Source organism: Pongo pygmaeus, chromosome 13 (assembly GCF_028885625.2).
Source record: "Pongo pygmaeus isolate AG05252 chromosome 13, NHGRI_mPonPyg2-v2.0_pri, whole genome shotgun sequence".
Taxonomy (NCBI): Eukaryota; Metazoa; Chordata; class Mammalia; order Primates; family Hominidae; genus Pongo; species Pongo pygmaeus.
Window position 1 is genome coordinate 104263491 of NC_072386.2, and position 72089 is coordinate 104335579.

Below are 72089 nucleotides of genomic sequence, written 5' to 3' on the forward strand. Positions count from 1 at the left end.
CCACTGAGTGGTTCTTTGTGCATCAATTTTTAATCTTGTTAAGGTTTCTTTTTCCACTTGACCAATCCTCAGTTTATAAATAACACATCAAAAATTTGCTCCAATTCTTTCTGTAGGCTTTGTTTGTGTTTGTTTAAAAATGGTCTCCTATTGAGAAGGAAGAAAGTGGTGAACACATCACTGTCTGCCTGTGTCCTCCCCCATGTACAGACTTTCCATGGCTCCCTATGCCAGTCAGAGCCAGCCCAGACTTCTCCATGTAGCACTCAAGGCCTGCCATGACCTGGCCCAACCATCTTTTCTAGCTCAGTTCCTCCCATCATTCTCCCAACACACCCCAGAAGCCAGGAACAACTGCTGTTCCAGGCCGTGTTCCACCTTATAGTCTTCCTCCCTGTGCTCACCCCATGTCCTCTCTTGGGAGTGCCTGAAAAGACTTGGAGTGATTTTGATTTAACATGTTTCTGTATGGTTCTCTGTGAGTTAAGTTTCAGTTTCTGATGTACTAGATTTGCCTAGTTCCTTTGTAGATATGGCTACAGTTTAATAGAGTCTGGACTTGTGGATCAGACAGATCTGTGTTTGAATTACACTCTGTGGCATTGGTCAAGAATTGATAGCTTCATTCATCTATTCATAAAATGGAGAGAGTAATGCCCACCCAACAGATCAGTTATAAGAATAAAATACAATTGCTTATGTAAAACTATGGAGTAATGGGCCTGGTACATAGGAAGAACTCAAAAATTATGAAATCTGGGTCTTAGGCAGTATTTATATATCCAACTGCTTAAGTATGTTTGAAACACCTGTATGCTCACCACCTAGATTCAACAGTTGTTAACATTTTGTCATATATGCTTTATCTATCTATATCTATTCATCTAGCCATACATTATCTACATATCTATCTGTCTGTCTGCTATCAATTTAGAGCTATGTAACCATCTCTCTCTCTTTTCTTGGGGGGTGGTGGCTATAGTACTTTAAAGAAGTTGCAGATATAATTCTTCAACACTCATGCATCTAAAAATAAGAATATTCTCTTACACAACCAAATGCCACTTTGAATCTAAGAACATTCACAATAATTCTATATTATCTAATATCAAGTCCTCATTAAAATTTCCCAATCATCCCCAAAATGTTTTTATAGTTTGCCCTTAACCAAGATCCAATTAAGGTTCACATATTACATTTGGTTGTTATATTTCCTCTGTCTCCTTTAATCTTGAACATCTCTCACCTAGGCCTTTATTGACTTTTGAAAGTATTAGGCTACTACTGTCTTGTAGAATGTTTCACATTTTGGAGTTTCCTGCTTGTTTCCTTGTCACATCATTTAACATTTTACCCCCATCTCTTGTATTTTTCATCAACTAATTGGCATAGATTATAGATCCCCCTAAAATGGCCAAGTAAAGACTTAATTATCTCATTACCAAGTTTCAGAGTAAGGAGTTGGGGTAACAGTCCCTTTTGTGCTGGCCTCTGAGTTTCCCTCTTCTCTGTCTCTTTTTCTCTCTTTTAAAGTATTCACTAAGATCTCTTGGATCTTTTTTTTCTTCTAACCATCCCTCTATCCATCCATAAATTCATCTAGGTATGATGTAACAATCCAATTTTATGATTTCCCAAGTGACTAGTTGTCCTATATTGTTTGTGTTAAAGTTCATATTTCTCCAAAGATTTGAGATTCCTCCTTTAGTAACATCAAATTTCCATGTGTAGTGGGACTATTTCTGGTCTTTTTATACTGTTCTATTGATATATCTGTTAAATTATGTGTTAATACTATGTCATTGTAATTTTAGAGGTTTTCTTATATATTTTAGTATCTGAGAGAACTAGCTCCTCTGGCTATTGCTTTAAATTCTTGATGTCTTCCTGGCTGTTCTTGTTTGTTTTCTTATGAACTTTAGAATCAAGTTGTCTAGTTTCAGAAAAAAAGTGTTGGTATTTTTACTGCATTTGGCCTAAATTTATTATTTGTTTATTACTTTGGGGATATGTTGAGTTGTATTATCTTAAGAGTATTTATGAAGATAATCATATTATTTTTCTTCTTAGAATTGTTAATTTTTAGAATTACATTAATTTCCTAATATTGAACCATCCTTGAATTGTTGTAATAAAACTTGGCTGTATGTATTTTTTCAATGTGCTATTGGATTTTTTGATACAATTTTTGTATACTTATTGATAAGTGAGATTGGTCTGTAACTTTTTTGCACAATATTTATTGGGTTAAGGTATTAATATTATTTTCATATATAAATGAAATTCAAAATTTGCATTATTTTTCTGTTATTTGGAACAGGTTACATGGCATTGGGATTATCTGATTTTTGAAGGAATAGTGTAATTCCCCTCTTAAACTGTGTGGACCCAGTAGTTTTATGGTTGGTTAGTTATTCCATAACTTTCTCTATTATGGACATTGGTCTATATAAGCTATTTCCCTTTGTGTCAATTCTGGTAAATTATATTTTTCCTAGAAAATCATTCCATCTAGTCTTTAAAATTTACATACACTTGATTGTACAAAGTGATCTTACTAATTTCTTCTGTTTCAATGGTTATTTCTTCCTTGTCATTTCTTATTTTGTGTATTTGTACTTTCTGATTATTTTTCATGACAAAGTTAACTGTCTATTCAGTCTGTCTATATTGTTTTTCCAAGAACTTATAAAAGTTTCCACTGTAATGCAATGTATCATTAATTTTTATGAATGTTTCATGTGCACTTGGATAAAAGATGTATTCTCTACCATCAGGGTGTAAATTTTCATAGATATACATGAGATTTATCTTACTGATTATGTTGTTTAGAAATTTTATCCATTTTTATCTTTTGTCTACTTCAACTTTTTGGAGTGAGAGTGGTATTTAAAATCTCTCATCATTAGTGGTTTCTATACATTTCTGTTTGCATTTCCTGTAGTTTCTGCTTTCTGAAGATTGCTCTGTGTCAGGAGTCCCCAGTCCCTTGTCCGTGGCCTGTTAGGAACCAGGCTGCATAGCAAGGGGTGAATGGTGGATGAGTGAGCATTACCACCTGAGCTCCACCACCTGTCAGATCAGCAGCGCCATTAGATTCTCATAGGAGCTTGAACTGTATTGTGAACTGTGCATGTGAGGGATCTAGGTTGCCCACTCCTTATGAGAATCTAATATCTGATGATCCGACGTGGAACAATTTCATCCTGAAACCATCCCCACTCCCACTGCCATCTGTGGAAGAATTGTCTTCCACAAAACTGGTCTCTGGTGCCAAAAAGGTTGGGGACTGCTGCTCTATGTTATTTGCTGTGTTGATATCCATATTGTTACATTTTCATTGTGAATTGCAGCCTGAAATTATTAAGTGCTCTGCTTTGTCTCACTTAATTTTTCTGGCCTGAATTTTACCCTGTGATAGGTCAAGGTATCAGATTTCTTTTCACCTTTCATATTTTGGTTCAATCCTTTATTTTTAGCCTTATCTACTCACTTAGTTTCTGATATGTATCTTGAAAAACAGGATAGAGTTGAGTTTTGTCTCATAAGCCAGTCTGAAAATCTTTTTATTCCAGTAGGTAAATTAAGCCTATTTACATTTATTGATATGATTTTGGTCTTAGTTCTGTCATTTGCCATTAAAATTTTTTGTTTTGTGTTTTTATTTCATTTGGTGTTTAGAAAGGTTTGAATATTTGCTTTAGTGGTTATATTCAACTAACAGCTTTACTTAATGCTGTTAGTCTCCTTTCCTTACTTATATTAACTACTATTTGCTTTTTTGACCTTAAATGATATTCTTTGATTCTCACCTATGTAGCAATAATTAGCTTATTTTACTTTTCTCTTTTTCTCTCCCTTCCTCCTTTTTAGTCATATCATTTCAACTTTCTCAGAATATGATATTTACATACTATTCTTCCATCTTTGTGGAAATCTAAATTTTCATCATACATCTATGATTAAATGCATCCAATGATCAAAACCTGTTCTGTCAACATTTCTCCAATCATCTGGTTGGAAAAAGTTCTTGTAGATTTCTTAGAAGGGACTCATGAATGCAATATTCTATAAATTTTTTATATTTAAACTATTTTTCTTAGTCTTGATATTGAAAGACAGATCAATGGACATAAAATTCCTTCCTTCCAGGTTTACTTTAACTTGAGTTTCTTGGAAACGTTACTCTATTGATGACTAGCTTTGTATGTTGCTGCTATAGTCTGAATGTGTGCCCCAAAATTTATGTGCTAGAAACTTAATCCCCAGTGCAACAATGTTGGGAGCTGGGGCCCTTGGGAGGTATTTAGGTCCCAGGAAGGGTCCTCATGAATGGATCAAAGTTGTTATAAAAGGGCTTTCCGGAGTGGGTTCACTCTCTTCTGCCATGTGAGGACACAGAGTTCATCCCTTTCTTGTCCTTCCACCTGCCACCATGTGAAGACACAGAAACAAGGCACCTTTTGAAAGCAGAGAGCAGCCCTGACCGGCACCAATGTCAGCACCTTAATCTTGGACTTCTTAGTCTTCATGATCATGAGAAATAAATTTCTGTTTATAAAATTACTCAGTCTTAGGTATTCTGTTATAGCAATACAAACTCACTAAGACAGTTGCTATTGATAAAAGTCGTGCCAAGATTATTTTATTTCCTTGGTCTTTATGTTTGAAAGCTCAGAGAGTATTTTCTTCTACTTGAATATCTAATATTTTCACTAGGGTATGACTTGGAGTTGACTATTCTGAGCAGCCTTTTCAATGAGTAAATTCATGTCTTCTTTTATTTCAGGAAAGTTCTTGAATTATAGTTTTAATTAAGGGTCCTGTTCCATTGTTTTTCTTTTTTAATTCAAGAACTCTGATGATGCATATGTTAACCTTCTTTGCCTGTCTTCAATAGCTAGCATGTTCTCTCCAGTCCTTATAACCTTTTCTTTTGGCTTTGTTTTCTTGGCTCTTTTCATTTCTGTCTTCTTGGTTGTAGCTCTTCTCCCTTGGGGTATTTTGTAATTTAGTCTTTATTTTTCATATGCTTTTATGTTTCTTTCCATTTCTCGAATCCAGCCAGCTCCTATTTCATGCCTTCCTGTTGTTTACACTATTTATTTTTTGAGTTTTGAACTTGTCAAAAAGTGTCAATCTTTAATATCTAAATTTTATTTTTTAAGTATTTTTGCCCCATTGGAGTGTTGTTATAGCTTTCCTGTGTCATGCCTTTGTTTGTGTATGTTTTCATCTGCTGTAATGTTTTGATTCTCATTTTCCATTTTCTTTTTAAAGTAACTTTGGGTGGATGTTGGGTTATTTTAATGTTTATTATTATTTATTTCAGTTGGACTTTCCTAACAGATAAGCATAGAGATAGGAGGAAGGGGTTTGAGTGGCTTACTTGGTTCTAAGTTCAAAATCTCTTTCTTTTGTTGCTACAGAAAAGAACAATTCTTTAAGAAATAGGGCTTTTAATGTGACTTTTTCTGATTCTTTGATACTCCCTTGTTTGAGGAATTTTGTGGAGAGGGGTCATGTTTTTCTTTCTTTTCATCTTCAAGCCCTCAAGGGATCCCCTCCTTTCTAAGAATCTTCCCTCTTCCTGGAAGCAGCACAGTCTCAAGGCTGTCTCCTACCTGTAGTAGGAGAACCTCTTTATAGCAATCTTATTTTTGACTTCCCATAGGAAACATTTAATCTCCCAGGTCTCAGATCTGTTCTTTGTGGTGCTCTCTTACTCAGGCTGGAGAAATACCTCTCTTTCTTGGGATGAGATTGGTTTAGTGTCATCTCAATTCTACCGCTCTAGGACCTTGCTGCAGTCTTTGCCTGACCTTCTGCTGTGCTGTGCATTCACAATCAACCTCACTGGCTTCAGATGTTTGTTTTCCCACTTAAATGTAAATGGAAGCTTCTGATGTTTTCTGACTCCTAGCTATGCTATAGGCGTGGGCCAAGAGTAATTTTATTTGCTCTGCTTTTTTGTTCTGTAAGATTTTCAGGAGGATGTATGGACAAATTTGAATCTAAGTGGCTGCCGTTATCCTTAGTAATCCTGAAGGCCAAACCTGAGTCTTTGAAATGTATTAATGAAGGTAATAATTGGTCTTAATTGGATAATAATTACCAATGCAAATATTTTTATTCCCTCAAAAGAATCACCATATCATTCATTTAACTATTTACTGAGCAACAATTATGTGCTTGTATTAGGCAAAATCTGATCCACTACTTGCTACTTGTTAAGACTCTGGGAGGGAGCTAATGCAGACATACCTTATCCCCATTTCACACATGAGATTTTCCCCTCACCAATTATTCTGCAGGCACATTGGCCTTCTCCCGATTTCTGAATGATTTATGCCCCAGGACCATTGCACAGCCATTATTTATCTGCCTGGAGCACTCTATCACTGACTTTTTTTGTAACCTTCAGACTTTAATATTATCGCTTCATTATTTTCTTCCACACTCACCTCCATTATTTGTTGTTACTATACATTGTTCAGTTCCTTTGTAGCTCTTGTCACAATTTGTATTGAGATACTTAGATATTTGGCTGTTTACTGATGTATTGTCTGTCTCTCCATTAAACTGTAAATTCTGTGAGGACAGAAATCACGTCTGTGTTCAATTTTGTCTGTGTTCAGCCACGTCAAAGTGCTGGGAACATGTAGGACTGCAACAAATATTTGCCAAATGAATGATGCCCAGAGAGGATAGGGAGTTAGCCCAAGGTCACACAGCAGGTTAACGGAGGATCCAGAATTAGAATCCTGGTCCCTCCAAGCTAAGTGGTTCATTCATTAGTGACGTTGCCTCTTCATGGAGGATGCCTTCCTCTCTCTGGGGTTAAAAGACAGATGTTCTCGCTCATTTTTGCCTCAATTTACCTTCTAAAAAATCTCCATACTCAATGAGTATGGGGAAAACCTGATTTTAAAAATTAATTAACGTCAGACCCCAGTGTTCTAAAGTTAGCCACGAAACCCAATCTCTGTGCTCAGCTGGCAGCCTAAGGGACTGACCAGAAGGTCTCAGGGGACAGGGCAGCTGTGGTCCAGTGGCTGCAGATATTCAACCACTTCAAAGGCAACAGGACTGTATTGGGCATTTATTGGCTGCCAGGTAAGGCACTGGGCACTGGGGATTGGAAAATAAACAAGACAGAGATTTCCCTGCCTCTGGTTGCTCCCAGTGCAGTCAGAATTCCAAAGCAGCGCATCGAGTGTTGTGAATGGGAAGGACCAGGGGCAGTGGAAGCCCAGAGGAGACACTAGGCCATTCTCAGGGCTCAGGAAAGAGGGCTTCCAGGAGGAAGGGACTTGAAGGATGAGCGAGTTAACCAGATGAAGGACAAAGAAGAGATAAGTGTAACAGGTAAAGGGCTAAAGAAAGGCCCAGATGCAAGAGGGATCAGAGATGATTCCAGGGGCGTGAAGATGGAACCCAGCCAATTGGCAGTGTGGTGGAATGACCAGAGAGGAGGCTGGGGCCAGGTCAGAGAAGGCCCTGGAGGCCGTGCCAGGAGTCAGGCTGTGACCTGGAGGTCAATGGGGAGCCATGACGGGGTTCCTCCGAGGAGTGACACAAATCACAGCATCTGAGTGCAGAAGGGACCTCACCTGTGATCCAGTCCCACCACCCTCTCAGCGTAGGAAGCTCTGCTGGAAGTTGCACACCTCTAGTGACAGGAAGCTCATCTCTCTGGATTGCCTATCTTGCTAGATTGCTCTGATAAGAAAAGAATTCTTCCATATAATGAGCTAAAATCACGGCTCTAAATGCAGCTGCTCTAACACGAAGGACAGAATAAACCACAGCTGCTCTGATATTGTTCTCACTCCTGAGTTCTGTCCATCTGTCCCCACCCTTCCCACCCTTGCTTACCTTCACTCCACATTTGTGTTCTTTGCACCTCTTAGTCACCTACCAGTCACTCCAGTTCCTGGTTCTTGGTTGATGTGGAGACCCCGGTTTTTAGCTTTCTGTATCTTGGTCCCTACCCTGACCCAACCTGGGCCCTCTCTGGGTCCCAGCCCCAGATTCTCGCTTCATCTTTCAGGTTCTGCCCAGCTAAGCCCACACGACGCTGAGTTATTAAACAAATTCTGCCAAATGGAAGTATCTGCCACCAAGCACATTTCACACGGGAAAAGAGAATTTTCATCTATCAAAAGCGCATTTATTTCAAGGGAGCCTATCACTCACTGAAATTCACAGGAGAAAGAGAGTCCCAAGAAAATCAAGGGCATTTGCATTACAATCCACCTCAATGCCCAAAAATATCCCGCTGAACATGCAGAATTTCAAGGAAAACAGTATGTTTTGCTTATTTGCAGGAAAGAAATGAATGTTCAAGAGAGAGAGGGGGCTGTGGTTTAAAATCTCCAACTTGCAAAGGAAAGCGTGTGTTAACCAACGAATCACCTTTGACCCTGCAGATTTTGGAGCTGGTCATGTCGGGGTGGGCAGAGGATGCCCACACAGTATGGAGGGGAAGGCACCGTGTTTGGCGACAGACTGAAAGGATTTGCAATCCTATTGTTTGGGAACAATAGCTGACACTGAACACTTCCTTTATAACAGGTATCATGCCAAGAATTTGCCAAATATATATTTTTTATTTAGTAAGATTAAGTAAATTGCCCAAGGTCGCATGGCTAGAAAATTGCAAAGTAGGACACACAATCCTGGTTTGACTGCTTGCTGGATGATCTTAACCTTTATGTGCCTCTTCTTCCAGATTGTTAAAAATGGAGCATGGTAAGGATTCTATCTGTGCTCCGCAAACTTGCCTTTCCAATTCTCCCTAATGGTAGAGGAAAGTGAGCAAGAACTTGACCTACACGGATGCACTCCCCACCCTTCACCTGGAAATGGGGAATAATGCCCACCATGCTTATTCCAAAGCAGAAAATATCTTTGAAGTCTTGCACTTGAGGCTAAAAATTAATGTGAGCTGTATCCTACTCCATAATAGTCTGTCATTAAGGCAAAAGAGCTTGAAATGATTCCCAACTGGGGAAAAACAAAAATCAACAGAAGATTTCCTATCTGGCTACTGAGATCATGGGGAGCTGCTCTTGATAAAAACAATAGCTGACACTGAACACTTCCTTTATAACAGGTATCATGCCAAGAGTTTGCCAAGTATTTATTTAGTCAGATTAAATAAATTGCCCAAGGTCACATGGCTAGAAAGCTGCAAAGTAGGACTCAAAATCAAGCTTGTGTGCCTCCGCAGCCCAGGCATGTAAACTACACACTTTATAGCACTGAGATTACCAGTGGCAGGGAAGGAGGTAAAAGTGAAGAGCAGTGACATCCCATCAGGTTGGCAGCCAGGCCATTTTCCCTCTCTGTCTTAGAGTCATAATATTTTAAAAATCCTTTAGCCAGGTGTGGTGGTGGGTGCCTGTAGTCACATGCTGCTTGGGAGGCTGAGGAGGGAGGATCACAGGAGTCCAAGAGCTCAAGGCTGCAGTGGGCTATGATCACACCACTGCACTCCAGCCTGGCTGACAGAGATCTTATCTCAAAAAAAAAAAAATATATATATATATATATACACACACACATATATTAAAAATTCAGACTTACTTGAATATGTGCATTCAGGATTTATTTTCCAAGTTATTGTTTTATGAGCCTTATTCATGATTTGTAAGAGGACAGGCTCAGAAAGTCACTAAAGAGGTGCCATGCTGTAGCATTCTCAGGATGATCTTGGAAAAAAATTTCCATGAGGGCCCCATCCTGCTGGGAGGTCAGTTACCTCCCTCACTGAGCTCTGGTCATTCTTTTCTGTCTCAGGGAAATGCTCAGCTTCAGTGACTTCAGTGAAGAGAGCTGACTGCTGCTAAGAGCCTCGATTTTCCCCATGTATGCTGTCATTTTCATTGCACCATCTCTCTTCCCACCTTCAACTTTCACCACATTCTCAGACTTGCCTTGGGCAGTGGATAATTCGGTTTGCCTTGCAGTGGTTGTCCGAGAGTGGCCAGCCTTGAAAACTGCTAAATACTTTTAGATGTTAAATATCTGTGAACCACATTTCTCAGTTTTCATTCATTTTTGATATCCAGCATCCTGCCCTTCCGCTGTATAACTGGTTCATGGAGCAGTGTGGTTCTGTGGGGCTACAGATGCGAAGGAGTTTCTTTTCTCCCTTATGATGACCCCCAGTAGCAGGTGTCTTACTGACATCTCAGAAAGTCCCCCTTGTGGGTGTCGGAAGTCCAGTCCTGGTCCAAGCCCACTTGAGTCAGCGCTTTTCCCCTCTCACAACAGGCCAGACCTGTGGTTGGTGGGACTGCAGTGGACAGATGTGATTCTCTCTTCTCTCTCCCCCTTGCTCAAGCATCAGAGCTTGGGAGAAGAGAGCCGAAGTCTACTTCTGGGATGCCTCTTTCTACTCTCCTTTTTGGACCTACTATCCCTGATGTTTCTCTTCTCAGATCTAGCATCCTCCCCCACCATAGTTAAAACACATGTATATCAGTGTAGTTAAGAGGGCTTTCAAAGTTACTTCCTGTTTCATTACGTATTTGTCTAAAATGATGATGAATCAAGCTATGCTATTTTTAGCAAAAGTTGTCTTTTTTTTTTTTCTTTTGGCCTCCCCAACACACTGAAAAAAATTGAGTAAAAAACACTTCCAGGCAAATATCATTAGTGAATGATGTGATAACTAGTGAACGCCTCATATTTTGCAGGGGCTTTGATAAGAGCTCTCTCACTTAAGCTTCAATGACTGTAGAATTCAACCCATCTTCACAAATATACTTTAATTTTTTCAAGTTGACACTGTACTTGATTAAAAAATAATGTCAGGTAATGTTAAATATTCTTCAACATTATTTTACCATCCAGAAATGTTATCCAAAACCATTATTAGTAAAACAATCAAGGATGTAGCAAATGGCCAAATTATTAACACCTGTTTTACCCAAATGTATGGTAAATAAATAATGATAGTTTCTAAAAGTTTTATTGAGCGTGTACTAGAGTCAGGTCCCAAGCTAAGTACATAGTATTTCATTTAATGCTTACAAGTCTATCCCTATTTTATAGATAAGGAAACTGAAGCTAGAGAGACTAAATATTCTCAGTTTTTGTACCAGCTGTCCAAGGGGGTTGTCTTAGTCCCTTCAGGCTGCTATAACAAAATACCATAAACTAGGTAGCTTGAAAACAGTAGAAATTTATTTCTCATAGTTCTGGAGGCTGGGAAGGCCAAGATCAGGGCAGATTCAATGTCTAGTCAGGGCCCATTTTCTGGCTCACAGATGACACCTTCCTGCTGTGTCCTGGAGCATCTTATAAATACTGAAAAACAAAAGTAAAAACAATAAAGCAATGCCCCCCAATAATAGGGTATGTCAAAGGGACACAGGAGCCTCCAGTGACCAAAGCTGGGTAATCTGAACTAAAAAAAAAAGTAATATTGTATTATAACCTAAAGTATAAAATAAAAATCTATGAATCCATTCTGATACAAGTGAATGAATAAGCAAATAAATGGGGGGATTGAAAAATCTTCCATGCAGAACTCTAAATAATTTATGTAGTTATTGCTTTCTCAAGAAGGTGAAATGTAACTCCCCACTCCGGGAGTGTGGGCTATGCATAGTGACTGCCTTCCAACGAGTACAGTAGGCAAAGGGGAAGGGGAAATGAGTAACTTTGTAGTGGAGAAACCTGAAAAACACCGCCTCAGCTAGGTGATCAAGGTCAGTGTCAATAGTGATAAGTCATTGTATTAGTCTGTCTCGCATTGCTATAAATACATACCTGAGACTGGGTAATTTATAGAGAAAAGAGATTTGGTTCACTCACGATTCTGTAGGCTGTCCTGGAAGCATAGTGGCTTCCACATCAGGGGAGGTCTCAGGAAACTTACAATCATGGCGGAAGGGGAAGCAGGCACATCTTACATGGCCAGAGCAAGAGGAAGAGGGAGAGAGGGAAGGTGCTACACACTTTTTAACAGATCCTGTGAGAATGAACTCTGTCATGGGAACAGCACTGGGGGATGGTACCAGATCATTCATGAGAAACCGCCCCCACGATCCAATCACCTCCCAGCAGGCCCTACCTCCAACATTCGGGATTAACATCTTTTTTTTTTTAGTGTAAAAATATGCACTTTTATTGTCCTATTTCTGGGGAAAAATGGTTCTACTTTCCACACTGAACCAGCAGTGGGCTTGAGTTATAATGTGTAGATTCCTTTTGGTTATAGTCACAGAAGACGCTATCAAATTCTTGAGTGTTTGACATCTCCTGGAAAGAAGCAAATTAGAAGATGGACCAATGATCTGGATTGCTTAGAATGATAACATTTACCGTAGGAGCCTAGTTGACATGCTATTAATGTTGAAATAATCATGCCTGTACTGGTCAGTGAGTTCAGTATGCTGGTTGGAATAGGAGTTCGAGACCTTTAGGTGACACGTTTGAATTGAGTTCTCATTGTAGAGTCATGGCCTTGACTCCATCAGCTGCGGTTATCTTCTTTGGTCTGAATACCTATCAGTCCTTACCAGCTGTAGCAGCCACTGCTTGGTCAAACTTTGCCACGAAGTCTGGCTCATGGAACTCCAGCTGCCTGACAAATGCATTGCACTCCTGCTCAGCCCAGCCTTGAGACCACTGATCCCAAAAACATAGCTGGCACTCAAAGATACAAGGTGGTCCATTTGCCCTAGACACACTAAGCTGCACCAGACTATTTGGCAGTAGCTGTAATTTTCCTGGCACTGCCTTAGCTACCAGGTCCTCCAGGAAATGTTCACACTGGGGACCTGACTAATTGGCAAATCAGTGAAGAATACACTTCATCTCCTGGGAGGTGATGTAAGACATTGGAGAAGGGGAAGAACTAATATCGTCTGGTACTGAGGGTAAAAGAGAAGGGAAAGATAGTGGCGTCAAAAAGGAAGATGACTCCAGTGGCATCCTCCCCTTTTCTCTCAGAAGGCACCTGAAGATTTTCACAAGAGTCCTTAGATTCCAACTACTGCTGCAGCTTCTAGGGATTACAATTTGATATGAGATTTGGGTGGGGACACTGATCCAAACCATATCAGTCATGTTAATAGTATGTACCCTTAATGTGATGTGATGAAAATGTCACTTTGACTCTGTGATTTTCCTCCCCCAAGCCTTATTCTAATTGTGAGGAGGAAAATTATATAAATCCCAATTGAGGGACATTCTATAAAATACCTGACTAGTACTCCTCAACACTGTCAAGGCCAAAAAAAAAAAAAAAAAAAGAAAAAAACAAGGAAAGTTTTAGAAATCATCAAAGCTCAGGGGAACCTAAGGAGACATGGTAAATAAATGTAATGTGGGATTCTGGATGAGATCCTGGAACAGAAAAAGATAAAAACCAAAGAAAAATCTGAACAAAGTAGGGATTTCAGTTTAAAATAATGTATCAAATTGGTTCATTAATTCTAATAAATGTATCATAATATATAAAATAATAGGGAACACTGTGTGTGGAGTATATGGCAACTCTCGGTATTATCATCACAATTTTTCTACAAGCCTAAAACTATTTGAAAACCTAATTTTATTTAAAAAAATTGAACACAGCTTCAGGGACCTAGGGCACCAGAGCATAAGGTCTAACATATGTATAATTTGAGTCTCAGAAACAGAAGAAAGAGAGAACTAGGCAGAACAAAAATTGAAGAAATAATGGCTGAAATTTTCAAAAATTTGGTGAAAGATAGAAATTTAGATTTAAAAATCTGAGTGTATTCTAATTATGAATATGAAGAAAAGCACATCTATGCATAGCATAGTAAAACTGCTGAAAATATATGTATTGGCAGGTGGCAATTTATTACTTTAAAGTTTATATAGAAAATAAGAAATACTAAAAATGATAAAAAGCAAGAAAAGGAGGAAATAATCCAAGCACAAAAATTAATAAAATTGAGAAGAAATATATAATAAAGATTGAAGAGGCTATATAAGAAAACCTTTAGCAACCAATGAAGAAAAGGGAAGACACAAATACAAAATATTATAAATATAAAAGAACAATAGCCACAGATGTAACAGACAGTACCACAAATAACTTTTTGCAAAGAAAATTAAGTGCTTAAATGCAATGGACAACTTCCTATTAAAGTGTTATTATCATTGAATCAAGAAGAATAGAAAACTTGAGTAGTTTATTGCATTTGAAGAAAGGGGATCAGTAGTTTAAAATATATTTATCTTCAAAATGCCCATCCTACACAATTTAAGCGATGAGTTCTAACAGTCTGTCAAGTAACAAACAATTTCAACCTTTCACAAACTCTTCCAGAAGCTAATAGATTAAGAAACGCTCATCAATTCATTTTATGAAGCTACTAAGTCCTTGATGCAAAATAGACATGCACACCATGAGGAATGTAAGTTACACACCATTCTCATTCATTAATATAGCTGCAGAAACAAAAATATTTGCAAACTGTATGTGTATATGTATATAAATGTATATAATCATTATTAAATTGGTTATATCTCAGGAATACAAAGATGGTTCACATTAAAGGAGAAAAACTCATGGTCATCAGCACACGCAGAAATCATCTGAAAACATTTAACGGTCATTTGTATTTTTAAAAAATTGGGAAAGAAGAAACGGAATTTTCTTAACTTGATAAAGAGATTAAAAACATACAAAAATATACAGCAAACATTATATTTAATAGGAAAATGTTAGGAGAAATTGACTTAAATTCAGGAAAAGGCAAGGGATCCAACAGCATAGCTTCCACTCAGCATTGTACTGAAGACTCTAGCCAACCCTTTAAGACAGGCAAAAAAAAGGTAAAAGGTTTGGAAAGGATGAAATAAAATTTGTAGAGTAAATTATTATAGATTAAGACAACATAAGAGACTCTTCAAATATTATAATTAACAAATTTTGCAAGGTTTCTGGATATAAAGTTCAAAATTTTAAACTCATTCAGTTTCTGTGCACCAGTCACAGATACTAGAAAATGAAATTTTAAAGGTTTGTGATACCTTACGGGACATAAGAAGCATAAGAATAAATCTAACCAAATATGAGCATAGCATTTGTGAAGGAATGTTTAATCCTTTATTGAAAAAAGTTAGAGATAAATCTAAATAAATGGAGATATATACCATGTACATAGATAAGAAAACTCAATATTATAATACTGTAAATTCTCTATAAATTAATTCATAAATTTAATGTACTTCCAATTAAAAGCTTTATAGTATTTTGTGGAGCTTGACACATTGATTCTAAAAATTTATAGCAAAAAGCAAAGGGCCATGATAATTAAGATGAGTTTAAAGAAGAACAAGGTTGGAGGGATTTGTTCTGGTAGGTATCCAGTCTTCTTATATGGCTACAGTAATTAAGAGTGTATTTTCTGGCAGGTACGAATAAATTAGTGAACACAATTGAGAACTCAGAAACAGACCAATGATTACACGAAACCTTACTATGTAACAGTTGACAGTGCAGATCAGCAGGGAATAATAGGGTAATAATTTAACAAATGGTGCTAGGACAATTGGTAATGCAATGAAAAGAATCTGATCTCTATCTTGCACTACAAACAAAAACGAAATTTTAGGGGGATTAAAAACCTAACATAAAAAAAGAAAAAACTGAAAGCTTTATAAGAAAATGTAGAATATTTTTATGAACTCAGAATAAGGGAAGGCTTCGTGTTTTTTTTTAACTTAATCCCAAATGTGATAGTATAAAAGAGGGTTTCTTAAACAAGAAAAAACAAGGCATCATCTATGAAAGAACTGATTGATTCAACTACATTAAAATTTAAAACTCTTATTCATCAAAAACACTGTAAAAAAGTAAAGACAATGCATGTATGCCCATAAAAGAATTAGTATACAAAATATATAAAGAACATCTATACAACATTTGTCAATATAACCCAATATGAAAAAAAAATTGTGAAGCATAGGAAGAGGCAATTTACAAAGGAGGCTATTAAATGGACAATAAATACATGAAAAGATGCTAAACTTTATTAGATATCAGAAAAATGCAAAACAAGACTACAATAAGCGACCGTTTTACCCTGTCAGCTTGGCAATAATTTAAAAGTCCAACAATATCAAGTGCCAGGTATTGTCTATTTGCCCCTCCAGATCCACTCCCCACCCTTCTCTGTACAGAAAATGGAAAATGAAAGGACCTTGAATTTGGGATTTGTTTCCCTGGTTCCCTCCCTGCTTTGCCTAGGGCTGATGATGGCTGTGATGCTCTACTGAAAACTACAGCTCTTGTTAAACATCCATTCCCACAGGTGCATGTCTCTTAAGTTCCAGTAACACTCCCATGCCTACCAATTCAGGCCTGGGAGTGTCAATGACTCCTCATTGTGGATGCTTTACCAACTCTTGTTGGTTCCTTTACCTCAGTTCACAACTCTGAAAAAAAAATCCCTTCATTAAACTCTCTTTAATTATCCCATTTGAGTGTGTCATCTTTCCTACCAAGACTGCTTAATATACTAGGTACTGGCAGGAAGGTGAAACAGTAAGAATCCATATACCACTATGAGAGTGTGAATTGGTGCAAGCACCTTAGAGAACAATTAGACAGTATTTAGAAACTTGGAGATGTGCATACTTCATAAACCAGCTATTCCATTATATAAGCTGAGAAAAATGATCTCTGCATGTTAGGAAACATATGAGAATTATCTTCACAGTAATGTTGCTGATAGCAAAAAGTTAGAGATAATCTAAACATCTATCAAGAGGAAAAGGATAAATACTAGAATGGCCACATAATGTAATGCTATTCCATAGTGAATATTAGTGAACCAGGAGTTATATTAATATGCATTGACATGGATGAATCTCACAAACATATTTTTATTTTTTATTATTTTTAAGCTCTGTTGGACTTGACTCACATTTTTAAGGTAACGAGAGCAAACAGCAAAAGAACACACAAAGAATGGTACTATAAAGCTTTAAAACATGAAAAACAATACTAATTACTGCCCAGAAACACAAAATATATATAACAAATTTATGAAGAAATTGTATGGGAATGATAAATATGAAATCTAGAATAGTGGTTACCTCTAGGAGGGAACAAGATGAAGTGATTCCAGGACATATAAAAAGAGGATTTAGCTGTGTTGGCAATATTTAATTTCTTAAGGTGGAAGATGTATAAGTATACATGGTATTATTTTTAAACCTTCTTGTAGGTTTTGGATATTGCATATACATTTTAAATTTTAAATAAAGAAGACAAAGTTTATTAATAAGATAGATTGTTCACATGAGGCTGCAATGTAGTTAGGAAAAAATGAGAGAAATACATTTAAAGCAAGTTTTAAAACCACGCATATAATATGCTAGCATTTGTATATGGTCGTGTATGTTTAAATTATCTCTGGAAAGATACACATGAAACTGTTAATAGTGGCTCTTTTGGACAAGGGGGCTCAGTGGATGGGGCAGCATTTTTAGATAGGTTTTTATGTCTTTTGAATTTTGTATCATAGGCATCTATTATCTGTTCTTAAAAAATAAAATGGGCCATCTGCAGTGGCTCACGCCTGTAATCTTAGCACTTTGGGAGGCCGAGGTGGGCAGATTGCCTGAGCTTGGGAGATCGACACCAGCCTGGGAAACACGGTGAAACCCCATCTCTACTAAAATACAAAAAATTAGCCGGGCATGAGGGCATATGCCTGTAGTACCCGCTACTCGGGAGGCTGAGGCAGGAGAATTGCTTGAACCAGGGAGGCAGAGGTTGCAGTGAGCCAAAATCGCGCCACTGCACACCAGTCTGGGTGACAGAGTGAGACTCCATCTCCAAAATAAAATAAATAAATAAAACGTTTGAAAATAGCCTATTGTCTTCTATTGACTTGGTGAGAAATCTCATCATCCAGCCACTCTACACCAGCTCACCAGCATTGGTGTTTAAAACAGCAGAGAGTATGGTGTCCAGCAGTCATGAGAGAGATTGCATGGCCCTCAAAACTGAAAACATTTACTATCTGGCTCTTTAGAAAAAGGCTTGTCAACCCCTGACTTAGAAGGATGTGGATATGAGAGACGAGGGTAAGAAAAGTGTCAAGAAAGATGGCCAGGCTTTGAGTTTGAGTTATGACCTGAGATGGTTGGAAGATGCTCACTGAGCTAGAGCATACAGGAGGCAGACAATTGTAGTGAGAGGGGTGGGGAGGAAAGGAAGTAGCTCTAGAAGACTCTAAGTGTTTTGAGTTTGAGATGCCATGGGATGTCCAGTTAATGATGTCATTAGGCAATTTGTTATGTGGATCAGGAGTCATCGAGAGGGATCAGAGCTGGAGATTCAGAATTGGGAGTCATTGGCATAGAGCTGGGGCATGAAGGAGATCATTGAGGCAGTGAGAAGAGATGATCCCAGGAAAATCACAGCTCTTTAGATGGAGTGAGGGGAAGAATTGAAAAGGAGACTAAGGAGAAGTGGCCAGAGAATTAGGAAGAAAACCAACAGAGTATGGAGTCACCGAACCTAGGGACAGAATCTTTCTAGAAAAGAAACAGGTCCACATATTGAATGCTGCTGAGAAGGGCTGATGAGTGAATATGCCTGGTGATCTTGATGAGAATATCTGGTGAAATAGTGGGATTCTAGTGAGATTTTGGTGATCAGAGAATGAGAGAAAGGATATTCCAGGCTGAGGGGACTGAATCAGCATAAAAAGCGACCCAGCACAGAATAAACCATGTCTAGGGAATGGAGAAGAGAGAGTTGGAGAAATTCCAATTCCAGGAGGAATTCCAATTTCAGGAGGTTGGATTATATTCTGTAGACATTAGGGAACCAAGGCAGATGTTGAGCACAGGAGTGTAATTAAGAGAAGATAAACATTTCTTTAAAAGAAGACTGCCTGCATGGCTCCTGTCTGGGAATACTGAGATTTTGCCAGGTTTCTTTGAAGATTAGTGTTTCAAGAACTAGGACCCAGTGGCTCTATCAGTCCTGAAGATTGAGCAGGGGAAGAATTCATTTCATGTGATTACATAGAACGAAGCCATTTCCTGATACACCTACACTTGAGAGTTGGGGAAATGGGATGTGGAGGATATGGGTACTAGTAATTCTGATGAGGATTTAATTAAGAACTCAATTTTCCCAGACTTCCAGTACTTGACTGCCTGATGTTTCTTTAATGGGAACTGTTGATATGTTCTAATTATGGCGGGTTATTTATGGGATCAGGTCTCATCTCTCTGCTCAATTATGTTTTGTTTGGGAGATCTGCATTCTTTTACGACTCTAGTTCTTAAGTGAGTCTATTGTCTTCCCCAAAGACACACTTAGTCTGGGGACCTCTCATTTGTGGCTTTTCCTCTACCAGAAATCCCACCACCCTTTTCCTTTCTCTTCTATTCATTGATAAACTCTGAAGCTATAGGGAAGGCAACTCCTTTCTCTCATATTCACAGCGCTATCTGTGGCTGTACTCTTGTCTGGCCCTGGATTTGCCCTGAAGACTCAGCTTAAAGGCTTCCTTTAAATTTTTGAGACAGGATTCTTTAAAATTATCTGAGTATTAGATGTCTTTGAAATTCTGAGAGAAGTACAAATTCCAGTTGCTCAGAGTCAAGACACACATTCGATAGTCTAAATCAGAAATGACTTACTGAAGTTTCTTCATGGAACAAAACTTCTGGTTCACTACTTTGGAGATATTCTTATAAATTACACTGGGTCCTAGAAAATGTGTGCTCCCATGGACACAAATTGAGGAACAACAGACATTGGGACCTACTTGAGGGTGAAGGGTGGGAGGAGGGAGAGGATAAAAAAAAAAAACCATTGGGTACTAGGCTTAGTACCTAGGTGACAAAATAATCTGTACAACAACCCCCATGATGACACAAGTTTATCTATACAACAAAGCTGCACATATACCCCTGAACCTAAAATAAAAGCTAAAAAAAAAAGAAAAAAAGAAAATGTGTGTTCCTTCTAGATCTGGAGCATCTTGAAAGCAAGGATCATTCTATTTATTTGTGCTCTGGGAAAATAATTTTAATAGCAGAGAAGGAACTGTATTTTGAAAACTGCTTGGGAAAGCCTCTTGGAGGAGGAAATTGAGTCCATAAGAACATTAGCTGGAAGGAGACCTCAAAACAAGCTAAAAATTCTTCATAAGGAACAAACAAGAATTTTGATTTGGCAGAGAATAGAGAAGGGGAAAAAAAGAGAGTAAAGAGAGAAAAGAAAAAGAAAGATGGAAACCTGGCATCATGGCAAGAGGCTGTAATATGGTTTGGCTGTGTCCCCACCCAAACCTCATCTTGAATTGTAGCTTCCATAATTCCCACATGTTGTGGGAGGGACCTAATGGGAGATAATTGAATCATGGGGGTGGTTTCCCCTCTCACGTGATCTAATGTTTTCACAGGGGTTTCCTCTTTTGCTTGATTCTCATTCTCTCTTGCTTGCCGCAATGTAAGATGTGACTTTCACCTTCTGCCATGATTGTGAGGCCTCCCCAGCCACGTGGAACTGTGAGTCCATTAAACCTCTTTTTCTTTATAAGTTACCCAGTCTCAGGTATGTCTTTATCAGCAGCATGAAAATGGACTAATACAGGCTGGAAACTATGGAAGAGAGTGACCCATGAAAAATTTCTAGTGGTGAAGTGGCCAAAAGACTTCAAGTGACCAGGGATGTCAGTTTTCAGTGTGAAGTTCCTGTGATGTTGTAGTGTAAATGCCCTCCTTCACACCTAAACCACAAGTCATAGTCTTCTATTTACATAAATGACCTGTGTGGGTGATCTGGGGGACATCAAGAAAATGGAGCTGGTTGCAACTCAAGATAAGATTAGTTGGAAGAGGCAGAAATACAGAACCAGAGGAGGAAGCATCTAAAAACCTTTGGAGATATTGGGAGGGGCACTGGGTTTTACTCTGAGTATCAGTCGGAATAGGAAACTTTATGCTGTGGTAATAAAGAACCTCCCCAGTGCCAATCTAAGTGAGCCACAACCACAAATGTTTATTTCTCACTATGCTGTCATCAACCTGTCTTCACTTTGGGATTCAGGCTGATGGAGTAGCTCTTATCTGGGACATTGCTGATCAATAAGGCAGAGGAAAAAATGAAGGTGATGAACCACACATTGACTTTTCAAGTTTCCTTCCAGCAATCTCACTCCTAATCGTGTTTAATTGGTTAAAGAAAGACACCTGGCCATGCCTGAGTTCAACAGGGTGGAATGTGCACAATGCCACAGAAGAGGTGCCAACCATGGTGAACAGACACACACCCTACCACACGTTCTATCTTGGCTGTGGTTTGAACTGAAGTTTACTTAAATCTTAAAGGATAAAGTAGTAACTTAATACTTAGTAAATAAGTACATAGCATGTGGGGTTTTTGTTTGCTTTCTCCCTGACCATCCACACTGTTTCAATTTATTGGAGAAATGCTCAACCCTGTACTATCCTTGTTTGTGGGGCCTAGAAACTTGTTTCCAGGAAAGGTGCCTGGAAGTCAGATATTTGGCTCAAATTGACTATGTAAGGATAGAGAAACCAGGATGCTTCTTTTCTCTGCAGACCTCCTGGCCTGGTCCATGACCATAGCTCAGTCCTTAGGACACTGTGATCTGGACCAGCCCTAGGACACTGTGGGGTGTAGGAGCAGTGATTTCCCTGGCTCCAGTCAACAGTTTCACAGGTATCTCTCCATGGTTAATGTATGATAGACTATAGCTATGCTTGTTTTCTTCCAACAGAATGAGATGTGGGTACCACCTTGAAGGATACTGCAGTCTTGCCAGGGAGAAAAATAAAACCAAATATAAGGCAAACCATGGTCACTGCCAAAATAGGGATCCAAGAATGCTATGTGAGGCCTGTGCCAGGGAAACCACAGTTAAGGCAGCAGGGACAGCTTCCTGGGAGTGGATGACATTGAAATGTCTCTGGATGGGCATTGAAGGATGGAGAAGGGTTTTCAAATTTAGTTCCATTGTTAATAATTTTAAAATAATCCAATTTCACTATAGAAAATTATATCTGAAGAAGAAAAATGTTAATAATTTGGAGTATACCATTCTGGACACTTCTTATATGTAGACTATTTTATAAAACTGTGATATTATTATGTTATTTTGTAAACTGGATTCCTTCTAGCATTATAAGTTGACTCTTTCCATAACAATAAACATGCATCTACGTTATTTTGAATTGTGACCTAGATATTCTGTTTGGATACATGAAAATTTGTGTAAACAATGTTCTATTGGGGTATACTCAGGTGGCTTCCAACCTTGTGATAAGTAATGTTAGACATGCACATCCACAGTTACTACAAAAGGATCAGTTCCTGGAAGGCAAATTGCAGACTCCTAGGGCATGTACTATGTTAAGACTTTTAAAGACCATAGACTGTTTTTCCAATAACCCCCACCAAAAAGAAAGAGAAAGAAACAAGGAAGGAAAAAGAAAATAAAGACTGTAGGCTGTCAAGTTCCAACAGATGAGATTTTAAGTGGAGCTGAAGGTATGAGTGGTAGAAATGCATGCTGGAGGATGGGTATGGCATAAATGAAGGTATGAGAGCAGAAATAGAGCATGTGTTTCAGTATTGCTAATCTAGAGACAAGCAGAACATCATTTCAGTCCACACTGGTCATCATGAGATCAAGTCAGTGGGGGGAACTGTCTCCCGTTCAGGCACAAAACCTCTGCTCCCCCACGATTTCCTAAATGCCCTTATTCTGCTTCCTTTTTCCTCATATAGCACTTGGCACACAGTAGGTATGTCGTAAATGCTGGACTGAACTGAGTCAGCAGAGACGTCTATAACTCTGTTGCTCCCTCAAAGCCCTTTCGCCTAGACTTGTAGGATAAAAACGCAACAAAGGAGAAAGTGACAGAGGAGCTTGATTTATCACAGTTTTGTGATTATGAAGAAAGAATTTCATCCTACAAACATCCCTTTTCTGGCCATTTACATTATCAATTTGGATTCTATGGCTTTTCAGAAGACGAGGAAATATGTAATGGGACGCAAATGTGAAATACTAGTATAATCATTTATCATTTTCATTGAAGAGAGGTATCGATTCTCTGGAATGCTCATGAACCTAGGGCTGCTTCCAGAATGTAATGATTGCTCCCCCTGGATGTATCCCCTCTCTGCTCAGCAGGGTCATCTCAAGCCCCAGATGCTCTTCTTGGCACTAATATGAGTAATCTCTGGGGACCAGAAAAGATCCCCCACCCCCCACCCAGAAGGAGCTCTCCCTCCTCCATCTCCAAATCTAACCAATGCTTCGAGGTCCCTTCTCAAGTAACAACCCCCCTTAAGCCAGCACCAATGGCTTTTCTTTCTGAACCTACTTCTGCACACAATGTAGAACCTCATGATGTCATATACTGCCGTTTTCTCTCAGTGATCTCAACCTGCAACAGGAGGTATTGATTGAGACAGGGTCTTGCTCTGTTGCCCAGGCTGGTGTGCAGTGGTGCAATCTCGGCTCACGGCAACCTCTGCCTCCCAGGTTCAAGCAATTCTCCTGCCTCAGCCTCCCGAGTAGCTGGGACTACAGGTATCTACCACCACACCTGGCTAATTTTTTTTGTATTTTTGGTAGAGACAGGATTTCATCATGTTGGCCAGGCTAATCTCGAACTCCTGACCTTATGTGATCCACCCACCTCAGCTTTCCAAAGTGCTGGGATTACAGGCATGAGCCACCGTGGCTGGCCCAAGAGGTCTGTATTTATTTACTGTTGCTGCTACAACAAATCACCACAAACTTTGTGGTGTAAAAGAATCTACATTTTTTTTTTTTTTTTTTAATCTCACAGCTCCTTGGGTCAGAATCTGGGCACGATACCCAGCTGGACCTCTCTGTCTGAGGTCTTGTATGGTGTTAGCTGGGCTAAGTGTTTATTTGGAAGCCCCGGGGCAGGTTCTGCTCATAAGCCCATCCAGGTTGTTGGCGGAATTCAGTTCCTCTTGATTGTAGGACTAAGGCCTCTCTTCCCTTGCTGGCTATCAGCCAGGGCCCTGTCTTTAGCTGCCAGAGGCTGCGTGCATTCATTTTTGCTGTTTTTCACATGGTGCCCTCCAGCAATGGTGGGTCAACTCTGTCTCATGCTTTTGATATCTCTTTTTCTGCTGCATCATTCGAACTCCAGCTGGAGAAAGTTCTCTGCTTTTAAGAGCTCACATGGTTCGACTGGGTTACCTGAACAATTCAGGATAATCTCACTATTTTAAGGTTTGCAACCTTAATTACATTCTCAAAATCGCTTTTGCCTTGTAGCCTGACATTATTACATGGTCCAGGGACTAGGGTGTGGACATCTGGGAGGGTAGAGTAAGGAGGTGATGGCAGGAATTCAGGGCTTCCTCACTGGTGGCTCTCCCGCGAGCTCTGGGATGGGCCCAGTGTTTCACCATCTAGCTTCACCTTTCCTCATTTTGTGGAGCTCTCCCTGAGGTCTCTGGTTCCAGTCACAGTTTAATAGGAAATTGGCTTCTGTGCAAGTAATGCCAGTTGTCTCTTCTTTTTGTATAGCACTTTGCAATTGCTAAAGCAAGGCAGGTGAGAAAACTGAACCTCAAAGCGGGCAAGTTACTTGGGGAATGACAGCATTGATAGGGCATGAGGTCGCCAGTGCAGGCAAGAAGTAGGTTTCAAGTCTTCAGACTGTCAGGCCATTGCTCTTTCCAAATCTGGAAAATTCTCTATGACCAGAAGCCAAGCAGCTAAGGAACATATTTTCCAGGTTTCTAAGAGAACCTCAAGAGGGAAGCTGGCAAGACAGAGGAAGATTGGCAGGCTATCGCTGGACCCCAGCTGCTGGGAATTTGCCGTGGCTGACCTCCCCCACAGTGCATGTCATACTGGTCACTGGCATGACCTAAATGGAGAGACCATCTTGGGCAGAGCTTCCCTGCATTCTGCAAGCTGACACATGGGTCTGACTTGGCCATGGTTCATCTCAGGGTGGCAGTTTGAAAGAGAGGACAGAAAGTCAGAGACCCCCAGAACAGTAGAGCTGGGAAGCAATTTAGAGATCATCTAGTCCCAACCCCTTCCCCTGATATTCAGTAAGGGAAACTGAGTCCCACAGGTGTGGAGAGATTGCCTAGGTGAGTCACGACTAAGACGCAGCCATTCTGCCTTCCAGAGCAGAGTCTGGTCCTGAACTCTTCCTATGTCTCAGCCCTTCCTATTCAGTCAACCTGTGAGCCTATGCTTACAAACCACAGCATTATGGTTTGTATGCCTGTGTGTACACAAGTGTGCTTGTCTGTGTACACCCAGACACATACATGTGCCAGCAATCTTGGTAGAGTATAATGACTGAGAGCCTGGACTCTGGAGTCATGCCATCTGGGTTCAAATCCCTATAATGCTGATCTTGGGCAAGTCACTTAACCTCTCTGTGCCTCAGTTTCCTCATTTATAAAAAATATAATAGTACCTACTTCATAGTTTTGAACCTTTTCTAAATTACTATACGTAAAGGGCTTAAAACACTGTCTGATAGAGTACCAGTGCTGGGAAATCACTTGGTCCTGTTATCTCCAGAAAGCTTACTGTCATGCCTGCCTATTGTTCTCTTGGTTGGGAAATAACGTTCTAATAAAAATAATCCCATACAACAATACTCATAAACTGAAATGCCTAGAGGGGTTGGGTAGAAGTGAGCAGGGCGTAAGAAGAATTGTTTGACTCCCTCAACTCTTATTTGATTTTCCATTTTGAAAGAGAAACACAGGGAAATATTTCTCCACTCTAGGAAAAACAACAGTGCACACCCAGTGATAGATGGTGACTGTACCCTGGCGTCAGTGTTAGGACAATAGAGAGTGGTGGGGACTGTGGTACACGGGAGAGCCCAGGCCGTGTCTAAAGGTGTGGTTGCCACTCAGTTTAACTGATGAGTGCCATGTGAAAATTCAGATCTGGGGTTGTCAGCTCTCCTGATTTTCTCAAGAGACGCCAGAAATCTGCATTTTAAAAATGTAAAATGTCCCAATTATTAAATGTTGGCTCAATTCTTTGAAAACATTGGCTGAGCCAAACAAAACATCTGTGGACCAGACTCAGCCACAGCTGCCAGTACTCAATTTCTGCCTGATATTTATGTGCTATAGTCATCATTTTTACTTAATCCAATGGTGGCCATGTGAGTAACATTGAGTTCCTATCAATGCCCCATCTAAGGATGAGATTAAAAAACCAGCTCAGAGGGTGGCAGCTCACTGCAGGTAATTGGTTAAAGAGAAAAATCTGAGATTATAAACTGGATTCTCCAAAGAAGGCTATACCCCTGTTTCTGAGATAGGTCCTTTGTTCCACTCTGGGCTTCAGTTTCTCCATTAGCAAAACAGGTTAAAAAAACAAAAACACCCTGTGTACAACTTTGGGCTATTGTGAAGATTATGAAATTATGAATGAGGAAGTACCTCACAAACTTGAAGTTTGATGTAAGCCCACGTGAAGGGCTCTTATCACAGTGTAATCATAATAATAGCAAACAGTACATGCTTCTTTGAATCCTTTTCTGCCGAAGGAGAATACGTGCATTTTAGACTAGTTTTTAACTCATAGGCCAGGCAATAAACCCGAAGCATTGTTTGTAATAGCAAGAAATTGGAAATGACTTAAATGCCCATTGATAAAGGAATGGATAAACAGAGTATGTAAACCTCAGTTGAAATATTATGTGACATTTAAAAAGAATTAACTGTGAGTGTGTAAAAATACAACATGATCTGGAAAACAATACTGAATGACAAAATAAATTGGCAGAATAAGCATAGCATAATGACATTTAAGTAAATTTTTAAAACTCACCCCAAACCCTCTGCATTGTTCACAGATACCTACTTATATATTAAAGTATATAGATATGCATCCTGGCTAACACGGCGAAACCCCGTCTCCACTAAAAATATAAAACATTAGCCAAGCATGGTGGCGGGCAACTGCAGTAGTCCCAGCTACTCGGGAGGCTGAGACAGGAGAATGGTGTGAATCCAGGAGGCGGACCTTGCGGTGAGCGGAGATCACGCCACTGCACTCCAGCTTGGGCAACAAAGCGAGACTCCGTCTCAAAAAAAAAAGTATGTAGATATGAGAGGGCGAAGATGCACCCTCAATTTATGATAAAGATTGCTTCTGGGTAGGAAGGGAGGGGGACAGGCTCAGGTGGAGGACAAAGAAGCTTCAACTTTATCTGTAATGTACAGTTTCTTTTTTAAAAAAATCTGAAGCAAATGCAACAAAATGTTAACATCTGTTAATTTTAGATAGTACATGGGTTTTAAAAAATTGTTTTCTAATTTTTTTTTTGCTTTTCTTTATAATTTAAAGGAAGGAAGAGAGGGAGGGAAGAGGGAGGGAGAGAGGAAAAGAGAGAGAGAAAGAAAAAGAAACAAAGAAAAAGAGGAAGGAAGGAAAAAGGAAGGAAGAAATAAAACCACAACACTCAAAGTCATATTTAGAGCTGGGTCCAAAACTTTGGTCGAATTTTAGAACATTTTGAGAATAAAAGAATAATGGACCACAAAGAATTACTGGTGTGACTGGGACCCCACTACTTGTATCCATACCCATTTCTGTGAAGACCTTCATCAGGTTGAATTATTAAGAATTCTCTTCGGCAGGGCATGGTGGCTCACACCTGTAATCCCAGCCCTTTGGGAGGCCGAGGCAAGGGGATCACAAGGTCAGGAGTTCGAGACCAGCCTGGCCAGCATGGTGAAACCCCATCTCTACTAAAAAAAAAAACACAAAAAATTAGCTGAGCATGGTGGTGCACGCCTGTAGTCCCAACTACTCTGGAGGCTGAGGCAGAATTGCTTGAATCCAGCAGGTGGAAGTTGCAGTGAGCCAAGATCGTGCCATTGCACTCCAGTCTGGGTTACAGAGTGAGACTCCATCTCAAAACAAAACAAAAGAAAACAAAACAAAAAATCTCTTCATTTCTGGGGGTCTGTACATGGTTAGGATCTTAGGCCAGTGGGTGGGTGGCTCTGATGATAAACATGGAGTGTTATTTCTCTAGTGGCTATTGGCTCAAGCAAGGGGAAGAAAGGAAGCCCAACTTCACTCTCAAAGAACCCTCTTGATACATTTATCACTAAGTGACTTAGAAATACAGACAGTGTCCACTTTGAGGTTTGATAGGATTGCAGGCACCATTAAAGCTCTTGAAATTCACCCCAAGTTAGAAGAAAGGCAGCTCACAGTTCTTACATCAACCAAGAAGAGTGTTTCCTGGCTTTGAGAATGAGCCTGGTTTTCTTGCTGGGCATGGCATTGGAATCAAGAGTAACAATGAAGGTGGCAAATGATGGGGTGGACTGTTTTTCCCAGGGTTTATGGAGTACCATCATCACTTAAGTTATCCCTCATTGCACACTTACTACCCTTATCGCAGCACTAGGCTCAGTGCCTTTCATGGTGAGACATCTGCTGTCTTTGGTTTCTTTGTTTCCCTCCTGTTGAGGAATACTTCTCCTCTCCATGTGTTTCTGGTGGAGCCATTTATCATAGTACACAGCAAACCTCAGCCATTGGCCACATGTCCGAAGCCTGGCCAATCACAGTTCCCCATCTTCCTGGCAACAAGAATGAATTAGTTCAAGAGGTGGGCAGGTGACCTTTGCGGAGGATAGAGGGAATTTGTCTGGGATTGCCAAGCGGATGCTGAGATAAAGAAGCATTTTCTTGGCGTTGCTAAGCTGGGGCTACTGTGGCCATGTCCCCAACATGGGGAAGGCCTCTCTGCAGTAGGAGGGAAAGAAGCCAGCATGCAGAAAGGCAGAGACAAGATAAATGCAGAGAAAGAGTCAGTATTTAGTGGCTCAGGATTTGGCCCTCAGTTCCAGATGTGAGGCCCTCGTCCCTGCAGTTATTCCTCAGTTTCAGTGGGCTACCTCAGTATCCACTGAACCATAGGAACCAATTGATCCCTTGTTATCTCTTCAGCAAGTTGGATTTCTGTTGCTTGCAACCAAAAAATTCAGAAACTTAGACAATGACCTCAGAATCTAAGATTCACTAAAATCTAACAGTGCAAGAGCAGGCCATATCAGTGCTGTTCACCATTGTATGTCTAGTGCTAGGAACAGCCCCTGTTCCATAATAGTTTTTCAGGAAATACTTGTTAAATGAATAAATAGTACTTAAGTATTACATCACAGAATTAGTGTACAAACCCTGATAAGGAGGTGTTACTATCAGAAGTTCCCAATGCTCAAATAAGGGCTCAAGTTCACCCAGCTGGAAAGTGGCAGAGGTTAGTTTCTGACAAGATTCTTAAGCCTGATGTATCACCTCCCAGTCTGACAGCTCCTTTCCAACTGCTCTCCTTAACTGTACTCATGTGGAGAACCAGGGTGATCGCAAAAGCACAGACTTAATTCAATCACCTCCTGCTTTCGTCCTTTACTGGTTGCTATTGGTCTGCTGCAGTCAGTTGCAGAGGCTAGATTGCATCGTAGGGGCATTCCCGTATTGTCCACCTTTCCCACTGCCTCCTACTGCCTTGGCCTCACCCTTCAGCCAAGTCCAGCTTCCAGATGGCATTTTCTTGCCCAGTGATTTTTTTCCCCTAAAAGTCTAGGAATCTGTTCCAAGTTTCTGGAAGTTATTGGATCCTTAGTTTTAAATCTTTTTCATATGCAAGCAGTTTATTCTCATTAAGAGAAATCCTATCTTCTGCTTGTTTAACTCTGTCAGTTAAATCCGTTAAGTTTATTTGTGTTTGCCCAGTGGTAATTTTTATTGAGGGAACATCTGAAACCATCTGCAGGGAGGAAGTTGAAGAAGCTCTTGGAGTGCCCCAGCTCTGTTACTGATTTTCCTGACATCTTCACCACCCAGAACGGCTCCTTCCATCCACGGGAGGCTGACCACAGGGTTGCTCATCTCTGAGTCCTTTTGAGTTTTGAATTTGGAATAATAGGAACGGCCTTAACTTTTGAGATTTCATATTGTGTGCTTTTTTTGTTGCAAGGGGTTTCAGAGAGAGAGAACCCTAAAGAGCTAGGTTTAGTGATTTCCAGTGCAACTTACTAGGGAGCACAGGCAGAAGGGACAGAGTCCCTGTTTCCTGCTTTCAGATGAAGGGAAAGGATGCATAATTCATCCTTCTGGGAGTGATCATTCTGTCCTCTGAGTTCCTATTGCATTTTGTATCTTTACCAGACCCCTGGCGCTTCCTCCCTCAGGTCACGTTCATCTGCCTTATTCCCCTACTGGACTCTGAAAGCCTTGAGTGAAGACTTTGTATCATTCATTGTGATACTGTATCATTCATTGTGATGTGTATCATTCATTGTAATATTGGACCCCCTCGTTTATCCAATAGAGTGTTTTGAGTATAGAAACTGTTTTTAGCGTTTGGTGAATGGTGAATGAATGAATGAGTGGGTGAATTCATGAATACCATTCCCTGAATATAGCCACTGACTTCCCAGAATGGGTACTGTCATTGCATAACTGAGACAACCACATGTGAATAGCCCTGGGGTTCCAGGGAAATGATTATTGTTGCATTATCATTGCTTCTGTTTTACAAGACTTTTAAACATTTATTTGCTTAACTTCATTTTCTTTAAGGAAAAAAAAAAAAAAGATACTCACCTAGCTAATCAAAAGTCTTGCGGCTGGGCGCAGTGGCTCACGCCTGTAATCCCAGCACTTCGGGAGGCCAAGGTGGGTGGATCACCCAAGGTCAGGAGTTCGAGACCAGCCTGGCCAACATGGTGAAACCCCTTCTCTACTAAAAATACAAAAAAATTAGCTGAGTGTAGTGGTGTGTGCCTGTAATCCCAGGTACTTGGGAGGCTGAGGCAGGAGAATCGCTTGAATCCAGGAGGTGGAGTTTGCAGTGAGCCGAGATGCACCACTGCACTCCAGCCTGGGCGACAGCAAGACTCCATCTCAAAAAAAAAAAAAAAAAAAAAAAAGTTTTTTGCATTGGTTCTTTCAATACAAATAGCAATTTCCAAATGATGTAGAACAAAGATAACCACAATCACAAAACCAGGCAGCTCAAAAAGACAAACTTTATATTTCAGGGCAAAAAAAAAAAAAAAAGAAAACTCAAACAAAACTTCACCTGTCAACTCCCCTGATTCCCATGCAAATTTTTTAGAATCTCATTTTGACTTAAAAGAAGTTTTTAATAGATTGAGCTTTCAACTGTGAACTAGGATGTCAAGATAGGTAGTAATCTGTCCATTCCTGGAGGTAGGCAAGTAGAAGTTGGATGACTACCAAAGAGGAAAATAGAACAGGAAATAATGACTAGAATACAGTGAAAAGTCCAACAACATGATCTAGGAACAGAGAAATGACAAATTCAACTCCACAACTGGTAAATAGAATGAGTAGTGGAAAATAGCAGAAGATTTAGGCTTGGACCGTCCTGAGACTGAATCTTGGCTCTAGTATTGGATAGCTGTGTGACCTTCAGGAAGTTACATAACTTCTTTGATTACATGAGATATACATCATAAAGAATCTAGCACAGTGCCTGACAGAGAGTATGTTAGACCATGTTAGCCTCTTTTATTTGTTCTTATAAGAGGAGGAAGAGTATAGTAGATTGCAAAATTGACCCAAATTCCTCCCATCCCTAAAATCGTATGCATTTACAACATGACATTACCTCGCCTCTCATCTACAGGTGGAGTCTCTCCCCTGGGGGCTTTGGGTGCCGTCATTTGAATTGGTCACTGAGGCCTTGGCAAATGTGGCACAAGCAGAGGCTTAGAAAGGACGCTTGGGAACCCTGAAACTGACCATGTGAGCGAGTCTGATCTAGCCTCTTCAATATGGAGAGAGCCAAGTGACAGATTCTCCCACTCCTTCTAGCCAATATGTAGTGAGGCCATCCCAGATCTCTCAGCCCCCAGCTGACCCACTACCTGACTGTAGAACTACCTGGTTGACCCAGAGAATCTGGAATAATAACAAAATAATTCTTGTTTTCAGTCACTAGGTTTTGGGGTGTTTTGTTATGCAGCAAAAGCTAACTATTACAAGTAGAGTCAAAAAAGTATCTAATTAGAAATAATTGGGATCAATGAGTAAATGGAATTTTCTTTTCAGAAACTCATTTGTTAGGTGACTTTGCCATAATGTAGATATATCTCTTGACACAAGGGCCATCTGTGTGAATAGAACTGTCCAAAACACAGCTGAATTGTCTGTCAGGCTTTTAGCCAATTTAATCCAGAACAATGAATTTTAATGCTTAGGCTGCTAAATGCAAAAAGAAATTTAAGCCATATTTACACAAGTGCTGTGTTCCCTGGAGATCCTGCAGGTCCTCCTGGAGCGGAGGCTGGCTGGGGACATCACTGGTGTTCTTTCTCTAGGAAAGGTGGCTGTGATCCCTGGGAAAAGCAAAGAAATATTCAAACACTATTTAGAGCCCACTTTAATATTACCTAAAAAGCACGATTCACAGGCTTTGATGTCTTGGCTGAGTAGAAATAACACTTCCCTCATCAAAAAAGTTGTTTGATCCTTGAATTCTGTTTTTTTTTCTTTTTAGATATTAACTCAGAGCATTTCAGTCTCCCCTGGGTATGAAGTGAGGAAAAGGGGCAGTTGATTTAGTGAATAAAGTTATTTAACTTCATTATTTTTGCAGCCCTAAAAGGGGGGGACTCTCCCTTTCCTGTTGGCAATTCCAGGGAATTGCCTGCCACCATCCCCACACAGCACCTGGACAGTTGTCACATGATCTCACACATGGTAACAGTCCTTCTGTCCTCCAGGACCCTGGGTATTCACATGATGACCAGAGTGATCTTTTAAAATACCAAACCATGTGATTCCCCTGCTCCAAAATCTGCAATAGCTCCCTATTGCCTTGGCCACAGAGACCCATCTCCTTTCCCTGTTGTCTTTGTTTCTTGCTGCAGCCAAATTCCACAAACTGGGTGGCTTAAACAACAGATATTCAAGGTCTCACATTCTGGAGTCTGAAACCAGGGTGTCAGCAGACCTGGATCCAGCTCTGAGGCTGGGAGGATCAGTTCTCCATCTCTCTTCTAGTCCTTAGGCATTCCTTGGCTTATAGATGGCAGTCTCCCTATGTCTTCACTTCAGCTTTGTCTGTCTCTGTGTCCTTCTCATCAGGACTCAGTCATATTGGATTAGGGCCTGCCCTAATAACCTCATGTTTTTTTTGTTTTGTTTTGTTTTGTTTTTAAGAGACTGGGTCTCACTCTGCAGTGGCACGATCATAGCTCACTGCAGCCTTGAACTCCTGGGCTCAAGTGATCCTCCCGCCCCAGTCTCCCAGCTAGCTGGGACTACAAGCATGTACCACAATGCTCAGCTAATTTTAAAAATTTTTTGTAGAGACAAGGTCTTGCTACGTTGCCCAGGCTGAAGTACAGTGGCCCAATCATAGCTCACTCGAACTCTGAGGCTCAAGCAATCTTCCTGCCCCAGCCTCCCTGCTAATTATTTTAAATTTATTTTTTGTGAAGACAAAGTCTCCGTATGTTGCCCAGGCTGGTCTCAAATTCCTGTGCTCAAGCAGTCCTCCCACCTCAGCCTACCAAAGCATGAGATTACAGGCATGAGCCACCACATCCAGTCTAATGTTATTTTAACTTGATGATCTTCAAAGACCCTATTTCCAAATAAGGTCACATTCACAGGTACTGGGGGTGGGGCACAGAACTTCAACTTCTTTTGCGGAGGACACAATTGCGCCCATAGCAACTGTGTCTTAAGGCCCTTCGTAGGCTGAGCCCACACTCTCCACCCTGGAACAATCCCTGTGCCTTCACAATTCTGGTTCCAACATCATCAGGCATCGTTATTTATGTCTGAGTTCAAATTTCTCTTCTGCAACCTATTAGGTCACTTGCCCGCTCTGTGCCTCAATTTCTTCATCTTTAAAATGAGAATAAAAATAATACCTACCCCAGGGCAATTATTCGGAGGGTTAAACGAATTTATGCAAACAAAGCCCTCTGAATAGTATCTGGCTCAAAATTGTTCAGTGAAGATTTGTTACTATTATTTTTATGTTTTTTGAAGTTCTCCTTCTTTTCTTCCCCTCCAATGAGGCTCACTCTTTCGCTGTCCCCAAATAGGAGGTTGGGGCATCCCAAGGTCTCACCGCAAGTCCACAGCATTAAACCCCAGACCTCTTCCCTGAATCCAGCACTGGTTCCACTGCCCCCCACCACCCGCCCTGCCCCAGGCCTCCCCTGACCCTTCCACACGCTGCCCACACTCTTTGGCTCCTTTCTGTGTTCCCAAATGGTTCCAAGTTTGAGCCATGAAAACCTTCATGTACTTAAAAACCTAGCTTCCAATCTGAGCTAAATGTGCCCTAAGTGTTAGCAGCCGTTGTTCTGTTATGTGTTAATTTGTCACTGGGGATACGGAAGGGATGGGAAAAGCGTGGAGCACTAGAAAATGGTTTGCCTCGGTCTTCATCAGCATCCTAATTATTCCACACCTTTTAAATAGAGGAAGTATTAGCATTCCTAAACTGCGTAGGGTTCTGATTGAAATAATGTCTCCTGAATTACTTTTCCATAAACTGAAAAAATAAATAAATAAATAACTAGGAAGCGCCCCAGACACCGCCTCCTCCCAGGCTTGTGCCTGGCTGGGGTCTTAGGGGAGGCGCATGAGGGGAAAGTGGCCGGGCTGTGGCTGCATTTGACCCACTGAGGTCAGGAGATGTTACCTGTTCTTTCTGTTCCTACTCCTCTCATCCTTCCACATTATGCTCTTCCCTCTGGGCCCAGCTCATGTGAACCCTCCTCCTTCAGGAAGCCTTCCTTGACAGCATCCCTTCCTGGTTTCCACCAGTCTTGGCTTTTGGTTCTCTTGAGTAAAACTCCTGTTGCTCTATGCAGGTGGCCCTTCCAGCTTGGGTGCTAATAGCTCAAGGACAAAGCCTCGTTGGAACTTTGTCTTGTCTTCTGTGTCACTGCCGGCACAAGCCCTGGCCCCCAGGAAGGTCCTGCTATACAGCTATTTACCTACCTTGGCAAAACGGTAGACAGCCTGAAGTCTCAGTGTGTCACAGCCCCTCCTACTCTCTCCCATTCCAGCCACCTCTCCAGATATGACTACTCCAGAGGACTCAGCTAGCATCAGTGAAATGGAGAGTGGAGCTTCAGATACAAGGAACATTTTCCCAATAGCCAGTGGTCTTATCACAGAATGAGCTGCCTTATAAGATATAAGGTTCACCGCCCCTAGGAGCTTCAGAGCAGCAGATGGGAGGCCCTCTATGTCTCCAATGTCCCACAGCTCCAGGTCCCATGACACCAAAGTTCCATTCTATATTTCATGTCATTCTTTGCAAAGGAAACTCAGTCCCTTTTATTAGCTCCCAGGCCATGCATTAAGAAGGAAATCTGTAGCCACTTTGTTAAAGTTGGTACAAACAGAACATCTCACATTTCAGAGCTGTCACTCCACTGAGAGTCATTCACATAAACAACGAGGTCCTCGTGGGTTTGATGGCAACACAAACACCACTTGTGACTCAATTAAGGAAGCAGTAATTAAAAAGGGGGAACAGCATGCAGTCTCTCCAATCGTATTTTCCCACTGAGGCCTGGGCCGCTGACGGGCAGAATCTAGGGGACTTATGGGGGATCTTTGCTGGGGCCTGTGCCCCTGCTCTGGCCAGAGCTTGCCCAGGGTGAAGTGGGGAGAGAGAAAAGACATGGACACATGGGCCTTGACCTCAGTTAGTGACCCATCTCTCACACCAGCAAGCGGTGTAAGTTAATAAATTTTTTTTTTTCTAAATGAACCAAGTGCATCTAAGGAGAAAAACATTGACCCCAGAGATTAGTCACAATGTCTTGGTTCTCAAATAATAGTAGCCAATATCTTTTATTTTTACTATGTTCTAGGCACTGTTGTAAGAAGTTTATAGGCATTAAGTCGTAACAACCCCATGACATAGCTACCATTATTAGCTCTATTTTTCCAGATGAGGAAACTGAGGCACAAGCACAAGGTCTTTCAGCTAAGAAGAGGCAAAGCCGGGATTTAAACACAGACAGTCTGGCTCTAAAGCCCACCCTTAAGCACCATAATCAATTTGCCTCTTACTTTCTGAAATGCTGTTTCCTGGCCCTGGCTCTCCTAATAGTCAGCTTTACCATTTTTAAAACACTTACTGTGTTCCAGAAACTGTGCTGTGTACTTCCTGTGGAGGATCTCATCTTATGAAGTATGTTCTGTAATTATCTCCATTTTACAGGTGGAGAAACTGAGGCTCTTGGAGATTAAGTGCCATTCCTCACCTAGCTAAGTGACAGGGCCTGGAATCAAATCCATATCTGTAACTCCAAATATTCCATCCTGCATTTCTTACTCCCACCTGTGAGTAGCGGAAAGCCAAATAGTGGGCTAACAGGTATTTTCCATTTGTCTGTTGGTAGGATATAGGTGTGGGAAGAGAGGACACAATAAGATGCTCCTGTCCTTGAGGGTTGCTATAGACTAAATTATGTCCCCCCCCCACCCCGCCCCCCGCCAAATTCATACGTTGAAGCCCTAATCCCCAATGTGACTGAATTTAGAAATAGGAATTTTAGGAGGTAATTAAGGTCATAAGGGTAGGGCTCTAATCCAGTAGGATTAGTGGCCCTGTAAGAAGAGAGAGAGAGAGATGAAGATCTCTCTCTCTCTTTCTGTCTCCATGTACACCCACCAAAGAAACCACGTGAGCACACAGCCAGAAGGTAGACATGTGCAAACTAGAAAGAAAGCCCTCATCAGAACCATTCTGGTACCCTGATCTTGATCTTGAACTTCCAGCCTCCAGAAATGTAAGAAAACACATTTCTGTTGTTTAGCAACCCAGTCTATGGTATGCTGTTATGGCAGCGGAGCTGACTAATCCAGGGGTATTTTTGAAGCATTAAGGTGAATGTACAGTGGCAAGCAAGGAATATGGCTGAGCCATCATCCATTCTATGGTTGGATAGATGGATGCATGAATGGGTGGATGGATGGGTGGATGGATTGATTGGATGGATGAGAGATGGCTGGTTGTTTGAGTGGGTGGATGGATAGGTAGATGAGTAGATAGGTAAACAGATAAATAGATGAATGGGGAGATAGATGGATGGATAGATGAATAGATGGATGATGGATGATCGGTTGAGTGAGTGGATGGATGGACAGGTAGATGGGCAGATGGATGAACAGATAAACAGATGGACAGATGAATGGATGGATAGATGTGGATGGATGGATGGATGGATGGATGGATGGATGGATGGATGGATGGATGGACGGACAGACAGATGGAAAGCTGGGTATACATGTTATTCACCCAGAGTTAGGGGCAATGCCCCTGGATCAACACTGCTCTGGGGACTATTCCAAATCCATCTTGGTAGCTTTTCCCACCATTGCCTCTCAATTTTCATGGATGACTGAGAGCATGGAGAAGAGCCCTCATGGGTGTCAAAGAATCTGGATGTTTCTCCATGAGCTGTTGCTCAGATTGCATGATCAGTGGATTAACATCAGTCCCATCCCCACCAGGCAGCTCTGACTAACACAAATACGCAGAACAGCCGCATCCTGAAATTACTCCAATGTATGCCTTCAATTCTACAAATCACATCCCCTGACTTCAGAGCAGGATGTTGTTTGGGAAGATTAACAGCTGTGGGAATCATGCTGGGGGTTCTGGATCCAGGCTTACCTGAGGGCTTGGCAAACATTCTGTACACCTATTGTGCACTGGCTCTGAGAGGGGTACTGGGGACAGAGGTGAACAGGACCCCATATCACACTGGAGGAGTGCTAAGTCTGGGAATGGTTTATGCAGCCTCCTCCCTCAATCCTCAGAGGCTCAGTAGGCTCATAAATGTCCCTGTTGACCCTCACCTCCCACCCCCACCTCACCTAAGCAAACTGCAGGAAGACAATTCCCTCCTTGCACAGGGAACAGAGCACCAAACAAAGGGGAAGGAAAGGCAGTGTCCAGGAGGACAGCAGACTTCAAAACAAAGAATGCTCAAGGGCCATGTCCAAAGGGCTGAATAAGAGGAAGAGAAGGAGCAACACTGGATCAGGAAGCTAGAGTAACTTTTAGTTTCTGGGAGGAGTAGGGTGGGGCAAGGTATTGGTTGGGTAGAGACAAGAAGCTTAAACAGAAGGCAGGGCCCAAAGAGGCAAGCAGGCAGAGGGAGTGAGCCACTCTTCAGAGCACCAGAGACGTGGGGCAGGCAGGGAGGACCATTGAGACAGAGGGTGGTAACCATGGCAATTTGCTGAGCACCATGCATCCGGCACACTGTGGCATACCACACGTGTAAGATCAGGTCTGAAAATGCTGGTAAAGCATTTAGCCCAGTGCCAGGCCCATGGAAATAACAATCCTATGGAATGGGCTGTAGCTTTCCTCTTTTTTCATTTAAAATAATATATTAAAGGTCAGAGAACCAGAGTTTCAAGCCCTTGGTCCTGCCACAAATGGGCCAGAGCCACAATTCCTGCCCAGGTCTGTATGATCCAAGGGCTGTGCCCTTCACCCCCAGTTTTGCTACCTTCCAAGGAGAGCTCTGAAACTAACAACATCCACCAACCTCTCTGGGTCGACATCAATTTCCTTGTCTGTAAAATGGGTTGTCTAGGGATTCAGAGTTGAAGGAATCAGTGTGACGAAGAAGTATTTGTCAAGTGGGGTGCATTCTGCAAGTTTGTGGGGTGTGGCTGCTAGTTAGAGGCAGCAAAGGGAGGAAACAAGGGCAGGAAACATTGGTATAGCTCTTAGTAAATGCCAGGCACTGCTCTGAGTACTGTTCATGATATGAACCCACTCAATCCTCACCTCATCCCTAAGAGTGGGGGGACTATGATCATCTTCATTTTACAGGGAACCAGAGGCACAGGGCATTAGGTAACCTTCCCAGTGTCCCACGGCTGCACCCGCAGAACCAGCTCCCACACTTGGCCATCTGCCTTGGGGCCCAAGCTCTTCCCCACTCCAGGCTGCATGGCACAGCAGAAACGCAGGCCTGGTGCCAGATAGGCGGTGACAAGCCTGGCTCGGCCTAATAGTTCTGTGCCTTTTGCAACTCACTGAAACTCTCTGGGACTATTTATCTCTAAAATGGAGATTTAAATGCAAGCACCCAGCTCACTGGGCCTATCAGGAGGATTTTGGGACGTGATGTAGGCAAATCACTCAGCTCCATGCCTGGCACATAAATGGAGGGCTAAATGAATGGCAGCAGCTATGATGGTGAGGAGGAGGAGGAAAAAAAGGAGGAGGAGGAAAAAAGAGGAGGAGGAAAAAAAGGAGGAGGAGGAAAAAAAGGAGGAGGAGGAAAAAAAGGAGGAGGAGGAAAAAAGAGGAGGAGGAAAAAAAGGAGAAGGAAGAGGAGGAAAAAAAGGAGGAGGAGGAAAAGGAAGAGGAAGAAGAAAAGGAAGCAGAGAAAGAAGAGAAAGAGGAGGAGGGGAATGGGGACACCCACTGCCTACTCAGACTCGTTATTTCTGGCCTCTGCCTTGGCTTAGATGAGCCAATCTGCTGTGACAGCCAAAGGCAAGAAGGGCCCATTCACCCACAGTTCCCATGCAGGGGGCTTCTCTCCCCCATTTCCCCCTGACAGCCCCTTCCTTGATCCCAACAGCCCCCAAAGCCCCAAGTATAAGAAGCCCCATAAACAAATCCATTTAAGGCAAGGTCATCCTTTGGGCCTGTAAATCAATAGGCTTTCCATGGCCATTTGCAGAATCAAAGGCATAGTCAGCTCCAGATAATACATCATGCTAGAGAGGCCAGGGGGCGGGAGCTGTCATCTCCACTCCACAAGCAGGAAAATCAATGTCTTCTCCTGGGCCCTGGTGCTAGTGTCACTGAGGGCTGCCCACTTGGGCTCTTGCACGAGCCAAGATGGGGCAAGTGGCTATAGCTGCTGTGAGCGTGTGTCTGTAGAGAAAGAGAGATTTGTTGTGTCGGTTTTTTGGTTTGTTTGTTTGTGTTTTTTTCCTAAGAGGCCATCAGCATTCTGGCGGCGTCCTGAGAAATTCATCAAATTATTTAACCTTTGCTGGAATAAATAATACATGTGCTTTCTCAGGATTTATTCTGATTAAGCCGTTCTGGAGTGGTGCCAGGCCTGAGCCCGCCCCAGGAAAGGCAGGAAAGAGGCTGGTGGCACAGGATGGGAAATCAGGAGGCCAGCTGAGGGCTGGATGGGAGGGGGCCGATGAGGCTGGAGGGCCCTTGTGGCGGAGATGGACCCCTGTGAGCCCCTCCAGGTTGGTGGGTTGTTGAGGAAGAAGAAGAGCTCCATTAGCCTCTGTCTGTCCACCTGTAGGCTTTCTGCCTTCCTCTGGACATGAAAAGGCAGGTACAGTGGAGAGAGGGCTGAATTGGGGTTTGAAAATGTGGCTTAGAACTGCGAAGTGACCACCCGCATGTCCAGGTGTCTGAGAACCAAGCTGACCTGGGTTTGAATCCCTGCTCCATTCTGCCATCTGCTTCCATAGGCACTTGCCCAGAGGGTGCTTGGGAAGCACAGGATCTGCCCACGGTGAGTGCTCACCCTGATACTAGGTTGCTAGGATTGAGGTGATACTAGGTTTCGAGTGCTCACCTCAATACTAGGTTGCTAGTATCGAGATGCTACTAGGTGATACTAGGTTTCGAGTGTTCGCCTCCATACTAGATTGGAACATATTAAACTGATAGGTGACCAGATTTAACCTACAAAAGGACCATTTCATATGACTCAACTTATATATGCATGGAGTGATGATAATTAGAAGCACTAACATTGAGAGCTTTCTAGATGCTCTAATCTATATGCTTTCAACAAATAACCTTCTTTAAACTTCAGTCCTACAAGGTCTATACCATTATTATCATCCTCATTTTATAGGTAGGGAAACTGAGGCCCAGAGAAGTCAGGAGCCTGCTGAAGGTCATCTAGTTGACAGAGGGCTGAGCTGGGATATGAACACAGTCTAGCCTCAGAACTCCTGTCAATGATATACCATGAAGTCATTTCTGCTTCACCTTCCCTGGAAGGACATTGTCACTGGAAAAGGCTAGAAAAGGCTCTAGATTTCCAGAGTGGATTGCCTACGTGGAGGGTAAATGATAAACAAAGGAGATAAACTGCAAAATCTGAGCCCATCAGTGACATGAAATTTGCAAGAACTTGATTTCAGTGAGAATCTAGATAATTTACAGAGACTTCAAAAGTGGGGAATCAGAGTGTCTGGAACTTTTGCATATGCAGAGGTGTTGGAGGCTCCCAGAAATGTTCTAGAGAGATCTAGAAGCCACCCACAGCAATCACATCTCTAGAAAAGGCTCTGGATTTTAGGAAAAGGAGATGCCTCTTTGGCTTGCTGAGCACCAGATATGGAAGCCTGCAAGTCTTAGAGGTCAGTACACAGGACCTAGGACAGAGCTGGTCTAAACCCAGAGGTGAGAGGGGCCCGGGAAGCCGGCCTCACCTTCCTTCCTGGGGCCTCAGTTTCCTCTGCTGCTGAGTTGGTGGGTGGCCTCTCTCCACAGTCCCTCTGAGTTGTACCATCCTGTAATCACCATCCTGCAATCTCCATGCATCTGCACAGCCAAGGAGAGCAGGCAGGGGCTCTGGGGCAAGTCAGCTTGGATCCTAATCCGCTCCACCACTGAGCAGCTGTGTGACCTTGGGCAGGTGACCTGACTCTTCGGCACTCATTTCTTTATCTGCCTCAACAGGGGAGCAGTAATCCTACCTCTAGGCTAGTAGGTTTGGTTAAACAAGAGGATTCTGTAGAGTGCCTAGCTACAAGTGGGGATGACCGAAGTAGCAGCTGCCGTCTGGATGGCCAGGTAGCCCTGGGCGAGGACAGAAGGAAGAGAGGAGAACAGAAATACCAGAACCCTGGGGAGTGTCCCAGGAGAGGAGACAATGGGGTGCTGGCTAGGACCCCAACTCCGTCCTTCCCCAGGGATTCAAATTTCAAAGCTTCATAGGACAGAAAACCACAGCATTCCTACAAGTGCCAGTGGACTCTGGGCCCTTGCTCAGGAGCAGAAACCTGGGTTTGGAAAGATTCGCAATTGCCCAACGATAACCCCAAATAATCTTTCTTGAAACCACATATCATTTTCCTCTTAAAGAAACGCAATCTCTAATTAGAGGTTCCTCTGAACGTTTTCTCTTTGAAAAAAATTAAAAATGTATAAACCCTCCTGTATCGTGTATGTATATTTCATTGCTGCATAATTGGGATCTTTGTCAGTAACTGGGGTAGCAAGCGACAGCCTTTTAATCGGCTACAGATGCTAATGTAGAAAGAGACATTTTCCTCCTCTTTGCTCAACTGTTCCAGCCAGAGACTAGAGTCCTCCCTAATAAGTATTTATGTCAAAATCTTTTTTGGGGAGTGGGGGGAGAGAGAGCAGCTGTAGCATAGTTGAAAGACGTGGCTCTGATTACAGTCGCCAGCCAAAGGGGGGGGATCACTTTTAGAGTGAAACAGTGTTAATCAAGTTAATCACAAAACCCGTGCTATAATTGCTTCTGCTCTCAGACAAAATTTTACTTTTATCTAAATTACTAAAGTGAGGAGAGAGCAATCCACTCTAATTTAGCTTTTGAGCTAAGGAGAAAGCGTGTGTGGAAGGCTGGAGAGGTTTTTAAACATCAGGAGAACTCATGCCATGGAATTCAGCTCTCCTCCTCCTTCCCTCCCTCCCTCACTACCTCCTCCCACCCTCCCTTCCTTCCTTCAAGACAGCTTAGTCCAATGGTTGAAAGCTTGGACTCCTGGATCTGCCACTTAAGGCTGCGTTAACAAGTTCCTTGGTCTCTCAGTGTCCTCAGTTTCTTCATCAGTGAAATGGGGATGATCTGCCTCAAGATTGTGAGGCAGATTAAACAAATTGACGAGGATGACGTACTTGGCGTGTGCATGTGCACACACGCATACACACCCCAATACTCAAGAAGTGTTAGCTGGTATTGTTAGCCCTCCATTTTTCCTTCCTCTCTTCCTTCCTTTGCCTCTGCCTCCTCTCCTTCCTCCAACCGCTCTCCCTTTCCCTTCTTTCCCTCTTCTCCTCTCTCTTCTCTCTTCTCTCTTCTCCTCCTCTCCTCTCTCTTCTCCTCCTCTCTCTTCCCCTCCTTTCTCTTCCCCTCCTCCTTCTCCTTCTCTCTCCCCTCCTGTCTTCTGACTCCTACCTCCTGTTACTAAGCACTCACTCTGTATGAGGCATGACCTGTCTTCAGAGACTCACAGTCTGGTGCTCAATCAGTTCAAATACAAGCAGGGAATGAGTAAGGCCTCAAAATAACACAAAAAGAGCTATGGGCTTGAACCAGAGAGGACCCCTTCTTCCGGAGGCAACATCCAGAAGGGCTGCATGGGAAATGTGGTTTTGTAGCTGGGCATTGAATGACATAGCTACAGTGACATAACAAAGAGTTATGAGGGTGGGGGGAACTGGGACCAGATAGAAGGACCAGCATGAGCAAAGGTCTGAAGTGGGGAGCAGACAGTTTAGGGATGCTGTGGCAGTGCTGGGTGCCATCGGCTGGGACTCAGTCCTGATGACAGGCCCAAGCTGTCATTCCTGCCCTGTGCAGCCCTCAAGTTTCATCCAAGTCAGCTCTGAACATGGGCAGAAGAGAAGTCTTACTTTCCTCAACCTCCAGGAGACCCCAGGTTGGATCCCGCAATGGCCACTCGTTGTGTATGGACACAATCCTGTCGTCATCGGCTGTCATACCCCACCTCCCCTCCTCCAGCCTCACTTTCTCCTGCAGCAGCCTCTTGGGGTCTTCCAAATTCATGCTTAGTCCAACGAGGAGCGGATGCCATCCAACTTGCCCGGAAACACAGATTAGAGAAAACACACACAGTCAATTTAACTGGCAATTAAACAGGCTCCCCTATGTAATTAGCGTCAAGACAACTCACAATTACTACAGGGCGCACATTCGCAGCCGACGCTCCACATTTATATAGAGCGACAATTACTGGGCGCTAATATCTTAACAGGAAGCAGAGGAAATTTGTGAAACCATTTCAAGGAGGCAGCCCATCTTGTCCCTTTACACTGTAAATAACTCCTTTGTAAATGCAACTGTAAAATTAAAGAGGGAAGGCTTGAAATGATGCAGATGAGGAGAAATATTTACTCTGTTGGAAGTAAGTGATTGCTATTTTGAGATGACTGATTTCAGGAGACTAACTAGTTGTGCCATATTAGTAATAACAAACACACATGCTGAAGGCTTCTGCCAGGCCCATTACGGACTTTCTTGCATCTGGGTTTCACAATGACTGTCTCACAGAGACGAGGAACTGAGGTCAGGGAGGTGAAGAAGCTTCCCAAGGTCACACAGCTCACAAGGCAGGCAGCAGGATATAAACCCGGGTCTGACCCCAAAAACGTCGTGCAAAATCCATCTTGCACATTGCTTCTGTCTGTGCCACCTGAAAAGAGCTCTCATGTCCACTCCCAAAGACTAGCAAATGCGGGAGGCAAAGGCTCAGAGAGGAAGGGGTTTGCCCCAGGCCGTGCAGCAAGTTCATGGCAGAGTGTGGCCAGGATCCCAGGTTGCTCATCACTGGCCCTCTCCTCTGTGCCCTAGAGTATGTACAGAAAATGATGCCTGTGGAAAGCTACTAATGAAGGTCCCTTCTGGTAAGAACATCTGCCCTAGATCTGCCTTGTAGGTCTGAGGTCCTTGTTTCCAGGAAGAGAGAGGCCTGGGGTGGCTTCAGGGTCAATAGATGCCACACAACATAAGCAAGCAAGAGAACATGTGAACCCGGCAAACACTGCACTGGTCACACAGTGAACATTTTCCTTTCTCTCCCCTTCTTTTAACCTTTAGAAATGCCCGCTACAAGGAATAGCAACCATCCCGTAAATTAGGAACCCAGCAATTAGGAATACTTGGCCAGATATAATATACAAGCTTAGCTCATCAAAGGACTTTAGCAGTAAAATCTACCCACCCCAAAGCCTATGTCGAGTTGGTGAATATATCAGTTAGCTACTGCTGTGTAACAAACCTCCTAAAAACTCAGGAGCTTAAGAACAATGATGTATTATCCCTTCCCCATCTACTGGTCAGCTGGGGCTTGATCTGGGCTAAGCTTTGCTGGGTGCCCCTTCTTCTTGCTGCAGGTCTGTAACTCAGCAGGCAGCTCTGCTCCATGTATCTCTCAGTCTTCTTGGACCAGCAGGTTGGTGGGGGCACAGTCCTCTCATGGATCTGGTAGAGGCTTAAGAGTGTAAGCAAGGCCGGGCACTGTGGCTCGCCTGAAATCCCAGCACTTTGGGAGGCTGTGGTGGGCAGATCACTGGAGGTTAGGAGTTCAAGACTGGCCTGGCCAACACGGTGAAACCCCGTCTCTACTAAAAATACAAAAACTAGCTGGGTGTGGTGGTGCACGCCTGTAATCCCAGCTACTCGGGAGGCTGAGGCAGGAGAATCACTTGAACCTGGGCAGCAGAGGTTGCAGTGAGCCGAGATCGTGCCACTGTACTCCAGCCTGGGCAACAGAGTGAGACTCTGTCTCAAAAAAAAAAAAAAAAAAAAAAAAAAAAGTACAAGCAGAAACATGCAAAAAAGGCCTGGGCTTGGGTCTGTCACTTCTGTCCACATGCCATTTGCCTAGTCACATGGCCAAGCCCAAGTCATATGGCAAGTGTGTGGATGCAGTGAGGGTTAAGAATTGGCAGACAAGGGCATTCAATTTACAGCAGTGGAATAAAACAGCAATGAAGTCATTTTCTTGTTTGAAAAAATCAGTATTTGATGGAGAAGGAGCTAGCAGCTGGGAAGATATGACTTAAAGTTTTAATGTATTACTCTGTAAAACGCAGATAATCACAAATAGCTCACAGGGCTGTTGTGAGGTTTAAATGAAATAATCCATCTAATTTACCCAGCACCAACCATGCCTGACAAGTCACAGGCACTAAATGACCACCCATCCCTAAGGCGACCAACTTGTGCCAGTTTACCTAGGACTGTCCATCCTGGGAACCCCCTCAGTCCCAAGCAAACCAAGATAGTTGGTTGCCCTAACTATTTTCATTGCTAAAATAATATGTGTGAGCTAATCTTTATTTGCCGGGCATACTGCCACGTATGTGGGGAAGATTCTCTCATTTACCCCTTACAACCACTGTACTCAGCAAGGGGCCCCAATTTTGATGCTACTGCCTACAGAACTCAGGGATCTTCAGAGAACATGGAGGTCAAAGATAGAGTTTTTCATGGATTCTTCCTTCAAGGGGCTGACAATCTAGGAAGAAAGAAACAGATGAATAGTAACAGGCATCACACAAGGGAGAAAGTGATTCTGGCAAATCCATCTTCCTCAAGGATAGCAAGGTGGGGATTTAAAAAAATTAACATTCACGTTCCTTTATAACTACTTTTTTTTTTTTTTTTTTTTTTTTGAGGCAGGGTCTCACTCTGTCACCCAAGCTGGAGTGCAGTGGCATGATCATGGCTCATTGCAGCCTCAACCTCCTAGGCTCAAGCGATCCGCCCACTTCAGCCTCCCAAGTAGCTGGGAGCACAGACGTACGCCACCATGGGCCCAGCCTGTAGCTACTTGTCTTGATAGCCAAGGTTGAGTTTGGCTGTGGAAATTTAGGGAAAATTATATCTGACAATGGTTTCCTTGACAAAATGAATTTGACTTAGTTCTCCCATTGGGGGTCTTGTTCTAAATATATGTGTTTACAAATTGGAAAACGTTTAAGTCACCCAAGGGCTGGTGGAGGCTGTTCAGCCCCTTTGCTCCCGGCAGCCCTGGGGATGAAAAGGAATCTTCTCGGGGTGCTCTGGGTAATGTCAGCACTCCCCCACTTGCTTAGAAAGGAATATGAAATCAAACTTATCAGTCCCACTCGTCACCTCTCTCCTTGTGGCTGGGCCCTTCACTTTTACGTTTTCATTGTTTTAAAAAGTCATAGACAAAGCATTATATTACCAGGAACACAACACACGCATGCAGCGTTACCCGGTGAAGCCAATTTTGTACTCAGCCATGATGTCTTCTGGAAGAGCCAAGCCCACAAAGGGCATTGAGGCACCTTGGGTGGACTGTGGTTTCTGAGAAGATCCAAAGGTGAGCTTGGGCACTTAATGCCTCATGACCTTCACCTGCGGAAACCAGAGGGCTCATCTGACCAGGTTTCCACTCACCTTTCCTTCATTTCAGTTCGATAGTGAGTGTTCACTTTCTGGTCTCACTGGCCAAACTCAGGCTCATTCTCAGAGCCTGCGAGTTCATTCATCATTCACCCAGGTTTCATGGAGGGCTCTTGGGACCAGGAGGCCTACACTCAGCTGCACAGATAAACAGGTCAGTCTTGGAGACACACAGCCCGACACGTGTATAAACAGCGAGGCAATGTCAGCCTTGAGAGGTCCGAAGAGCGGGCTGCAAAATGTGTGATGAGGGCAGGAAGGAAGGGGGCAGGGACTCAAGGGAGGCTTCTCAGAGGCAGCAGTATTGGGGCTGAGCCCAGCACATCTGCAGTCCCTCCTCCATGAAAAGAAAATTAGGTTTTCAATCCCTGGCCTGCTGTTTATGGTCGGGGGCTTTAAGCAAGTTGTCTAAGCTTTCTGGGCTCAGTTTCTACATCTGCAGAATGGAGAATGATGATTGTACCTAACTTGTGAAGGCGTCGTGAGAATTAAATAAGACAATGTGTATCATGCACTCAGAACATGCAGTCATTTATTTAACAAGCACTTAGTAAACACTGATTTGATGCCAGGCAGTGTTCTGGGCAACACAGAACACAGAGGCAGACCCAGGCCCCACAATGACTTCACAGGACCCGGAACATGGGTATGGGACAATTAAAGGGGAGTTGTCGTCATTATCATCGCACCTACCTTAACCCAATGGGTCAAAACAGGGCCCAGAAGAAGCACCACCCAGGTGGCCCCAGATCCCCAAACTCCCTCTGCCCTCAACTAGGAGGCACTGAATTAAAGCTTTAACCAACAGGTGCGTAACAATAGTGAGGCAATGTCAGCCTTAAGAGGTCTCATCTTCAAAACAAGAATGAGGGAATTAAGCTTTCTGAAAGCAGGAAGTTAGCCCAGCTTTTAGACAGCAAAACCCAAACAAATGTCAGGCTCTAGTTGGGAGAGAAGTCTTGGGACTGGAGGACCCTATCATTCACCCCAGTTTCCACCTTCACGGTAAATGTGTTGCCACCAACCTTGTAATGATGGTAGTGATGACCACTGGCAGCTGAATGTTCACAGTGTGCCGGGTGCTTGCCTGGTCTGGCTTCAGCCCTCTACAACCTGTGAAGTGCCCCGAGGGAGGTACTTTATATCAAGGCTCTCAAACGTTGGCAGGCATCAGACCCACCAGGAGGGTTTGGGAAACACCCCTAAGGTTTCTAATCAGTAGATCTGAGGTGGGGTCTAAGAATTTGCATTCCCAACAAGTTCCCAGGCAATACTGATGTTGCTGGTTCAGGGACCACTGGCTTAGAACTTTAACCCCATTTTACAGGTGAGGAAACTGAGGCTCCGCGAGGTAAAGTGACTAGTGCATTCACACAGCTAGAAAGGAGCAGGGCCTGTGGTGTGATCGACTGACCTGGTTTGCTTGGGATGGAGGGATTTCTGGGGACGTGGGACTTTCAGTGCTAAAACCAGGACAGTCCCAGACAAACCAGGGCAGTTGGTCACCCTGTTTTCAACCCAGGCCTGAGTGACTCCATTGCCATGTCTAGAGGCACTTCAGAGTTTACAAAGGGCCTTTACATCCATTAATATTGTTGCTATTATTAATAGCCACTATTTATTAAAAGTGAATTATATATTCTAAGTGCTTTACATCCAAGATCACTCTGAATTCTCATAATACCCCTAAGAACTAGGAGTTATTTCTTCCATGTTGCAGTGGTAAACTGGGACATAAAACAGGGTGATTAGTCCAGGTCACATGGCTACTAAGTGGCAGAGATGAGATTGAATGCTAGGCTCTGCCTTGTCTCTGCATGGGGCCTCCCAGTAGAAAGGTGAGCCTGAGGCACTGGGTGTGGAATGGAGTGTGTTGGTTTCCAGCCTTGGTTCTAGAAACGGAGTGTTCAAATCCCAGCTCTGATGCTTGCTGGTGGTACAATCATGGGTAAGTCACTCCAGGGGTTTAGTGTCCCCTACTTTAAAATGGAGATCATAATAACAGTAGCCTTGTTATTGTTGGAGTGAACGTGTACTATGGGCCAGAGTATCGTTGAAGGGTTAAGTGGGTTAATGCCAGAGGGAATGCACAGAACAGGGCTTAGCACTGAAGGCTCAGTAAGTGTCTCCAGTCTGCCAGCCCATCCTGCAGATTGTGGACTTGCCAGGCTCCACAATTGATTAAAATCTCTCTTTCTCTCTGTCTCTATGTGCTATATCTTTATCTATCTATCTATCTATCTATCTATCTATCTATCTATCTATCTATCTATCTGTCTATCTATCTATCTATCTATCTAGTCTGTCTAATCTATCATCAAGCTATCATCTATCTAATCTATCATCTATCCACCTATCTAGTCTGTCTGTCTAATCTATCCTCTATCTATTTATCATCTATCTAGTCTGTCTGTCTAATCTATCTATCTATCTAGTCGTCTGTCTAAGCTATCATCTATCATCTACCTATCTAGTCTGTCTAATCTATCTATCATCTATCTATCTAGTCATCTGTCTAATCTATCATCAATCATCTATCTAATCTATCATCTATTATCTATCTATCTAGTCTGTCTATTATCTGTTATTATCTGTTATAGATTATTATCATAATCTATCATCAATCTATCATCTATCTAATTCATCATCTATCCACCTATCTAGTCTGTCTAATCTATCATCTATCTATTTATCATCTATCTAGTCTGTCTAATTTATCTATCATCTGTCTGTCTATCTAGTCTGTCTTTCTAATCTACCATCAATCTATCATCTATCTATAACCTATCTATCTAGTCTGTCTGTCTAATCTATTATCTATTTGTCTCTCTCTCTCTCTCCTGTTGGTTCAGTTTCTCTAGAGAGCCCTGACTGATATACCCACCACCTTCCAGCAGCTCCCAGTCCTTATCTGAAAGATGAGGATGACTGCAGGATAGACCCCTATCCTGGTTTCTTCCAAAAACCTGTGGACATATGTGAAACTTGGGCCAGAATTAGAAAGCCAAAGTCAGTCTGGGACATCCTTGGGTTTCAGGAGCTCCATGAACTGTCTGAAATTTTAGGTAACACTCTCATTTATTCATTCAAGAAATTATTATTGCTTGTCTCCTTGGGACCAGGCATTGTGCCAGATGCTGAGGATGCAGAGGGGAATGATTCAGAATGGGATGGTCAAGAAACGAGACAATCAGCAAGTGGCAGCTAACAAATAGACAGTGACCCCTCATTCCAAGCGTGGGTGGGAAGAGGATGGGAGCCGACAGGAAGACCCTCAGCTCTAGACAGACTTCTGAGCTGGGGCCTGACAAAGGAGGGGGCACCAGCCAGCCCAGGAGGGAGTGGGGCGGTGTGGAGGGAACAGCAGGATGTGCAAGGGCACTGTGTCAGGAAGGAATTCAGAGAGACAGAGAAAAGACAGTCCAGGATGGTGGGAAGGGAAGTGTGAGGCAGGGAGGAGGCCGGAGAGCTAGGCTGGACTTGATCACAGGACTTGGGATTTTATCTCCAGGCCAATGGGAGCCATTTAGGGGTTTTGAGCAGGGGCGACGTGGTCAATTTGAGTTGCTCTTTGACTCCAGTGTGCCTGGATGTCCCTGGTAGGGGAGCGGGGTCCATGGAGAATGGTTCCTGGGTGCCTGCCTTCCTTTCAGCCAACTCTCCCAGGTATTCTGGGGTGGGAGAGACTGAGGTATCCCCTAGTGGACAAAGGAGGTGCTGCTGGAGAGTGTTCAGGTAGGTTGAGAGTTTTGGGGAAACTGGGGCCCCCAGTTCCTCCCCCGCTTCCCACCCCGTCCCATTGTCGTTTGACCGGGCCCAGGAATTGAAGTGTGGCATCAGATGAGGCACAGTGAATGATTGTAATGAAAGGTTTGTCAGTGTTTCCACTGGAAAGGCAATTTTCCCAGGTGGTCTGTTTTGTATTTTTCCCCCCTCTTTGTTTCCTGTGTATAGAGGAGCCTGGGCAGGACTACTGATTGTGCATGCGAGACAGGTCTTGAGGTAGTTATGCGAGTGTTAATGTTCCGTTACAATATACAATAATGAATTGGGACTTTCAGAGTAATAGCAGTCTGTGCTATTGGCAAAAATGAGTGTATTCATCTTAATTTTTAACATCTATTGCCTTGGAGAAGCTTTTATAATTAAATGTTTGGTTGCACCAGCAAATAAGAGGAAGGAAGTTTCCTTCCATGGAAAGGAAAAACCTTCCTACATTCATCCAGCAACAATTCTGGCCCTGAAAACACAGGTAGTTACTATTGCTTTACCCACAGACGTAGTGAGTAGTGAGAGTCAGTTTTCAGTCCATTACAAAGAGGAACAGAGGCGTTTTAGGATGATTACAATAATCTGGCAATAGACCAAACTCCTTTTTGAGGTAGCGAGTTCCCCATTGCTGGTGGCATTCAAGCATAGCCTATGAATTGATGAGCTGTAGAGGGGATTCTTGCATTAGAGAAGGGTTTTGTTTTGTTTTTGTTTTGTTTCGTTTTGTTTTTTGAGACAGAATCTTGCTCTGTTGCCCAGGCTGGAGTGCAGTGGCGCGATCTCGGCTGACTGCAATCTCTGCCTTCCGGGTTCAAGCGATTCTCATTCCTGATATATCCTCCCAAGTAGCTGAGACCACAGGCATGCACCACCATGTCTGGCTAAGTTTTTGTCTTTTAGTAGAGATGGGGTTTTGTTATGTTGATTAGGCTGGTCTTGAACTCCTGGCCTCAAGTGATCTGCCTGCCTCTGCCTCCCAAAGTGTGGGAGTTACAGGTGCAAGCCATGATGCTCGGCCTCCAGAAGGGTTTCTTATTGTCAGGGTATGGGGTTTTGTGGATGAGACCCACACAGAAACATCTTTTAGCATGAGCTGCAAGGAAGGTTATATGGGGAATTTTTCACCAATTTACAGGACTTTAGTGGCACCTGCCTGGTGACAATAATGTGCTCCTCTTAGATGACTCATTTATTCTGTTCTTTTCCAGTGCTTAATTCCTGCAGGCCTGGCAATATGATGTGTTCTGAGTCATTGTATATATTTCAGAGTAATAAAGCTAAATCTTCTTTAACCTAATTCTAAACTTCAGGCTTGTTGCTCTTCTGATCGGCCTTCTCAAGCTCCGTGAGGTTTGGCAGCAATTTTCCTGTAAAGAAGAGCCTCCAGAGAGAGGGCAAAGGGGCATGGACCAGAGAGTTCAGAAGGACTCAGTGTGGGATGTTCCCTCTTCGTTTACTGCAGAGGGACCTCAGCTCTGGAGTGGCATCTCCACCTCCTTCTACATGTCAGCAGCCAACTTCGAGCCAATGTTGGATTGTTTTAGAACTACTGCAGGGATTTCTGGAATTCTTCATGCAAACTTCAGGACTATCAGTCACTCCCTGGCTGCATGAATGAACTGCAGAAAAAAGCAGGTTTCAGTTTTTAGAAAAGCCCCAAGCTAGGCCAGGCATGGTGGCTCACGTCTGTAATCCCAGCACTTTGGGAGGCAGAGGCAGAGGATCACTTGAGCCCAGGAGTTCAAGACCAGCCCGGGCAACATAGGGAGACCCCCATCTCTATTTTTTTTTTTAAGTGATCTAGACAGAGTGGCCTGCACCTGTAGTCCCAGCCACTCAGGAGGCTGAGGTGGGAAGATGGCTTGAGCTGGGGAGGTCAAGGCTGCAGTGAGCTGTGATTGTGCCACCGAACTCCAGCTTGGGTGACAGAGCAAGATCCTGTCTCATTTGAAAAAGAAAAAAGAAAAGCAAAGCCCTGTGCTGACCTTTGTGCAAGGGGTTCCAGTGCCATCCTAGGCTTAGAGGGCCTTCATCCAACATATGCCCATAGAGGGCCACAGCTGGGAGAGCCCAAGCTGGCGAACAAGGAAGATGTAGACCCCGTCCTTGTGGCGAGTCTATTTGCTTCCCTGTCTTTCTCCAACTAGACTGTGGCTTATCTCTTCCACTCTTCATTCCCTTTGCTGCCCAGCTCAGTGCCTAGCACTCAGAAGCATCAGTGAAATGTCTGTGAAATGAATGAATGAATGAATGACAACCACTCCCCTTTGCCTCCTGAAATCAGCGAAAACAGAGCCTTCAATCCCTTTCTTCTCCTCTCTCTCCCTTGTTTAAGAGCATCTAGCCGGGTGCGGTGGCTCATGCCTGTAATCCCAGCACTTTGGGAGGACGAGGTGGGTGGATCACGAGGTCAGGAGTTCAAGACCAGCCTGACCAACATGGTGAAACCCCTTCTCTACTAAAAATACAAAAATTAGATGGGTGTGGTGGCATACACCTGTAGTCCCAACTACTCAGGAGGCTGAGGCAGAAGAATCGCTTGAGCCTGGGAGGCAGAGCCTGCAGGAAGCCGAGATCGTGCCACTGCTCTCTAGCCTGGGCTACAGAGCAAGACTCTGTCTCAGACCAAAAAAAAAAAAAGAGCATCTAATTGCACTAAACCATAATACCTGGTGTGCTTGCCACACTTCCAGCTGATAAGGCCCTTTTTTCATCATCTCATCTGACCTGTCCATTGCAAGGTTTAGGAAACACAGAGTCTCTGGAGCAGTAGGTAATAGAGAGAGGACCCCAATTCTGGTCCTCCAATCCCCAGACAGAGCCACTGGCAACTATGCATTTGCAAGTCCTGCCACTTCTAAGACGCTGCCCTCAGAAAACAGCAGCTGCGGAGGGGCCCACCCCTCACTTCCATCTCACGCAGACCACCCATGCTTTGGCCCCTGCCTTCCCCTTCTGATGTCCTCATAACTGCCCCAAGACTTGTTCTGTAAGGGGCTTTTCCTTGGCAGGCAATTACCTGAGTTCATATGGTTAATTGAAATATTCCTTTTCCTAGAGTTTTAATTCATCCAGCGTAGTTTCAGGAGCCACAGATAATAAGACCTAATTTATAATTAGGGCTTATCAAGAATCAGCTAATTTCTAGACCCCTGATTCCCAAGGAGGGAGTGTAGAGTGGGGGCCTCTCTTCCCTTTCCAGGGAGTTGCTACTCACAAAGCTCAAAGAGGCACCAGGGAGGAAAGAGAACTAATTGGTAGCTGGCCCTCCATCTTGGACAATTTATTAATTGGATTATGGGAAGTCTCAGGCCCCAGGCAAATCCCAAAGAGGCACTGCTGCCTTCCCTGGTTTACTATGAGAATATTAGACACAAAGACATGAGACCTGGGTTCCACTCAGTCTTTCAGGAGCTAGGGATCTTTAAATAAATCACTGAACACTGCCTTGCCTCAGTTTCCCCAGCTATACAATGACCAGGATCATCCCTGCCTTGCTGGGCTCTCAGAGATCTCCTGGGAATTACATAGATGACTGGCAAGTACATTTCAAGAGCTATCATGATTCCTGTGTGCCTGGAATGGGCCCAAAACACAGCCAGAAAAAGGTGTCCCAACCCAGGAAACAAGGTCTCAGAGAAACTGAGACTGGCCAATACCCATAGGCAGTAAGAGCTGGGGGTCCACTTTGACCCCAGTTGGCCTTGTGCCAGGTTTCCTGATCTTTCCTTACGTCTGCAGATCTTTGGGGTCTTAGACCCAGTCTCCCTGTTGCTTACCTCCTGCAAGCTTCACTTATCCCCTGAAGCCTCTCAAACATCCACCCAGCCAGTGTGAGTACAAGAAAGGGGTCATGCAGGGACCGTGGAGTGAGGACAACTTTGGAATCACATAGGCCTGATTTCAAACTCATACTCTGCCCTTTACTAGCTGTATACATCAGGATTCTTTGGGTTTCATGGGACAGAAACCCAGTTCTAATGACCTTAAGCTAAAGAGAAATATTAGCTAATGTATCCGGAAACTCTAGCTTTAGGTAGGGCTGGATCCAGGTGCTTAATGATGGTGACAGACCCCTCTTTCTCGCTTCAGCTCTTATTGTGATTTTCTCTGTGTTGACATCATCATTCTTTTTTTTTTTTATTTTTTGAGATGGAGTCTTACTCTGTTGCCCAGGCTGGAGTGCAGTGGTGCCATCTTGGCTCACTGCAACCTCCGCCTCCCATGTTCAAGTGATTCTTCTGCCTCAGCCTCCCATGCAGCTGGGATTACAGGTGCCCACCACCACACCCAGCTAATTTTTTGTATTTTTAGTAGAGATGGGGTTTCACCATGTTGGCCAGGCTGGTATCGAACTCCTGACCTCAGGTGACCTGCCCACCTAGGCCTCCCAAAGTGCTGGGATTATAGGCATGAGCCGCTGCGCCCAGCCGACTTCATTCTATAGCAGGATTTCACCAGTGGTGGGAAAAGATGGTGGTACCTCATCCCTAGGGTGAGGGAGAGAAGGCGGAATAAGCTCACTACATAGACTGAGCAGGATTCCCTTGCAGCTGAGACGAGTGGTTCTGCAAAGAAAGGGAAATTGGGAGGACAAAAAGCCAGGTAATCCCAAGCTAATCACGCACTCTGTGTGATCCTCTGTCTTCCTATCTTTACAATAGGATCGAAAACCATGTTGCAGAATAAAAGAGTAATATATCAAAGTCTATTGTATTTCCATACACTAGCAATAAACAATCTGAGAACAAATTAAGAAAAAAATTCCATGTATAATAGCTTCAAAAGGAATAAAATACTTAGAAATAAATTTAACAAAAGAAGTGCAACACTTGCACACAAAAGCTACAAAACATTGTTGAAACAAATTAAAGACCTAAATAAATATAAAGACAACCTGTGTTCATGGAAGATTTCACATTGTTAAGAAGGCAGGACTCATCAGATTGCTCTACATATTCAGTGCCACCCCTGCAAAATTCCAAATTATTTTCTTCAGAAATGGATAAGCTGATCCTAAAATTCACATGGAAGTACAAGGGACCAAGAATAGCCAAAACAATCTTGAAAAACAAAATTGGAGAACTCACACTTCCTGATTTCAGAACTTTCTCAAAACTACAGTGATCAAGACAGTGTGGTACTGGCCTAGGATAGACATAGGGTCAATGGCACTGAATTGAGAGTACAGAACTAAACCCACATATCTTTGGTCAACTGATTTTCAACAAGGATGCTGAGACAATTAAATAGGGAAAGAATAGTTTTTTGAATATATGGCACTGCAACAATTGGCCATCCACATGTGAAAGAAGGAAGTTGGACCCTTACCTCACAAATCAGTTAAAAATTAACTGAAAAAGGATCATAGATCTTCTAGCGAAAACTATAAAACTCTTAAAAGGGTCTGGGTGCAGTGGCTCATGCCTGTAGTCCCAGCAATTTGGGAGGCCAAGGCGGGTGGATCACGAGGTCAGGAGATGGAGACCATCCTGGCCAACATGGTGAAACCCTGTCTCTACTAAAAATACAAAAAGAATTAGCTGGGTGTGGTGGTGCACACCTGTAGTCCCAGCTACTCGGGAGGCTGAGGCAGAAGAATCACTTGAACCTGGAAGGCGGAGGTTGGACTAGGCAATGGGTTTCTTAGATATGGCACCAAAACATAAGTGACCAAAAAGTGGGTAAATTGAACTTCATCAAACATTAAAAACATTTAGTTTTTTGAAACTTCTAATTTTTACTTAAAAGGGCACTATCAAGAAAGTAATAAAGAGAATGGGAGAAAATATTTACAAATCATATATCTGATAAGAGACCTTTATACAGAATATATAAAGAAATATTACAATTCAATCAACAAACAAAAATTAGATTTATAATCAAATATCAAAAGATTTAAATGTGCATTTCTCCACGGAAGATATACAAATGACTGATAAGTACGTGAAAAGACATCCATCATTATCACTCAGGAAATACAAATCAAAACCACAAGGAGATAGCACTTCATGTCCACTAGGATGGCCATAGTCCAGAAGATGGCCATTAACAGGCATCGGCAAAGACGTGAAGAAATTGGAAGCTTCATTGGTTGCTGGTAGGTACGATGTTGCAGTCACTTTGGAAAACAGCATCACAGTTCTTCAAAAGGCTGTGCATAGAGTTACTATATAACCCAGCAATTCCACTCCCCCTTTCAAAAGAATTTAAACCATATGTGTACACAAAAACCTCTCCATAAATGTTCATAAAACACAACACTGTTCATAATAGACCAAAAAAATGGAAAACCTCACATATCCATCAACTGATCATTGGATAAAGCAAGACATATTTTATCCACATGATTGAATATTATTCAGCCATAAAATGCAATAAAGTACTGATAACATGCTACGACACGGATACACCTTGAAAACATCATGTTATATGAAAGAAACCAGTCACAAAAGGCCACATATTATACGATTCCGTTTATATGCAATGTCTAGATTTGAAATCTCTATATAGACAGAAAGTGGATTAGCGGTAGCCAGGAGTTGGGGGAATGGGGAATTGGGAATGACTGTTCAGGTATGTAAACTTTCTTCATGGGTGTTGAAAATATCCTGAAATTGGATAATGGTATGATTACACAACTTGGTGAATATACAGGCCAGGCACTGTGGCTCGTGTCTGCAGTCCCAATTCTTTGGAGAGGCAAGGCAGGAGGATGGCTTGAGGCCAGGAGTTCAAGACCAGCATGGGCAACATAGCAAGACTCCATCTCTACAAAAACACACACACACACACACACAAAAATAGCCGGGTGTGGTGGCATATACCTATAGTCCTAGCTACTCAGGAGGCTGAGGCAGGAGGATCACTTGACCCCAGGAGTTTGAGGTTACAGTGAGCTATGATTGTGCCACTGCACTCCAGCCTGGGTGACAGAGCAAGACCAGTCTCTGAAAAAAAACAAAAAGAAAACTTAGTGAATATGAGACAGGAATGGCACTAGATAGTCACAGGAGGGTGTAAAAACTCAGACAACAGCTAAAACAGGAACTAGGCAAAGAAACCACAGGATAACAGAAAACCCAAAATAAGGGAGAGAAAATGGGCATAACTCTTCTGGGCAACCCAAATAAGGGAGAAACAGGGAGGAAAACAGGGGGTTCCTGACATTCCCTTGTTTTCTAGAATACCTAATAATTAGTTCATCCTCTAATTAAAGAAAACACCCATAAAATTAGAAACCCCAACGCCATTGAGCTTGACTTGTTCTCACACGTCCACCCGCGCTTCTCCCTTAAGTGTGTACTTTCCCTTTGCAATAAAAGCTTCTTGCCTTTCGATTCATTCTGACTTATCCCTGAATTTTTTCTCGACACTAGCAGAGGCTGGACATTAGCGGAGGCTGGGGTCTCACTGGCATTCAAGGACCCTTCTGAGCCCTCTGGAAACAAATATACTAAAACCACTGACTTGTACACTTTAAAAAGGTGAATTGATGGTATGTGCATTATATCTCAATAAGATTCTTATTTTTTATTTATTTATTTATTTATTTTTTTTTTTGAGAAGGAGTTTTGCTCTTATTGCCCAGGCTGGAGTGCAATGGCGCAATCTCGGCTCACTGCAACCTCTGCCTCCCGGGTTCAAGAGATTCTTCTGCCTCAGCCTCCCGAGTAGCTGGGATTACAGGCATGCACCACCACGCCCGGTTGATTATGTATTTTTAGTAGAAGCGGGGTTTCTCCATGTTGGTCAGGCTGGTCTCGAACTCCCAACCTCAGGTGATCCTCCCGCCTCAGCCTCCCAAAGTGCTGAGATTACAGATGTGAACCACTGCGCCTGGCAAGGCTCTTATTTTTTAAAGTAGCGTCAAACACCTACCACACAGAGTCATTGTGGGGCTGACGTGAATTACTGCATCTAAAGCCCCCGGCACAGTTTGAGGCACACAGTAAGTACTGAGTAAGTCTTAGTTTTCTTTCCTTTCCAAATAAATACTCCCTAACTCCCCTGCCTCTCCACCACCATCACCAACCCTTTTTGAGCATTTCCACCCTGGTTTCTAAGGTAGAATTTTGAGGCATTCCATAAAGAAGGCTGTGCTACGCTTGGCTACCCACAGAGCAGCCAGGGTCATTCTTAAGATGGCTAGTCTGGTCTTCCTAATATTAATAAGATACTCATTTCCCTAAGAATGCATCAACCTCTGTAGCCATCCTGGAAACATGGGAGGGGGCCGATGCAGCTCTATTAATCCAAGCAGGCCTCACATCCACTTTGATTCAAAGGCTTCATTCTGGTCAGTTTCCACGAAAGGGATGGTTTATTAGTCGGTGATGACAGGTGAAGTGAACTTAGGTACTGAGTGTTTGGCTAAGGATGACAACGAGGCTATTTTAAGTCATTGAAGTTCAAGGGTATCTGCCTCAGCGCTTTTGTTGAAATTGATTTGTAGTCCTGATCGCTCGACCTTGCTGCATAAAATAGTTCCTAAGGGGAAAAATGTAAGAGCACAATTCTAACCAAGGGAACAGATGTGTCCCAGCTTGCCCACCCTGCCTCACACCAGCCAAACCTACCCGCCCCGCTGACCTTCAGTGTGGGTGCGGATGGTGACACCGTCATCATGCAGCAGGAACAGGAGCAGAGAATGGCCCAGCAGAGTGCTCCAGCCATCCGAGTGGGGAAGGCCCAGAAAAGGGGAGGATTGCCCAAGGTTGGGAAATGAATCAGTGACAAAATTAGGATTTTAATCCAGGTCGGTGCAACTCAGTCTTCTCCTCTCGATTCCTATTAAAAAAAGTGTTTAATATTTATTAAGTGCTTACCACGTTCCAGGCACTCTCTAATGCTTTATGTATATTAGCCCATTTAATTTATACAACCCCCGACAAGAAACAATGATGGATGTTTTTGTTTTACAGATGAAGAAACAGAGAATCCCCATTTTATAGACAGCTTATTGGGGTGTCCAATCGTTTGGCTTCCCTGGGCCACATTGGAAGAAGAATTGTCTTGGGCCACAGATAAAATACACTAACCCTAACGATAATGGGTGAGCTGAAAAAAAAATTGCAAACATATCTCATAATGTTTTAAGAAAGTTTATGAATTTGTGTTGGGCTGCATTCAGAGCCGTCCTGGGCCATGTGCAGCCTGTGGGCTTGGGGTTGGACAAGCTTGGCTTAAGTAATTTGCCCAAGGTCACAGGGCGAGTAAGATGGCAGAGACGGAATTTGAACCCCTTGGAAGAGGACACTAGAACCAGCCTCTCAGCCACCACCCATTCCATCTCTATTTGTTTATTGCTTTGTGAAAGAAAACAGGTCTAAGCAAGGGTCTTGCCAGACCTAAGCAAGACTGTTTGGCTGTCTACATGGACCAAGTTAGCCTGGTAATTGTCACATCCCCCAAGTACTTCATTCATAATGGTCATAATATTTATTTATTTATTTTAGATGGAGTTTCACTCTTTTTGCCCAGGCTGGAGTGCAGTGGCATGATCTTGGCTCACTGCAACCTCCACCTCCTGAGTAGTTGTGATTACAGGGATGTGCCACCACACCCAGCTAATTTTGTATTTTTAGTAGAGATGGGATTTCACCATGTTGGTCAGGCTGGTCTCGAACTCCTGACTTCAGGTGATCCGCCGGCCTCGGCCTCCCAAAGTGCTGGGATTACAGGCTTGAGCCACTGCTCTTGGCCACATCATTTCTTGAAATCAGCCCTCTACCTAGGTCTTCTGGAGTGCCTGAAGCAGCACTGACTAACCAGTAAGAAACGTACTGCACCTGACAGTATTTCTTGGAGACATCCAAACAAGCTACCCCACCCCACTTCCCTCTGACCAGTCTAAGATGTGCATCTCCAATCCACTCTTTCAGGCTTTAGCCTGCTGGAGGTAAAGCCTGCGGCTAGATCCAGCCTACTGGGGATTGTTATTTGTAATGGGCAGAAGGAGCACTGGATTGGGAACCTGGGCGTCAATGTGATAATCCTGTGTGTCCTTGAGTGAGTGGCTTAACCTCTCTGGCCCTCAATTTTCTCATATGTAAGATGGACTTAAGAATACTTGCTTTTCTCTGACGGTTGTTCTGAGGATTCAGAGAACTTACCTGTCATGGGTGGAATTTGAACCATGGAAAGGACCATGCATTTAGGAGATACTCCGAAAGCAGAGCCCTCTTCCAAGTGAAGAGGTGTAATGAGAGAGAGTGACCAGTAGGTGGCAGTGCTTCAAAGCGGCCTGTGGGATGCCAGAAGGAACTTCCTATTAACCCTTCCTCATTAGGCGGATACAACCTTAGCCCCCAACCCCCAGCACACCCCGGTAAAGGTCATTGTGAAGCTCAGATTGCAGAAGTGCCACTTCCAAGGTTCCACGACGACACAGTGGCAGAGGCAGGATCAGACTCAGGTTGGGGTGGTCTCTGCATGTCTCCCCTTATTCAACCCCTATTTATTAGGTTCCTAGGCGGCGCAGAGGCTCATGTTAGACCTTCCCTGTGAAGGGGGAAGGTCTGCTCCAGCCTCGGGGGTTTACAGGCCATTGGACCTCCACACCTGGAGTGTCCCATTGCTTCCTGGCCCTCACTCACGGGGATGAGCACTCACACAAAACTCAACCAAAGCTGGACATCTGCCAGGGGGAGGTAATGGGCAGCAGATGGACTAGCGACCAGGAGATCTGGTTCTAACCCGTTTCACCTCTAGTTTGCTCTGTGATGTTGGCCAAGGTCTTCATTAGTAGGTCATGAAATCAATTTAGTGGATGTTGAATTGGGGAGAAAAGGAATTAAAAAAATACTAGCATATCCCTCTGTATCTGCCACAGTACAGGTAAACATTTTTTTTAATCCTGCTTTTATGCACACACACACCCTGATATAAAAGGCATTTCATCTTGTGCACCACAGTCTCATAGTTCTGGGAACACCATGTGAGAGATTAAAACTCTGCATCCTGAGATCCGACGTCTTCTCTCCTCCATCTTCACATCTACAAGCCGACCCCAAGCTGCCCATGAATCCCTATCTGGGTATATTTCTACAGTTCTCTGCTTCAGCAGTGGGAAAGGTCTCATAAGCTGATGATGCACAAGATACCATCTTATCCTCAGTGCAGTCACGCTGGGTAGATATTACCCCATCTACAGATGAGAAAACTGAGTCTTAGAGAGGCCCCACAGCCAGCATGTGCTAGAGGCAGGACTTGCCTCTCAGGGTCAGCCTCACCCTGAGAGGTTGCTGACTCCACTGACTCCTGCTGCCTTGAACACACAGGGCCCAGGGGCCACTTCTAGGAAAAGCAACAACCGCTTACCGGTGCTTCCATTTCTCTTATTCCAAGTCACTTTTATTTTCTCTCTTTCTTTCAAGTTTGATTGAATTTACACTTAATGAATCCAACTTTATCATTTAGGGGATGTTGGAGCAATAAGACTTGGCAAGGCATGAGTGATGATGCAATAAGTTCTGCCGGGAGCCCGGAGCCATCCTGCTCCCTCCCTTGAGTGATGGCTGCGTGACTCAGGCCCTAAGGAAGCCACCAGACTCCCCGAAAGGAGCAAGACTAGGTGGAGATGGGGTCACGTTACTTAGGCCAAGGACTTAGAACAGACCCTTTAGATTAGGATGGGTGGACAGGAGTGGGAAAGGGAGGGTCAGCAAGATGGGAGAAGTAGAAGCCAAGGCTGCCAGTGAGCTGCTTGCTCTACGGCCTTGGGTAAAAAGTGACTTTACCTCTCTGATCCTCAGTTCCTCCATCTGTAAAATGGGGCAATGGCCCAAGGATGTTGTTTTGTAAATTGTAGAAGAAGGCTCATGCTCTTATCAGAATTTCAAAGGTGGAAGATTGACAGCAAAATGAGCTGCCTGGAAGTCCATGTCATTTCCCTTTACTGGCTGAGTGATGATAAAGGACAGTTCCTCTATCCGAGCCCTGCACACATGTAAGGCTGGTGCAAGTGCCTCTGGGCAGGAGGGAGGGTAACATCTTTGATGAGGAAATAAAATGAAAAAATAAAAATTAAAGTGAGATTTTACTTTGGTTAATAAAAACGAGGCATGCACAGAAAAGAAGTGGCTGGGTGAATATGCCCAAAATGTTCAGGGGCAGAATTTATTTTCCTCCAGATTTTCAACTGGATTTTCTAAACTTTTTTTTAAAAGATGAAAACACACAGAGGAGTGAATGAGCTATCAATGTAGCATTTAATGATGAAGTGGATATTTATGTAACCACCCTCATTGCCATTCCTTAGAAGTCTCTCACTTGATCTTAGCCAAAAGGCCAAGAAGCGATCCTTAGAAGCCTCTCACCAAAACCTTTTCCACTCCCTGACAGGCGGCTTTTTGCCTATCACCTCTTTTTATTTTTCATGGTTTTACTACCTAAGTAGGCATCCCTAAAGAATAATTTGAGTTTGCCTGTTTTTGAAATGTATGTAAATGAAATCATACTGGCTGTATTTTGTGGGGGTGTGTATGTATCTTTAAAGTTAACATTACGGTTTTAAAATGCATTTTTGTTGCATGTGACTATAGTTGGTGCATTTTTTTTTTTTTTTGAGATAGAGTCTTGCTCTGTTGCCCAGGCTGGAGTACAGTGGCATGATCTCGGCTCACTGCAACCTCCACCTTCTGGGTTCAAGCGATTCTCCTGCTTCAGCCTCCTTTAGTAGCTGGGACTACAGGCATACGCCACCACACCTAATTTTTGTATTTTTAGTAGAGACGGGGTTTCACCATATTGACCAGGCTGGTGTCGAACTCCTGACCTCAGGTGATCTGCCCACCTCGGCCTCCCAAGGTGGTGGGATTACAGGTGTGAGCCACCTCACCTGGCCAGTTGGTGCATTTTTTGATGTTGTGTAGTAATACATTCTATGTCTATACCACAATGTATCTACCTGTTCTACTGTTGGTGGACATCTGGTTGTTTATGTGTAGTTTCTAATTTTTCTACAATGAACACATTATTACAGCTAAAGTGCCTGGCACATGGTAGGTGTTCAATTAAAATTTTTGAATAAATCCATGAAGAGCAACAAGGTTTGTTTGTTTTGTTTTGTTTTTAATTAAAGAAAAGTTTCAGTGGTACTAGAAAGGTTGAGACTGTGGACAAAGATAGCTCAAAGGGAGAATTTTCCAGATTTTCTGATTTTCCCTGGAGCTCAGAAGAGACACATTGGGTTAAAGCAGAAGATTGGTGGATGCCACCTCCATTACCTAAAAAAGCCTCAAGCATATTTGGGTGTCCCATTTAAAATAAGAGTAAAATAATATTGAAAATGAAGAAAAATTCCCACAGTCATAGTGTTACAGTGTGATTAGAGGAAATTAGCATTTACAGAAAGCATTGTAGCAAAGTAGGCAAAGCAATTAACTGGAGTCAGGGGAGCTGAGCTGAACTCCCAGCTCTTCCATAAACTGGTAGTGCGGCCTTGAGACAGTCATCCTAACATCTCAGAGCCTCAGTTTCCTCCTCTGTTGGATGGGGACTGATTCCTCAAGGAGCCGATCAAGTGAGATGATGTAAGTGACAGAGTTTTGTAAAGGTCTATACAAATACCAGGGTTTCATATGAAACCATGGGGACGGAAAGCCAACCTTTTAGAAGGTCCATTTCCTGATACATAATTTTCTTTTTTTTTTTATTATTATTATACTTTTAAGTTTTAGGGTACATGTGCACAATGTGCAGGTTAGTTACATATGTATACATGTGCAATGCTGGTGTGCTGCACCCATTAACTCGTCATCTAGCATTAGTTATATCTCCTAATGCTATCCCTCCCCACTCCCCGCACCCCACAACAGTCCCCAGAGTGTGATGTTCCCCTTCCTGTGTCCATGTGTTCTCACTGTTCAATTCCCACCTATGAGTGAGAATATGCGGTGTTTGGTTTTTTGTTCTTGCGATGGTTTACTGAGAATGATAATTTTCTTACTGCAAGTGAAGCACTCTGCCTTAGACACAGGAGATACAGAAATGTGGAGATGCCTCATTTTGTCTATAAAATGGGGAGAAGAGACCATCTGAAATAAAAGTGACTACTTTTGATTATTAGAAATCTGACTTAATTGAAGAGGTTGGGGGAAGGGGTGGGAAGTGGAGTGGCCCAGGCCACTCCCTGCTGCCCTGTTAGCTCCATAAGGGAAGGGACTTTGGCTGTGCAAGGCACATGGCAGGCACTCCATTTTGAAAGAAAGAATGAAAGTAATGATGGTATTTTCAAAATCAGATTTAGGAAGAACCCTACCACCCACCCACCCACCTTTCTTTTTTTTTTGAGACGGAGTCTTGCTCTGTCGCCCAGGCTGGAGCACAGTGGCGCGATCTCGGCTCACTGCAACCTCTGCCTCTTGGGCTCGAGTGATTCTCCTGCCTCAGCCTCCTGAGTAACTGGAATTACAGGTGCGCACCACCATGCCTGGCTAACTTTTTGTATTTTTAGTAGAGATGCAGTTTCACCATTTTGGCCAGGCTGGTCTCAAACTCCTGACCTCAGGTGATCCGCCCGCCTCGGCCTCCCAAAGTGCTGGGATTACAGGTGTGAGCCACTGTGCCCGGCTGCCCCCACCTTCCTTTTGCATCATAGATCTCTTTGAAAAGTTAACAAAGTCTTTGAATCTTCCTGAAACCTCACAGAGGTCCAGGAACGCCTGGTTACAACCATGCATGAGAGCAGAGTCCCTAACCTTTTTTGTGCTATTGACCTCTATGACAGTCTGCGGATGCCCGTATACCCCTTCTCAGAATAATGTTTTTAAATGGAAATAATACATATATATTTAGGTGCATATGTATTTTTGATGGAAATATTTTACATTGAAATATAGTTTTCAATATTATTAAAACTACGTAAAATCGTAATCGATATGTTTCCTAATAGCGAATTAAACAAGCTCATCAGGCGCAGTGGCTTATTCCTGTAATCCCAGCACTTTGAGAGCCTGAGGCAGGAGGATCATTTGAGCCCAGGAGGTCGAGGCTTCAGTAAGCTGCGTTTGCGCAACTGCACTCCAGCCTGGCTGACACACCAAGACCCTGTCTCAAAAAAAAAAATATATATATATATATAAGTAAGTAAACAAGCTCTAGCAGTAGATCTAATGACTAAATAATTTTGAAATAGCGATGAACTTAAATGATATTTTGAAATATCTGTAACAACAGAATTGTGATAGGAAAGCACTAGCGATTTTTATTTGTGCACGCCACAGTATTGCTAATGTGACTTTTGTTGCCTACATTCAAAATGGAAGAAAATGCTAAATTTCGGTTAGATTAGTGAAAATTAAGAAAAATAAAGATGTCGTTTTTGCCCACATCCAAGTTTGCAGACCCCCTAAATTCTAACTGTACGACTCAAGAGTCCCTGCAGGTTTTTGAAACTGTTCACTAATAATGAATTGGCCCATAATACAGCCACTGTGTCTTTTGGGTAGATATTTCTCCTTTATAAATGCATGAACACACAAAGACTCAATCACCTGTGGAACCTGAGGTGATGGAAGGGACAGAAGACAAGGGCTAGGGACAGGGAGGGTCTTGTGGCATAAAAGAATTCCGACAAGTGAGCACATTGGGTCAGATATTCCCCAGTGATCCCTCTGACACTACACCCTTCTTCAAGTCCGCACCATATTAATACATTGGACCAAGGAACAATGGATCCAAAACATGGCATTTTAAGACTGTAAGAGGCAACTGAGCTAGTTTACAGAGGTAAATTCTGCTCTTGGTGCTTTTAAAATTAAAAATGAAAAACAAACAAACAAAAAAACCAATGAACTAAACTTACTGCTTTAGATCTTGAAGGATAGTTTTCCCTACCCTACCCTCAGCACACACACAAACCCCAAGGAAGATAGTAGCCAGGAAGAAAGATAATAACAGGAATAAACAAATTAAGAAACACAAAAACAGTGGAATCAATAAATAAAACCAAGAGCTGCTTCTTTGAAAGAGCTAATAAAAGAGACTAACCTCTGGCAAATACAAACAAGAAAAGAGACCCAAATGAAATCAGGAATGAGAGCATGATTATCACAACAAATCAAAAAGATTAAGAAATATTGAGAGGAACATCATAAATGATTCTATGGCAAATTTTTTGGAAATAAACAGATGATAGCCTACAAAAATATAAAATAATACAACCGATACAAGAAATGTAGATTACATCAGCAAGCAAGGAAGAATCAGAAACAGTGAGAAATTTATTAAAGAACAACCCTCTCCACCCCTAAAAAGCACATTTTTTTACCCACCCTAGAGTCTCTGGAGAAATCTTTCCAAATTTTACAGAACACTACATTTTCATGTTACATAAATGTTACATAAATTATTCTTTAACATAGGAAAAAATGGTGGAAAAAAAATCTGCTAATTCATTTTGCAAGGCAGATATGGCTCTGATTTTAAGCCCTGATATGGAATTTTTTTTAAAGGGAACAGGATCCAATATCATTTAAGAACACAGTCCCAGAAAATAGTGTTCAGCAGCACATTCAGAGACTAAAACGCCATGACCACAAAGGGTTTCTATGGCAAGGCAAGGAAAGTTCAGCACAAGGGTATCTATTAATATAACACATAAGATCAATAGATTAAATAATATGAACCATACGATCATCCTAGTGGATGCCAAAAAATGCATTTCAATAGATGTCAAAACATTTTTAAAAATAGGAAGAGAATGACACTTCCTTAACATAATAAGGATCTATTTAAAACCAAGCCAGCATCCTTTTTAATGGAAAAACATTAGAGATTTTCCCATTAGAAAAGAGAACAAAACAAGAAAGCTCTGTATCACCATTATTATTTAATATTATATTGATAATTCTGGCTGATGTAATAAGACATGAAAAAGAAACCATAGGAATAATTATTAGAAAGGTAGCAAGAAAGCTTCAGATGATACAAATCTCCAGAAGATCAAAGCAGATGATATGATCATAAACTTTAAAAATCTGATGTTCTCATGTATACTAATATTAGCAATAATATAAAGGTTCAAAACTTTCATAACTGGCTGTATATCATGGGTACATGATAAATATTTTAAAAATCAATAACTTTCCTAAATAAATGCAATAAAAGACAGGAAATAAATTAAAAATGAGATCCAATTCACAATCAAATATAATGAAATACTAAGACATAAACATGACATACAAAAAAATTCAAAACTTTCCTGGAAAGCATAATAGAAAACTTGAATAATGGAAAAACATGTTTCTCAATGTGTCTAAATATTATAATTTTATAATTCAATACAAAAGGATTTCTTATAGATTTTGAAAAAGTGCATTTAAAAATAATTTGGAAAAAACAGTCAAAATAGCAAAGAAGCTGGGGGTGGTAGCTCATGTGTGTAATCCCAGCACTTTGGGAGGCTGAGGCGGGCAGATTGCTTGAGCCCAGGAGTTTGAGACCAGACTGGGCAATATAGTGAGACCTCGTCTCTACAAAAAATACAAAAATTAACCCAGTTTGTTGGTGTGCACCTGTAGTCCCATATACTTACGAGGCTGAGGTGGGAGGATCACCTGAGTCTGGGAGGTTGAGGCTGCAATGAGCCGTGATCATGGCACTGCAGTCCAGCCTGACAGAGCAAGACCCTGTTTCAAATGACAACAACAACAACAAAACACCACAACAAAAACTGATAGGGGTTTCTAAAGCACAAAAACAAATTTTTAAAATAGCGAAGGATAGTCCTTAAAAAAGCAATGATAATAGAAATATTTAAATAAGTCATTAAAGAACAGTACTGCAATGGTATGGTACTAGAGCCAAATGAGAACTAGATGAAACCAAAAGTCCAAAAACAGACTTGGTGACATAAGAGAGCTTCATATATAAAAAGAGTGTCACAAAATGATAGGGAAAGAAAATACCTTGTAATAAAGGAGTTGGGGAAGTTGAACAGTAGATAAGCAGGGAGATTAATTTAGGTCTACATCTAAAAATAAGCTTCAGATTTAGAAAGGACTGATTGAAAAACATAGACAACCCAGTGGAAGTGAAATGCTATAGTGTTAACTCATCTGAGAAATAATAATAGGCCCAGGATAGAGGAAATAGAAGAAATTACACAAAGAAAAATGGACAAATTAAGCTATGTTAAAATGTTAAATGCATGCATACACAAACACAGAAAGCAAAAGAAAAGTAATACAATAGGGGAAAGATTTGTATTGAATGGGCGGCTCTTAACTATTTTTTTAACTGGACCTTTTTGAGAATCTAAAGAAAGTTAAGAACTCTTTCACATTTACCTACAGACATATATACAGGAACATACACACAACATACATTCACATTGGCACAGACATATACATAGACACAGACACATAAACGACACATGTGCTTTTGTAGGACTGTTGAGTACCCTACGTCTCTCCTGGGACCCAAGGTTAAGACTACTTCATCTTGAAAGAATAGCTTACGTTAAATAACTTAAGAGCACCACAAGGCCAAACAAATAAATGAGCAAAAGATGTGACCAAACAACTCACTGAAAAGGAACAGAAACAGTAAACACAAAGACAATCAATAGGCATAAAATATGTTCCAATTTTTGCCTAACAAATTATCAAATTGGTATGAAACTGATTTTTAAAAGCAAACTAATGCTGATGAGGTTTCAGGAAAATTGCCATATTGCTGGTCCTTTTGAAAAGTAACTTAAAATACCTGACAGGAGCCCCAGAACATCAATACTTTTCGACCTAATTGTCCTTTTTCTGGGAATTCATTCTTATGAAATGAATTTGAGGAGCAAAGCTCCTTGCAGACCTTCATCACGCTGTTTATGAATTGTGTTCGTGTAAAAGCAGAACCCTCTAAATATTGAAAGAAAGGGCAGGGGGACAGCTAAACAATTTTGGGAGTCAACGTAATGGAAAGCTATGCTGGCACTAAAATGAAAATCATGAAAATAAGAAAATGATAATATGCTTAGTAAAAAAAAGTAAAACAAAATTGCGTAGTTAATACTGTAACAATGGTGGTGAATGGTGCATTTTTCTTAAAGTTTTCCTTAATGTTTACGTAAGAAGTTATATTTTATGCTAAGCATGAAGAGGACATTGTACTGTAATAGAGTCTGAGAAACGGAGGGATCATGGTTTCTGGGGCTGCAACTCAAATCCAGGACTCCTGACTTAATCTAATTGTGAGCATGAGCTATTTGAGACAAGTAAGGCCCTGGAAACTCCTGTGATGAACTCTGAGTTTCCTTCCCTCCCCTCCTCTCCTCTCTTTTTTCTTTCCTTCCTTTCTTTATTTCTTTCTGTTTGTTTTTTCTCTTTTTGGAGGAATGGGTGGTTCTTACACTTTGTGGTCATGATTTATGCCTACCAATCCCTTCAAACTCACAAAGGATTCCAGTGCTGGAATACAAAGATATTTTAAAGTGATGTGATATAGATGAACTCAGACTGAGGGAGATAAAATCCTTACACCATGCAATGCAACCCTCCTCTAGAATGCAAGCTTCATATATGTCTTCTTCTGCCACTGAATCACTAGCATCCAGAATAGTATTTGACATATAGTCACGGCTCAATCAATATCAGATGGATGGATGGATGGGAGGAGAAATGAATAAGGCAAAGGAAGACCCAGTTAAGAAGGAAAAAGAAGCAAGCCTGAAAACACTAAAACTTTGAGAAGATCATGGCTATGGAGGTCCACAGGGTGATCAAGAGAGGACAAATCAAAATTTTATTTTATTTTATTTTATTATTTTATTTTATTTTATTTTCTGAGGTGGAGTCTTGGTTTGTTACACAGGGTGGAGTGCAGTGGTGTGATCTTGGCTCACTGCAACCTCCCTCTCCCGGGTTCGAGAGATTCTCCTGCCTCAGCCTCCTGAGTAGCTGGGACTATAGGCACACACCACCATGCCCGGGCTAATTTTTATATTTTTAGTAGAGACAGGGTTTCACCATGTTGGCCAGGCTGGTCTCAAGCTCCTGACCTCAGGTGATGCACCACCCTTGGCCTCCCAAAGTGCTGGGATTACAGGCATGAGCCACCGTGCCCACCGATTTTAGGAATTGCTACAGGTGTACACTCAGAGCACTTGGCTGCAGCACTTGCCCATTTTTCCCTGAGATGCACTAAGAGATGGTGCACTAAGTTGGGATGGGTAGTCAGACTGGTTAGAGAAGAGTAGTGTCCCCAGCTAACCCAACTAACAAGAGCAAAATATGCTTCATTGAACCCTGAATGTCCCTGCTCTGTAGGGCCCTTTGGTGGAGAAGACATTTTTAAATTCCCATTGGCATCTGGAACTTGGAATTCAACCAGACACTTAAGATCAGGTGCTGGCATTGGAGGTGAGCCAAAGAGCAGTGAACCAGCCTGGGCAACATGGTGAAACTCCTCCTCTACAAAAAATAGAAAAATTAGCAGGGCATGGTGACTTGCGCCTATAGTCCCAGCTACTTGGGAGGCTGAGATGGGAGGATGGCTTGACACCAGGAGGCAGAAGTTGCAGTGAGCCAAGATTATACCACTGCACTCCAGGCTGGGCAACAGAATGAGACCCTGTCTAAAAAAAAAAAAAAAAACAAACAAAAACAAACAGTGAGAGGTGAGCTAATCTCAAATCTAAGAATTACCTGGAGAACTGTGTCTGCCCACACCTACACACAGAGAGGGTGAAAAGACACATTCCACAAAGAACTGAGCTTCCCTGACAAATGGCTGCGACTTACATCACAAGGTAAATTGAATGCTCTGAATAGCCAACCAAACCTTCAGAAACATAAGACTTCTCTTTTTCTCTATGTTTGATTTGAATATATCTGAACTTGCACCTTCTCTAATAGACTTCATCTGCAAATCCAGCTCTGCCTCCAAAGAATAAGTAAAAGAACAGTCACCAGAGAAAATTTTTAACAGTACAAAAGAAGGAGCAAAATCAGATATAGAATCCAAAAAAAAGTTTCCCCCTGAAACAGACCTATGCCAGAAACAGAAGGAAAAAAAATTAATATCAAATTTATATTTTCTATGAGATTAAAGAACATATTGCATTTCTGAAAAGATAATT

The 72089-nt window shown here is 42.5% G+C and overlaps 1 protein-coding gene across 1 annotated transcript; it reads right to left on the reverse strand.

The window, feature by feature from the left end:
• Window positions 1–12525: 12525 nt before the first annotated feature.
• LOC129044304 (uncharacterized protein C14orf119 homolog) lies at window positions 12526–12951 on the reverse strand. Its single transcript, XM_054502140.1, is given in 1 exon segment — window positions 12526–12951. A coding segment is annotated over 1 exon segment (426 nt).
• Window positions 12952–72089: the final 59138 nt, after the last annotated feature.